Source organism: Ranitomeya imitator, chromosome 10, assembly GCF_032444005.1.
Source record: "Ranitomeya imitator isolate aRanImi1 chromosome 10, aRanImi1.pri, whole genome shotgun sequence".
Lineage (NCBI taxonomy): Eukaryota > Metazoa > Chordata > Amphibia > Anura > Dendrobatidae > Ranitomeya > Ranitomeya imitator.
This window is the reverse complement of record NC_091291.1, coordinates 137,018,267-137,085,862: the sequence shown is the minus strand read 5'-3', so window position 1 is coordinate 137,085,862 and position 67,596 is coordinate 137,018,267. Positions and strand designations below refer to the sequence as shown.

The window sequence follows — 67,596 nt, the reverse complement described above, 5'->3', positions numbered from 1 at the left end:
GCTACTTGCACAGTGAACAAGTCTGTATGATCATGTTCACACACCACCAAGAAACCTGAAGACACAAAAGAGAATAGTAAAACCAAAAACACTCAGTTTGAAAAAATGTTGCAGTAATCCGCAAGTGCTAGTAAAAGATGTAAAATACAGGGTATTTGGTTGATACGTTTTTTGCAAAAAATGTATACTAAGCTGCTCTACCAATCTTCACGGTATACCCTTATCAGAGCAGTCCTAACTAATGTATGCAATCCCTATCTGATGTATTTAAAAACCTGATAATCTGTATATAACCTGTGTGAACAGGGTTCAGAGAGGATCTTTCCTCTCTGAACCCTGTTCACACAGGTTATATACAGATGATCAGGTTTTTAAATACATCAGATAGGGATTGCATACATTAGTTAGGACTGCTCTGATAAGGGTATACCGTGAAGATTGGTAGAGCAGCTTAGTATACATTTTTTGCAAAAAACGTATCAACCAAATACCCTGTATTTTACATCTTTTACTAGCACTTGCGGATTACTGCAACATTTTTTCAAACTGAGTGTTTTTGGTTTTACTATTCTCTTTTGTGTCTTAACATAGTAACATAGTAACATAGTAACATAGTTAGTAAGGCCGAAAAAAGACATTTGTCCATCCAGTTCAGCCTATATTCCATCATAATAAATCCCCAGATCTACGTCCTTCTACAGAACCTAATAATTGTATGATACAATATTGTTCTGCTCCAGGAAGACATCCAGGCCTCTCTTGAACCCCTCGACTGAGTTCGCCATCACCACCTCCTCAGGCAAGCAATTCCAGATTCTCACTGCCCTAACAGTAAAGAATCCTCTTCTATGTTGGTGGAAAAACCTTCTCTCCTCCAGACGCAAAGAATGCCCCCTTGTGCCCGTCACCTTCCTTGGTATAAACAGATCCTCAGCGAGATATTTGTATTGTCCCCTTATATACTTATACATGGTTATTAGATCGCCCCTCAGTCGTCTTTTTTCTAGACTAAATAATCCTAATTTCGCTAATCTATCTGGGTATTGTAGTTCTCCCATCCCCTTTATTAATTTTGTTGCCCTCCTTTGTACTCTCTCTAGTTCCATTATATCCTTCCTGAGCACCGGTGCCCAAAACTGGACACAGTACTCCATGTGCGGTCTAACTAGGGATTTGTACAGAGGCAGTATAATGCTCTCATCATGTGTATCCAGACCTCTTTTAATGCACCCCATGATCCTGTTTGCCTTGGCAGCTGCTGCCTGGCACTGGCTGCTCCAGGTAAGTTTATCATTAACTAGGATCCCCAAGTCCTTCTCCCTGTCAGATTTACCCAGTGGTTTCCCGTTCAGTGTGTAATGGTGATATTGATTCCCTCTTCCCATGTGTATAACCTTACATTTATCATTGTTAAACCTCATCTGCCACCTTTCAGCCCAAGTTTCCAACTTATCCAGATCCATCTGTAGCAGAATACGATCTTCTCTTGTATTAACTGCTTTACATAGTTTTGTATCATCTGCAAATATCGATATTTTACTGTGTAAACCTTCTACCAGATCATTAATGAATATGTTGAAGAGAACAGGTCCCAATACTGACCCCTGCGGTACCCCACTGGTCACAGCGACCCAGTTAGAGACTATACCATTTATAACCACCCTCTGCTTTCTATCACTAAGCCAGTTACTAACCCATTTACACACATTTTCGCCCCAGACCAAGCATTCTCATTTTGTGTACCAACCTCTTGTGCGGCACGGTATCAAACGCTTTGGAAAAATCGAGATATACCACGTCCAATGACTCACCGTGGTCCAGTCTATAGCTTACCTCTTCATAAAAACTGATTAGATTGGTTTGACAGGAGCGATTTCTCATAAACCCATGCTGATATGGAGTTAAACAGTTATTCTCATTGAGATAATCCAGAATAACATCCCTCAGAAACCCTTCAAATATTTTACCAACAATAGAGGTTAGACTTACTGGCCTATAATTTCCAGGTTCACTTTTAGAGCCCTTTTTGAATATTGGCACCACATTTGCTATGCGCCAGTCCTGCGGAACAGACCCTGTCGCTATAGAGTCCCTAAAAATAAGAAATAATGGTTTATCTATTACATTACTTAGTTCTCTTAGTACTCGTGGGTGTATGCCATCCGGACCCGGAGATTTATCTATTTTAATCTTATTTAGCCGGTTTCGCACCTCTTCTTGACAATAATACTAATAAAAATATGTCTATCACTCATAAGCTCACACATCTTTAGGCTATGGATTCTTTTAGAACATTCAAGGTTCAACTTGTTAGTTTTATACTTTTAATAGCAAAAAGTTCAATGCTTACAATAAGAAAAAGGTATAAAAATATGATAATAAAAAGACATACAACTTATGCAAAACAGTCAAAATAAACAGGAGAAAACTTACAGAAATCATCAAACTGGTAGTCTGCTTTCTGCTCCCTGAGGGGGGGTGAATGGAGTTAGTGGAACACATCAGCGTCTCAGGCCGCCCTCACATGTGAACACAATTCTGTCTGCAGCCTAAATTTATAACTTTGGTCTGAGGTCAGGTTTCTAGACCGGCCTCCCAGGTTAATATAATTGCAGTCTGTGTGATTGGGCACGGTCACTCTACTAATGAATATATTATTTTCCTCTGGGGACACTTGTGAGGTGGTTCACAGGGATAGCTAACCCTCAGGTCGCAATTAGTGTCTCCCCTCCAAGACCTGGAAGGTGCCAAATGTTGCTTTTCTTCTCGGCCCTAGCTAGACCTCCTGGTTAGATATGGAGACAGAATTTCTACTATTCCCAAGGAAGTACCTATTAACACCTAGGTGCAACTTGCCTTCAGGACAGATGTTACATTATCACTAGTCACACCCTAGACATATGTCCCTACACACATATATATATATACACACATATTTCACCACAGGGGGGAATAAAGGGGAGGTCTGCTCTGTATAGGAGGGGGCAGGGATAAAGGGGAGGTCTGCTCTGTATAGGTGGGGGGGGGTATAAAGGGGAGGTCTGCTCTGTATAGGAGGGAGGGATAAAGGGGAGGTCTGCTCTGTATAGGAGGGAGGGATAAAGGGGAGGTCTGCTCTGTATAGGAGGGGGGGATAAAGGGGAGGTCTGCTCTGTATAGGAGGGGGGGAATAAAGGGGAGGTCTGCTCTGTATAGGGGGGGTAAAAAGGGGGGTCTGCTCTGTATAGGTGGGGGGTATAAAGGGGAGGTCTGCTCTATAGGTGGGGGGGATAAAGGGAAGGTCTGCTCTGTATAGGAGGGGGGAATAAAGGAGGTCTGCTCTGTATAGGAGGGGGGAATAAAGGGGAGGTCTGCTCTGTATAGGAGGGGGGAATAAAGGGGGGAGGTCTGCTCTGTATAGGTGGGGGTATAAAGGGAAGGTCTGATCTATAAGTGGGGGAAAAAGGGGAGATCTGCCCTGTATAGGTGGGGGTATAAAGGGAAGGTCTCTATAGGAGGGGGGAATAAAGGGGGGTCTGCTCTGTATAGGTGGGGGGAATAAAGGGGAGATCTGATCTATAAGTGGGGGAAAAAGGGGAGATCTGCCCTGTATAGGTGGGGGTATAAAGGGAAGGTCTCTAGGAGGGGGGAATAAAGGGGGGTCTGCTCTGTATAGGTGGGGGGAATAAAGGGGAGATCTGATCTATAAGTGGGGGAAAAAGGGGAGATCTGCTCTGTATAGGTGGGGGTATAAAGGGAAGGTCTCTAGGAGGGGGGAATAAAGGGGGGTCTGCTCTGTATAGGTGGGGGGAATAAAGGGGAGATCTGATCTATAAGTGGGGGAAAAAGGGGAGATCTGCCCTGTATAGGTGGGGGTATAAAGGGAAGGTCTCTAGGAGGGGGGAATAAAGGGGGGTCTGCTCTGTATAGGTGGGGGGAATAAAGGGGAGATCTGATCTATAAGTGGGGGAAAAAGGGAAGATCTGCTCTGTATAGGTGGGGGTATAAAGGGGAGGTCTGCTCTGTATAGGTGAGGGGAATAAAGGGGAGGTCTGCTCTGTATATGTGGGGGTATAAAGGGGAGGTCTGCTCTGTATAGGTGGGGGTATAAAGGGGAGGTCTGCTCTGTATAGGAGGGAGGGATAAAGGGGAGGTCTGCTCTGTATAGGTGGGGGTTTAAAGGGAAGATCTCTATAGGTGGGGGGTATAAAGGGGAGGTCTGCTCTGTATAGGTGGGGGGTATAAAGGGGAGGTCTGCTCTGTATAGGTGGGTATAAAGGGGAGGTCTGCTCTATAGGTGGGGGGGATAAAGGGAAGGTCTGCTCTGTATAGGAGGGGGGTATAAAGGGGAGGTCTGCTCTGTATAGGTGGGCGGAATAAAGGGGAGGTCTGCTCTGTATAGGTGGGGGTATAAAGGGGAGATCTGCTCTGTATAGGAGGGAGGGATAAAGGGGAGGTCTGCCCTGTATAGGTGGGGGTATAAAGGGAAGGTCTCTATAGGAGGGGGGAATAAAGGGGGGTCTGCTCTGTATAGGTGGGGGGAATAAAGGGGAGATCTGATCTATAAGTGGGGGAAAAAGGGGAGATCTGCTCTGTATAGGTGGGGGTATAAAGGGGAGGTCTGCTCTGTATAGGTGGGGGGAATAAAGGGGAGGTCTGCTCTGTATAGGTGGGGGTATAAAGGGGAGGTCTGCTCTGTATAGGAGGGAGGGATAAAGGGGAGGTCTGCTCTGTATAGGTGGGGGTTTAAAGGGGAGATCTCTATAGGTGGGGGGTATAAAGGGGAGGTCTGCTCTGTATAGGTGGGGGGCATAAAGGGGAGGTCTGCTCTATAGGTGGGGGGATAAAGGGAAGGTCTGCTCTGTATAGGAGGGCGGTATAAAGGGGAGGTCTGCTCTGTATAGGTGGGGGGAATAAAGGGGAGGTCTGCTCTGTATAGGAGGGAGGGATAAAGGGGAGGTCTGCTCTGTATAGGTGGGGGTTTAAAGGGGAGATCTCTATAGGTGGGGGGTATAAAGGGGAGGTCTGCTCTGTATAGAAGGGGGAATAAAGGGGAGGTCTGCTCTGTATAGGAGGGGGGGAATAAAGGGGAGGTCTGCTCTGTATAGGAGGGGGGAATAAAGGGGAGGTCTGCTCTGTATAGGTGGGGGGAATAAAGGGGAGGTCTGATCTATAAGTGGGGGAAAAAGGGGAGATCTGCTCTGTATAGGTGGGGGTATAAAGGGGAGATCTGCTCTGTATAGGTGGGGGTATAAAGGGGAGGTCTGATCTGTATAGGTGGAGGGAATAAAGGGGAGGTCTGCTCTGTATAGGTGGGGGGTAAATGGGAGGTTTAAAGGGGACATCTGGTCTATAGGTGGGAGGTAAATGGGATGTCTGGCTTGTATAGGTGGAGGGCTATATAGGGGAGGTCTGGACTGTAAAAGGGGGGACGGGGGGTATAAAGGGGAGGTCTGGTCTGTATAGGTGGGGGCAGGGGTATAAAGGGGAGGTCTGGTCTGTATAAAGTGTACATCTCATCTGTATAGGTGGGGGTGAGGGTATAAAGGGGATGTCTGGTCTGTATAGGTGGGGCGGGGGTATAAAGGGGAGGTCTGGTCTGTATAGGTGGGGGTATAAAGGGGAGGTCTGGTCTGAGCTCTGTAGATGGGAGGGCTTGCTCTGCTGTTTAGTTGGTGGGGAGCCTGGTCTGGGGTCTTTATTGATGTGAATCAAGTCTGTATAGATTAGGGGGGTCCTCTGAGGTTATAGATATGGGGTGATACACGGGGAGCAGTATAGAGGGGGCTTTCTGTGCTAAGGTTTGTATGCACATTGGAAAGGTGCATGTATTGATGGTAGGGAATGCTCAGGGGTCCGTATACACATGGGGGATCTCTACAGACATGGAGGGATGTGGTCTGGGATCTGTATAGCCAAGAGGGGGCTGGTTTGTATTGATCGTGAGTGATGTCCAGTCTGGGGTCTTTGTTAATTACAGATGAGGGGTAGTGGTTTGGGGTCTTGTTAAGAATGTATGTAAGGGTGTCTGATTAGTAATCCGCATCTTTAGGGAGTCTGGCCAGGGTTCTGTTTTGATGCGTAGTCTGGACCGTACAGATGAGGGGGTGGGGGAGTCTGGTCATTGACCTCATATTGATGGGATCTGATCCCTAGTGAGAGGGGTCCTAGTCTGGGGTCTGGATACACATTGAGGGGGAGTGGGTACTGGCCCGGGGGTCTGTATATCTATGAAGGGGCTGATCTGGAGTCTATACACATGGGGGGCGGGGGAAGTCTGTATACACATGGTAAGATGGCTGGCCTTGGGTCTGTATACACAGGAAGGGGGCGGCTGGCTGGGCGTCTATATACATGAGGGGAGAGGGGTTGTCCTTGGGTCTGAATAAATATAAGGGACTTGTATACACATGAGTAGGGGGGCTGGCCTTGGGTTTGTATACACATGGAGTAAGAGTTGGCTGGGGGTCTGTGTATACAGGAGGGGGCTGGCCTTGGGTCTGTATACATATGAAGGGAGGGTGTCTGTATACAGGAGTGGGGGATGGCCGGGGGTCTGTATACAGGGGGGGGGGGGGTCTATCCTTGGGTCTCTATACATATGAGGGTGGGCCTTAGGTCTGTATACACAGTGGTGGGGGCTGGCCAGGGGTTTGTATATACGTGTGTGTGTGGGGGGTGGTGTCTGTATAACCATGAAGGGGGCTGTATACAGGAGGGAGGCAATATACATATGGGGAGTCTGTATACAGGAGTGAGGGCTGGCCTTGGGTCTGTATAAATATGAGAGGTGTATACAGGAAAGCGGGCCTGCCTTGGGTCTGTATACATATGGGGGGTTCTGTATACAGGAGAGGGGATGGCTTCAGTCTGTATACCTACGGGGGGGCGCTGTATACAGGAGAGGGGTCTGTATACATATGGGGGGTTCTGTATACAGGAGAGGGGCTGGCTTGGGTCTGTATACCTATGGGGGGGGGCTGGCCTGGGGTCATGCTGCTCATGTCGGATTTATGTAATATTTGGGGGTCACGTTGCAGCCCCGGACACGTGTCCTATACGGAGACCGCTCCATGATCCCGATTCCCGGCCGTGACTCTCGCTACAGTTCACATGCACCCACAGATACAAGCGTCCAGTCCCGCGCCACCACAAACATGGCCGCCTCACGCACGACGTCATATCCCAGAGTTCCGTCGTGTCTCACCTGTGACGTCACCGCAGCTCGGCTTCAAGATGTCTGCGCCCGCTGCAGGCGTGCCGAGCGCGATGGCGACTCCCGGGGGCAGCGGAGGAGGCGCAGAGCGGCCGCCAGAGCCCATCCCCGGCTTCCCGGACACCGATGCGTTTGTGAAGGTCTGTGAGTAGCACGGGTCCGTGCGGTAACACCGCTGTGCATCATGGGATAATTGGGGCAGCATTAACGGCTGCAGAGCACAACTCCCGGTCAGTCAGTGGCAGAAATCCCTCAGCTGTGGTTCCCATGGTGCAGCCAGCTGCTATCGGGGCATGCTGGGAGTTGTAGGTTGGCATCATGGTGCGTTGCCATGGGTTACGGCTCTGTGTTACCCCAGATTTCTGAGCGGTTCCCGTGCCTCCGGGGTCTTGGATCCTCACATGATATATAATGTACAGAGGGGCGGAGCACAGGATCAGGTGATCTGTCCCAGACTCCTCCCCTGAGGAATAGCGCCAGGTATCGGCTGTGTGCGCAGCGCCCCTGTAGGTGGAGGACCCCACTGTCTGACCTCTCTCTTTTCTGCTTGTTTCCAGCATGCCCTGGGGACGGTCGTCCGAGCCACCAAAGCTTCCACGGGCCTCCCGCAGTGCGGGGATGAGTACGACTTCTACCGCAGCTTCCCCGGATTCCGGGCCTTCTGTGAGGAGCAGGGTGACCACCTGCTGCACTGGTAAGACCCACGGGGCAGTGATCGGGGGCCCAGCCCGTCCACAGTGGGGAGATGGAGCATGCGCACCCCCATCTCCTGTATACAGACCCCCCCATACCAAGAAATGGGGAGATGGGGCATGCGCGGCCACACTCTGCTGTATACAGACCCCCCCATACCAATAAGTGGGGAGATCGAGCATGCGCGGCCCCTCTGCTGTGTACAGACCTACAGCACCAGGATGTGGGGAGATGGAGCATGCGCGGCCCCTGTCCTCCACTGGGTTCAGACCTCCCATACTAATATAATCGGCAGGTGGAGCATGCGCAGCCCCTGTCCTCCACTGGGTTCAGACCTCCCATACTAATATAATCGGCAGATGGAGCATGCGCGGCCCCTGTCCTCCACTGTATTCAGACCTCCCATGCTAATATCGGCAGATGGAGCATGCGCGGCCCCTGTCCTCCACTGTATTCAGACCTCCCATGCTAATATCGGCAGATGGAGCATGCGCGGCCCCTGTCCTCCACTGTATTCAGACCTCCTATAGTAATATAATCGGTAGATGCAGCATGCGCGGCCCCTGTCCTCCACTGTATTCAGACCTCCCATACTAATATAATTGGCAGATGGAGCATGCGTGGCCCCCTGTTCTCCACTGTATTCAGACCTCCCATACTAATATAATCGGCAGATGGAGCATGCGCAGCCCCTGTCCTCCACTGGGTTCAGACCTCCCATACTAATATAATTGGCAGATGGAGCATGCGCGGCCCCTGTCCTCCACTGTATTCAGACCTCCCATGCTAATATCGGCAGATGGAGCATGCGCGGCCCCTGTCCTCCACTGTATTCAGACCTCCCATGCTAATATCGGCAGATGGAGCATGCGCGGCCCCTGTCCTCCACTGTATTCAGACCTCCTACAGTAATATAATCGGTAGATGCAGCATGCGCGGCCCCTGTCCTCCACTGTATTCAGACCTCCCATACTAATATAATTGGCAGATGGAGCATGCGTGGCCCCCTGTTCTCCACTGTATTCAGACCTCCCATACTAATATAATCGGCAGATGGAGCATGCGCGGCCCCTGTCCTCCACTGTACCACTGTATTCAGACCTCCCATGCTAATATAATCAGCAGATGGAGCATGCGCGGCCCCTGTCCTCCACTGTATTCAGACCTCCCATACCAATATAATCGGCAGATGGAGCATGCGCGGCCCCTGTCCTCCACTGTGTTCAGACCTCCTATAGTAATATAATCGGTAGATGGAGCATCCGCGGCCCCCTGTCCTCCACTGTGTTCAGACCTCCTATAGTAATATACGGTAATCGGTAGATGGAGCATGCGTGGCCCCTGTCCTCTGTATTCAGACCTCCCATACTAATATAATCAGCAGATGGAGCATGCGCGGCCCCCTGTCCTCTACTGTATTCAGACCACCCATACTAATATAATTGGCACATGGAGCATGTGCGGCCACCTGTCCTCTACTGTATTCAGACCTCCTATAGTAATATAATCGGCAGATGGAACATGCGCGGCCCCTGTCTTCCACTGTGTTCAGACCCCCCATACCAATAAGTGGGGAGATGGAGCATGCACGGCCCCTCTGCTGTATACAGACTTACAGCACCTGGATGTGGGGAGATGGAGCATGCGCGGCCCCTGTCCTCCACTGTATTCAGACCTCCCATACTAATATAATCGGCAGATGGAGCATGCGCGGCCCCTGTCCTCACTCCTTTCGTGTCTCTCCCGATAGTATGAGCCAGATCATGCAGTATCATGGCTGCCGCAGTCATATCAAGGACCGCAGCCAGGTCTCCGCGCTGGAGGATAAATTTGATTTGCTAGTGGACGCCAACGATGCCGTGCTGGAGAGAGTGGTGAGTTCTGCCGTCCGCAGACCCCCCGCTGCTGCTGCTGAGGGGATGGGGAATTAAAGAGATTTTTAATTTCAGGGAATTTTACTTGATGAAGCTGCTGGTGTGAACCGGAGTCAACAGCCGATCCTCCCTGCTGGCCTGCAGGCCCCGAAGACCATCGTCTCCAGCTGGAATCGGAAGGTGAGGAATTATAGAGGCAAGAAAAGCTGCAGTGTAAAGCATGGAGGCAGGACAGAGTAGGTGAGCTGGAGTGTCCACAGTAGCTGATTTTTCCACTTCTTCGTCTATAGGGCAGCGACTCCAGCAAGAAAGGCAAAGCGGAGACTTTCCGACTGCTGCACGCCAAGAACATCCCCCGACCGCAGCTCAGATTCAAGGAGAAGATCGATAATTCCAACACCCCGTTCGTCCCCAAAATCTTCGTGAAACCCAACGCTCAGAAGCCGCTGCCAGAAGGTGAGAATAGAGGGCGCTGCCTTAACCCCTTCACGCCGCAGCCTTTTTTTGTTTTCGTTTTTCGCTTCCCAGAACCATAACTTTTTTATTTTTTCCATCAATTTGGCCATGTGAGGGCTTATTTTTTTGCGGGACGAGTTGTACTTTTGAATGACATCATTGGTTTTAGCATGTCATGTACTAGAAAACGGGAAAAAAAATTCCAAGTGCGGTGAAATTGCAAAAAAAAAAAGTGCAATCCCACACTTGTTTTTTGTTTGGCTTTTTTGCTAGATTCACTAAATGCTAAAACTGACCTGACATTATGATTCTCCAGGTCAGTACGAGTTCATAGACACCAAACATGTCTAGGTTATTTTTTATCTAAGTGGTGAAAAAAAAAAATTGCGCCATTTTCCGATACCCGTTGCGTCTCCATTTTTCAGGATCTGGGGTCAGGTGAGGGCTTATTTTTTTTGCATGCCGAGCTGGAGTTTTTTGATACCACTTTTGTGCAGATACATTCTTTTGATCGCCCGTTATTACATTTTAATGCACTGTTGCGGCGACCAAAAAAAACGTAATTCTGGTGTTTCGAATTTTTTTTTCTCACTACGCTGTTTAGCTATCAGGTTAATCCTTTTTTTTTTTTTTTTTATTGATCGGGCGATTCTGAACGCGGCGATACCAGATATGTGTAGGTTTTGATTTTTTTTTTTTTTTTTTCAATTTTGTTTTATTTGGATGGGGCGATAGGGGGGTGATTTAAACTTTTTTTTTTTTTTCCCATATTTTTTTAAAACATTTTTTTTTTTTTTCTTCACTTTTGCCATGCTTCAATAGCCTCCATGGTACTCTAGAAGCAGGCACAACTCGACCTTCTCAGCTACATGGGAGCGATCACTAGATCGCTCCTATGTAGCTGAATTACAGGGTTGCTATGAGCGCCGACCACAGGGTGGCGCTCACAGCAGGCCGGCATCAGTAACCATAGAGGTCTCAAGGAGACCTCTGGTTACTATGCCGACGCATCGCTGACCCCCGATCATGTGACAGGGGTCGGCGATGCGCTCATTTCCGGCTGCGCGGCCGGAAGCAACAGTTAAATGCCGCTGTCAGCGTTTGAGTGGCATTTAACTAGTTAATAGCAGCGGGTGAATCGCGATTTCACCCGCTGCTATTGCACGCACATGTCAGCTGTATGAAACAGTTGACATGTCGCGACTTTGATGTGGGCTTACCGGCGGAGCCCGCATCAAAGGGGGAGACACGACATGCGCCGTACTAGTACGGAGCGTGTCGTGAAGGGGTTAAAGGACGGGGAGTAAAGTGGTGCTGTTGGAAGGGTGTCATTCCAGACTACACAGGGCTTGTCTGTAGTCTGTTGCCATGGAGACACATATGTCCGCTCAGGACTGCAGACTTTTAATCTCACTGTTTTTAGTTCTCAGGACCAGGAGGGACAGACAGCAGCGTCCTGAAGACCGGAACGTCCCCGCGGCTCTCGCCGACTTCATCCATCAGCAGAGGATGGAGCAGCCCGAGGAAGACGTGTAAGCAGCAGGCCGGGGTCCCCGCTATTGTCTCCTTTATCAGCTGGCTGCTGTCAGTTGCTGCATTGTGCTCACTTCCGGTTGTTGCATTTTATAGGTTCTCGCACCCCTATCAGTATGAACTGGATCACTTTGTCCCCGTGGAGTCGTCCCTAAAAGTGCCGGAGATCCAGGTGGGTGTGGGGAGACCTGGGGGCTTCATGCACCATATATCGCCTAATGGGGCAATAAGACAGAATAAAACTTCTGCTATGCAATGACATTTAGAGAAAAAAGTTAGTTCTAAGTTCAGCCTGCAGTGTAAAGTATGGAGGACGGATTTCCCAGGGGCCTGTGTTCTCTTCAGTATGAGCCTCGGTTTAGGTGTAGGGTAGAGGCGCGTATGTACGTAGACGGGCGACTGGGTATATGAGTAATGATACAAGCCGCCATGCTTTACACTGCGGGCTCTTGTCTCCAGCCCTCCTGCCCCCTGAGCGAGTCGTCCTGTCAGTTGATCACCACGCTGGACGATCTGGTGCAGCTGAATGAGAAGTTGCTGCGGTGCTCGGAGTTTGCCATAGATCTGGAGGTGAGAAGACCCCGGGGGGATTGTCAGGAGGCGACGCTGGGGAGTCGGGGGCAGAGAGTATTACTAATGACTTCATCCCACAGCATCATTCGTACAGAAGTTTCCTGGGTCTCACCTGCCTCATGCAGATCTCCACCCGCACAGACGACTACATCATCGACGTCCTGGAGCTGCGCAGCGACCTGTACATCCTGAACGAGAGCTTCACCGACCCCGCCATCGTCAAGGTCAGACCCCGAGGGAGAGGCTTATAGGGGGCTGACATCTGTCACCAGCTGTTTCAGTAGCAGTGAACTGATAAACGGGGTGATATATAGAGGAGAATAGTGAGTGCAGCTCTGGAGTATAATACAGGATGTAACTCAGGATCAGTAATGTATGTACACAGTGACTGCACCAGCAGAATAGTGAGTGCAGCTCTGGGGTATAATACAGGATGTAACTCGGGATCAGTAATGTAATGTATGTACACAGTGACTGCACCAGCAGAATAGTGAGTGCAGCTCTGGAGTATAATACAGGATGTAACTCAGGATCAGTAATGTAATGTATGTACACAGTGACTGCACCAGCAGAATAGTGAGTGCAGCTCTGGAGTATAATACAGGATGTAACTCGGGATCAGTAATGTAATGTATGTACAGAGTGACTGCACCAGCAGAATAGTGAGTGCAGCTCTGGAGTATAATACAGGATGTAACTCGGGATCAGTAATGTAATGTATGTACACAGTGACTGCACCAGCAGAATAGTGAGTGCAGCTCTGGAGTATAATACAGGATGTAACTCAGGATCAGTAATGTAATGTATGTACACAGTGACTGCACCAGCAGAATAGTGAGTGCAGCTCTGGAGTATAATACAGGATGTAACTCAGGATCAGTAATGTAATGTATGTACACAGTGACTGCACCAGCAGAATAGTGAGTGCAGCTCTGGAGTATAATACAGGATGTAACTCGGGATCAGTAATGTAATGTATGTACACAGTGACTGCACCAGCAGAATAGTGAGTGCAGCTCTGGAGTATAATACAGGATAAGTAACATAACTTGATCTCTTGATCCTGTAGGTTTTGCATGGTGCAGATTCGGACATTGAGTGGCTCCAGAAGGATTTTGGTTTGTACATTGTGAACATGTTTGATACCCATCAAGCATCTCGTCTGCTCAACCTGGGGAGGAACTCTCTGGACCATCTGCTCCGACACTACTGTAATGTGGAGTCTGATAAGAAATACCAGCTCGCTGACTGGAGAATTCGGTAAGGAGCTCCACTGCCTTCCCTCACTTCATTGGTTAGGACACCCATGATCCTAATGAGATGCATCTAATTTACAGACCACTGCCAGAAGAAATGCTTCAGTATGCCAGAGCCGATACCCACTACCTGCTGCACATCTACGACAGGATGAGGACGGAGCTGCTGAATGTAGACAATGGTCAGCGCAACGTCCTCCTCCTCGTCTGGCAGAAGAGCAAAGACATCTGTCTGAAGGTGAAGAGTAATGTGATCACATAGGGGCAGTATTATAGTAGTTATATTCCTGTACATAGGAGCAGTATTATAGTAGTAGTTATATTCTTGTATATAGGAGCAGTATTATAGTAGTTATATTCTTGTACATAGGGGGCAGTATTATAGTAGTTATATTCTTGTACATAGGAGCAGTATTATAGTAGTTATATTCTTGTACATAGGGGGCAGTATTATAGTAGTTATATTCTTGTACATAGGAGCAGTATTATAGTAGTTATATTCTTGTACATAGGGGCAGTATTATAGTAGTTATATTCTTGTACATAGGAGCAGTATTATAGTAGTTATATTCTTGTACATAGGAGCAGTATTATAGTAGTTATATTCTTGTACATAGGGGCAGTATTATAGTAGTTATATTCTTGTAGATAGGAGCAGTATTATAGTAGTTATATTCTTGTACATAGGAGCAGTATTATAGTAGTTATATTCCGGTACATAGGGGCAGTATTATAGTAGTTGTATTCTTGTACATAGGAGCAGTATTATAGTAGTTGTATTCTTGTACATAGGGGTAGTATTATAGTAGTTATATTCTTGTACATGGGGGCAGTATTATAGTAGTTATATTGTTGTACATGGGGGCAGTATTATAGTAGTTATATTCTTGTACATAGGGGTAGTATTATAGTAGTTATATTCTTGTACATAGGAGCAGTATTATAGTAGTTATATTCTTGTACATGGGGGCAGTATTATAGTAGTTATATTGTTGTACATGGGGGCAGTATTATAGTAGTTATATTCTTGTACATAGGGGCAGTATTATAATAGTTATATTCTTGTACATAGGGGCAGTATTATAGTAGTTATATTCTTGTACATGGGGGCAGTATTATAGTAGTTATATTCTTGTACATAAGGGCAGTATTATTGTAATTATGACCCTCTATGACGTTGTTTTCTGTGCTCGTTATAGAGGTTTATGAAGCCCATCTTTACGGAGGATTCCTACCTTGAGCTTTACCAAAAGTTAAAGAGACATCTGAACACTCAGCAGTTGGCTGCCTTCCGCCTTCTCTTTGCCTGGAGAGACAAGATGGCGCGACAGGAAGACGAAAGCACGGGGTGAGGATGTCCGTATGCTTGTAGTGGCTGGGAGCTTATTTCTGGACGCCCTCTGCTTTATTTCTGCCATTTTCTTTTATCTTTCAGTTATGTCCTTCCCAACCACATGTTGATGAAAATCTCAGAGGAAATTCCCAAGTAAGTGAAAGCTTAGATTTAAAAATGTCCGATTTCTGTTAAGAAACCGCAAGCAGAGCTATTAACGTGCCCCCGACAGCAGGATTGTGCTCAGTCACTACAGACAGTGTCAGGTCTGCGCCGTTATACTGATTAGTGATACCTGTGGGCAGGGCTCGCACAGAGGAAGAGAATTGCTTTGCTTGATGCTACTGCGCATGCACCGACGCCATCATGATGGAGTCAATTTTTTTCTGTTCAACACCACAATATTAACTGTGCAAGTGCAGGATTTAGACTAGGACGCCAGTCACTAAAGGATCAGCGAGTTGTCATTTAAGCCAGAATGAAGACGATGAGGCCAAAGCGCCACATGAAGGACCCCCCCCCCCTTCCCACACGGAGCACGGGCATATCATTAACTGAAAATTTGAAATAGAGATGAAACCACAACCACAAGGCGGATTTTGTCACCAGGTGTCATTGTGATCAGTATAACTGCACCGACCTGACACTGTCTGTAGTTAATGAGCACAATCCTATTTGCGTGTGGTGACTGTATGGCCTCGCCTCGTGTGGGGCCGCTCCTGCACTCTCCACCTCTGCTTGCTTTCTACATGTTTTTTTTTTTTTGCAATATCTTGGTTCCTGATGTCTAGAATTGTGATGTTTTTTATTTTTCTAGGGAACCCCAGGGGATAATCGCTTGTTGTAATCCAGTTCCTCCCCTTGTGAGACAACAGATTAATGAATTGATTATTCTCATCCAGCAAGCTCGGGAGAAGCCATTAATGAAGGTATAAGGAATAATGTTTTTTTTTTTTTCTAATGATTTAGATAACTTCTCTTTGGCTACTAGAATTGTCAATTTGGCTACTAAGGTCTTCTTTGCATTGTGAATTTCTACATGAATTACATTGAGGTCAATCAGATCCTGAGGCTAAAATCTCCAGCAAAGGCTACTTTCACACTAGCGTTAACTGCAATCCGTCACAATGTGTCGTTTTGCAGAAAAAACGCATCTTGCAAAAGTGCTTGCAGGATGCGTTTTTTTCCCCATAGACTTGTATTGACGACGGATTGCCACACGTCGCATCCGTCGTGCGACGGATGCGTCATGCTTTGGCGGACCGTCGGGAGCAAAAAATGCTACATGTAACGTTTTTTGCTCCTGACGGACCGCTTTTTCCGACCGCGCATGCGCGGCCGGAACTCCGCCCCCACCTCCCCGCACTTCACAATGGGGCAGCGGATGCGCCGGAGAAATGCATCCGCTGCCTCCGTTGTGCAGTGCGTTAAACGCTAGCGTCGGAATCTCTGCCCGACTCATTGCGACGGGGAGATTCCGACGCTAGTGTGAAAGTAGCCTAACACTAGAGAGCGCTATAGGGTATACAGTCCACTGAGCTCCCCTAGTGGGGGACGTGGAGAAAAGCATGGACTTGCTGCCCTCATCCCTTAAAGTATCCTGTTGGGGGATACCTTCCAAACATAGAAATACCCCAATCTCCCAGTGGGGGTTCAACCGCTGGTTCCCCCACTGATCCTAAGAACCTGGGCTATTAAGACCTCCATATGAATAAAGTGGAGGTTGATCATGTGCGCTTTCATTCCATTCATTATGAGAGGGCCAAAGTTATCCGTTAGACAATGATTGGAGCAGCGGTGCATGTGACTGACCTTCGCTATATCACGTAGGGGTCTCCAGAGCCCAGGTTCTTGGCATTGGAAGAAGTTCTAGGCTTGGACCCTTAATTCGAGAGAGGGGATAAGTAGCTAATCTTCCTTTTAAGAGAGGTGACATAATCTACACTGGACATTCACTTTAATGTTTGCTTGGTTTTTGGATTGGACCATTTTCATTCTCTTGCCTTTTTTTTCACATAGTCTGAAACAAGTTCTGCAAAAAAGAAGGGCCCAATGCCGAACATTGAGGTAGGACGATTCCTCTATGTGGTAACTACTGCCTCCTAGTGACCGATGAGCAGTAACTACAGTCCTTCTCTCCCGCAGAGAATGGAGAGTCTCCTGTTTGGTCCTCACGATTTGTCCAAATCTCCGATGGGGCAGCTGGTCCTGCCTGGGGCAGGTAAGGGACTTGTGTTTCGGGGTTGTGCTGCACTCGCTGTAGACTTGGTGCTCACCGCCTTTGTCCAAGGACATGCGCCGTCACTCCACCACTGCCGGGGGAAGCCCACCATGAGCTCTGTATGGGCACACGTGATACTGGAAAATAAGTGAATCCTGTAACAGCCTCTACTTTTCTTCAGTTGTAGAAGTCTCCGCCGGCAGCCTGTTCAGTGACGAGGATCCTGACCCTCCGGCAACACATAGTCCGGTCTCCGTGCGCCCCGAGGCCGCCATCACCATCTTCAGTGTAAGTGGAGCACGGCAAAGAGTCCCACAGGAGCCTACTGAGCGTCTGCTTAAAGGGGGTGTCTTCTTTCAGAAAACTTGTCCCTATATGTACAGTTCATTGGCTGAATTATGTTTTTTTTTTACAATCGGCTCGTGCCGTGAATACAAGGAACAGTTTTCTGAATGGAGACAACCCCTCTGAGACCACCAATCTGGAATACGGAGACTTATAGGCCATGCACTGCTCCCTGTGATAAAAAAAAATATGCAAATACCCTACTGAGAGGAAGAAAACTGGGTCTGTAATGCCACCTATTGGAAGATGGAGCGTCATTGAGGGGTTACGTCCTACGTCATGTGACCCGGACCTTGAAGGTCCTTACCGAATGTCAGGATTCCTACATCCAATAGGTGGCAGCAGAGTCTCGCGCTGAGTTTGTCCTGCTCCGCACCCCGTAGTCCTGCACCTCCTGTATGGGGTGCCTTTGAAATGTGCCTTTGAGAGACCTAAACTGCTCCTGGAGTCTTCCAATGGCCTGAGAATGTCCGTGATGTTTTTTTCTAGGACCCTGAAGATGGTGGTGATAAGATTGATGGACTCTCCCCGCCCCAGCTGAAGGCCAGGAGTATACTGGAGTCGTTTGACAACCCTTTCCGCATGGTGAGACGTCTCGGCCCTTCAAGGGCTGCACATTCTGCAATTTTCTGCATTTCTTGTCTTTCTTCGGATCTTTGCTGTCAGTGAATGGTAATATTCACATCTAGATCCTGAGCCTGCACTAATCAAGCCCCATGATACAGGCCGGTCGCTCCGTGCACAGTGCCAGATGTCGGGTCATGAGCGCTGCTCTTGTGTCAGATCCACATATGTCAGCAAATATAGATTTTAAAAATGGCCGTTTCCATAACTGGGAGTTAGGGATTCCTGGAATGGGGGGGACACATAGGGTCCACCACCTATGACTGCCATAAATGGCAAATAACAAGGAGGCTTACAAAATTAGATTTTCCTTGTCAAGATCTCTGCTTGCTGACAGTGAATCCATATTTGTGTGAGCAGAGATCGATCTGTCCGGCCTTAATCCCTGTGGTCTCCATTCACTGACGGCAAACATCCTGAGCATGGAAAAGAATAAGAGGTCTATTAAGGGTTAACCCGTCCCTCTCCTTCAGTTCCTTCCATCTGATATCCGGGGGGCTCACGCCTCGCAAGCTGCAAAGTTGGACCCCAACACGAAGATGTTTGAGGTGAGTAGTGCAAGGTGTTGTGTGCGGCGCCCCCATCGGTCAGGACTGAGTCGCGTCGTCTCCTCCCTCGTAGATCAGTAACCGCTGGAAACTGGTGAGCATCGCGCAGCAGGAGCGGGAGGCCCGGGCCAAGGAGGAGGCCAGACAGAAGAGGCAGGCGGACAAAGGTGCTCACTGTCCGTGACCCCTGTGATCAGCGACCCGACCCGCGCTGCCTGCAGTGTCTTATTGTGATTTTATCCTTAACAGATGCTCGAGAAAAAGCCAAATTGGAGTTTAAGAATAACGCTGCAAATGTGAAATCTGTGCGCGAACAAGTCATGGTGAGTTACATCCTGTATTATACCCCAGAGCTGCACTCACTATTCTGCTGGTGCAGTCACTGTGTACATACATTACATTACTGATCCTGAGTTACATCCTGTATTATACCCCAGAGCTGCACTCACTATTCTGCTGGTGCAATCACTGTGTACATACATTACATTACTGATCCTGAGTTACATCCTGTATTATACTCCAGAGCTGCACTCACTATTCTGCTGGTGCAGTCACTGTGTACATACATTACATTACTGATCCTGAGTTACATCCTGTATTATACTCCAGAGCTGCACTCACTATTCTGCTGGTGCAGTCACTGTGTACATACATTACTGATCCTGAGTTACATCCTGTATTATACTCCAGAGCTGCACTCCCTATTCTGCTGGTGCAGTCACTGTGTACATACATTACTACATTATACTCCAGAGCTGTACTTTAAGATTCTTAACTTTCTTGTGACTTCTCCTTCAGCAGGAAGATGTCAGCATGAAGCGTGAACGTGTGATTAGTGACCCGGGCACAGAGACGCCCAGAGCAGACAAGAAGCGCTCCAAACACTCAGAAGAGGCAGTGGAGTCGGTGGTTCAGACCCAGTTTACACCATTTGACTACAGCAAATCAAACTTCAAAGTATTTGCAGGTTGGTGCTGAAGTACAGGATACGGTGGGAAGCAGCTGAGGAGGGGGCATCACATGTTCTACAGGGGGACGGGGTGGGGTCCGGCGCTGCCCTGACTTGTGGCGCTGCCCTTCGACCTTTACATCTCAGCCGCACGTCTTCTTGTCCCCACAGGCAGCAGCAATGTGAAGGCTCAGACTGACTTTGACCCCAACCAGCAGAATCCCCCACAAGGGAAGGTGAGATCTGCTCTACTCCAACCATAATCGCTGCCCCTCAGTTGTGACTTTTGACAGCAAAACTTCTTTTTTTTTTTCATGCAGAAAAATCCCTCTTCAAAGAAAGCGAAGCAGCCGATTGGAAACAAGAGCATGTCCTTCATCGGGGGGAAGTCAAACAGGTCTGTACCATAAGACTGGGGGGAATAAAGCAGCCGGGTGTGGAGCTGTCTGGCATCCAGCTGGAAAGGATGTGTGGGAGGAGCCATAAAGGGCGTGTCGGGAGCGGTCAGCCAATGTTTCTGGTCACTGACCTCCTCTGCCAGTTTTCCTCTGGGTGTCCTTTCCAGTTGGATGCTAGCTGGAAATGTTCAGCTTCCTCTGTGCTCTGCCACGGCTGGCCATTGCTTGGGATTTTTTATAATATATAGTTAACCCTATAATACCCTCTGCTGATATAGTCTTTTACGTTGTTCGGTCAGGGGCTTCAGACACAGTTGGCCGAAGAGATAACCTGATCCAGGACGTCGCCGTGATATCGCCCAGCGCGACTTGTCTGTTGTCTTTTATTATTAAAGTTTTTATATACTGAAGGCGTCTGTGGCGTCGTTGGTTTTAGTCCTGTGTCTATAATCAGTGACTTCGGAGGATCTCGAGGCGACTGCAGGAAAATAAGGCAATCGCCCATCACACACTTTATATATTGAGATTTTCCTCCCTGCTTTACACTGCAGCTCTGCTTCCCTTCCGATACTGGGTTTTTCCCAGGTTATGTGGCGTCTGATCTCACATGGCGGCGCGGTGCTGGGGCGTCCCTCCTGCTGGGCGATGCTGCCCCGCTATATTGTGCTCCTCGCTGGCTCCAACGTACTCTGAAATCCAGCTCCTGCCTCGGCCCGGTTGCTCTTTCGCCTCCATACTTTACACTGCAGCTTTTAGTGTTTACAAAGCGATTTGAGAAAGCAAATCAACCACCGAGGAGTAAAAGGCTCATCTGGCACTTAGAGACTGCTGGAAAGGAAGGAGGAGCAGCACATTCTGCTTTAATGATGAGGCGGAGCAATAAAGTTCAGTTCATCTGCAGCCAAATAAACAGCAGCGGCTCCGGGACTGAAGTGAGAGCATGAAACCCGAGGAACGAGGGCTGGCGGGAACCTCTGCAGGTCGGTGGGGCAGGCAGCAACTACATCAGATCATGTTTTCATTCACTGTCAGCCGGAAGAAAAGTTAAAAGTGAATTTGCGGGTTTTTGCTGTGCACTCTCAGGACAGCGTGAGATAGGAGCCGAGATGGATTCCAGCATGAGCTAGGGGCTGAGACCCCGATTCCATCGCTGTGTTACTTATTAGGCTGCTTGCTGTAGTTTTAATGCAATCAGTGTTTTATCAGCAGACTATTACAGGACTAGGTGTCACATGCTGCCCAGTCCAGCTAATCTGTAACCACACCCACCAGCACTGATTGGCAGCTTTTGGCTGGGGTAGGCGGGGTTATACAGAGCTCAACCATCTGCATTGCTAGCTCAGAGAAGGGGGCGTGGTCCTATTTAAGGGTGGGATGTAGTCTGTTAGGGGGATAACTCACAAACCTGACACTATCCCAGTCTCCTCCATTCCTTGCGCCACTGGCGCCTCTTCTCCGGGCGCACAGCGGCCGCCACTCACCGATTCTTCTAAGTAACTTCCTTTTGCCAGTTGCAAAGATGGCGACAGCGATGTGTGAGTCTACGTCTCACTAGCACCACGTGGCGAGTCACTCTAACGTAATAGTCGTGTGGCCCCGCCCTAGTGCGTCTTGATTGGTCACCGTCATGCACGCTGCGCACAACAGGTTAGTGTGCGCCGTGCACCGCTCAGGGAGCCGCTATGGAGCTGCAGGTCCGGGATGGCTGGTTCCGGGAGACGTGCAGCCTGTGGCCGGGGCAGGCGATGTCGCTGCAGGTGGAGGAGGTGCTGCATCACCACAAGTCCGCCTTCCAGGAGATCCTAGTGTTCAGGAGGTGAGGAGCTGCACCTGCCCCCGGGTCACGTGTCCTCTGGACAATGTGCCACTGAGGGGCCCACAGCTGTTGCAGGACTACAACTCCCAGCATGCATCTGCGCGCGGACACGTTGGGATCTGTAGTCCTGAAACGGCCAGAGCGCCGTAGTCTGCGCAGCGCTGATCTGTAGCTGTCAGCTGATGTTGGGGGTTGTAGTTCTGCTGCACGTGTTCAGGCAGGACATCACATAGAGTGAGGGACAACTCACCCATCAGGGTGGGAGCAGGTATGCTGGGAGTTGTAGTGTGCTGTTCTCAGCGGTTTGGTATTCTGTGCAGTTCCAGCAGGTTCTGTAGTCTGTCCCCAGTGCAGCAAGTCCGGACTGCCGGTCAGTCTGTGATATCTGCAGAACCGCACAGATTCACCACAGAACCGCAGCTTCTACTGCTCCTGTCATCAGCGGCGCCCCCTCTTCCTCCTCCACTCTATTATTGCCCCCCTTATTCCTCCTCTTTATCTTCGGTGCCCCCTCTTCCTCCTCTGTCAGCAGTGACCCCTCTTCTTCCTTTTCTTTCCCCCCTTTTGTTAGTGGCGCCTACTCTTCCAACTTTTTCTTTCTTTGCATCAGCGGCGCCCCCTCTTCTTTCCCCTCCTTCTTTCTCTTCTTTCTCTGCATCATCGGCGCCCCCTCTTCTTTCCCCTCCTTCTTTCTCTTCTTTCTTTGCATCAGCGGCGCCCCCTCTTCTTTCCCCTCCTTCTTTCTCTTCTTTCTCTGCATCATCGGCGCCCCCTCTTCTTTCCCCTCTTTCCTCTCTGCATCATCGGCGCCCCCTCTTCTTTCCCCTCTTTCCTCTCTGCATCAGTGGCGCCCCCTCTTTCGCCTCCTTCTTTCCCCTCTTCTTCTTTCTCTTTGCGCACGGTGACTCAGTGGTTAGCACAGCAGCCTTGCAGCGCTGGAGTCCTGGGTTCAAATCCCACCCAGGACAACATCTGCAAAGAGTTTGTATGTTTTCTCCGTGTTTGCGTGGGTTCTCTCCAGGTTCTCCGGTTTCCTCCCACATTCCAAAGACATACTGACAGGGAATTTAGATTGTGAGCCCCATCGGGGACAGCGATGATATTGTGCAAAAAACTGTAAAGCGCTGCGGAATATGTTAGCGCTATGTAAAAATAAAGATTTATTTATTCCTCTCTGCATCCGCGACGCCTCCTCTTCTTCCTCTTTCTTTGTATCAGCGGCGCCCCCTCATCCACCTCCTTTCCCCTCTTCTTCCTTTCTGCAATAGCAGTGCCCCCTCATCTTCTTCCTCCTTTCCCCTCTGTCAGCGGCGCCTCCTCCTCATTTCATCTCTGCATCAGTGGCCCCCTCTTCCAGCTCCTTCTTTCCCCTCTTCTTCCTTTTTCCTCTCTGCATCAGCAGCGCCCCTCATCTTCCTCCTCCTTTCCCCTCTGTCAGCGGCACCTCCTTTTCTTCTCTTCTTCCTCTTTCTTTCCTCTCTGCATCAACGGCGCCCCCTCTTCCACCTCTTCAGAAGACAGGATGCCGCTGACGTTTAAAGGATAGAGGAAGAAGAGGGAAAAGAAGGATCTTTCCTCTCTTCTTCCTAGCAACCAGGCAACCCCCACATGTACTTATGCTGGCTAACAGATGTAAATCATTCAGCTGCAGCGATGAAAACTAAATCTCCGAGCACTAAAACACTCGGAGGACCCCCGAGCATGCTCGAGAAATCTCGAGTAACAAGTATATCCGCTCATCACTACACCAATAATATATTAATGGGAACCTGTCACCCCCCCAGGCGTTTGTAACTAAAAGAGCCACCTTGTGCAGCACTAATGCTGCATTCTGACAAGGTGGCTCTTTTAGTTATGCTCCTTGTACGCGCTGAAATAAACACTTATAAAATGTGCCCCTCATACCATGAAATCGCCAGGGAGGCGGGACTTTCCTTCCTAATCAGATTCAGCACAGCCGTCATTCATACCCCCTTGGCGCCGCCTCCTCAGCATTGTTTGAATCTGTCCCGGAGCCTGCGTTATCTCTTGGGCATGCGCAGTTAGCGCTGCCCGTCTTCTGACATCATTTGATGTCAGGCTGACTGCGCCTGTGCGGCCGTGCTGCCCGAGATCCCGCCCCGCAGTGTCTTCTGATTTATTCTCACTGCGGGGCTGGGATTCATGGGCATGCGCAGTGCATATCTTCGCCTCTCACTCCTCTCCATCCGCCTTCTTCAGACTGTGCGGCGTCAGCTGATCCCTAATCGCCGTGGCATGTGACATGACACAACCACATCCTTATGCTGCATCCTTTTCCAGCCTCTTGACTCAGGTAACCTTTGATCATGTTTTATCAGCTCCATTACATCACATTTGTCTCCAAATCCTATATTCCCTATGCATTGCATATTATCCTTTACATGCCTGCCATCTGGTGATTGTTCATGTAATTACAGTCCACATGATATTTCTATGCTCTAATATAGATTGCGATTTGTTCCAGTTCTTTCATTTGTCAGCTGTTTTTAGCAATTTTAAATTGCTTATCTGCTATGTTAGATTAATACCTGTGGTGTTTAGGCCTTTCCTGCTTTCTATTCTCTGTGAGATAGAGGACTATGAGGTGAAACTCTTGAGACGCTTTTGCGCCCATCACCTTTCTGAGATATACCCTTTCAATCTCTTTAGGGGAACACTTTCCGGGAGCACACATATTATCAAAAAATCACCATCTTCTTGTGTCACATCCTGATTAGTTCTTTAGAGGTCCTACAATTCCCTTTCCATCTCCCTGTCTTTTTATACTAAATTAGTTGTTTTAAACATTTTTGTTAATAAAAAATTGTTTTATTCTATTACCTTTTTGCGTCACTTCCTAGATCATTAGGTAAACTTTGGTAATTATGTATACCTGAAGTGCTACCGCCATTTATATGTCGGATCATGGGATTAATGACATCAAATGATGTCAGAAGACTGGCAGCGCTAACTGCGCATGCCCAAGGGATAACATAACAGCGCAGGATCCAGGACAGATTCAAACAATGCTGAGGAGGCGGCGCTCCGCGCTAAGGGGGTATGAATGACGGCTGTGCTGAATCTGATTAGGAAGGAATGTCCCGCCTCCCTGGCGATTTCATGGTATGAGGGGTCACATTTTATAAGTGTTTATTTCAGTGTGTGCAAGGAGCATAACTAAAAGAGCCACCTTGTCCAAATGCAGCATTAGTGCTGCACAAGGTGGCTCTTTGAGTTACAAACACCTGGGGGGGGGGGGGGGGTGACAGGTTCCATTTAAAAGGGAAAAAAAAACTTTATTAACACCTCAGCGTTCAAGCATAACTGAAACCATGTACGTCCCCCCCCCCCCCGTGTGATATATAAACCACAAGGTGACCGTTAAGAAAAAGCCTGCCCCTAATACATACAACATGAGAAACAATTGTGCAGCGTGATACGCTGGCTGAAATAGAGTCCTAATCTGTGGTACACAGGATGCTTATCCCTTTAAATGTATATAGAGCCGTATCATATAATACAATGAACCAGGCAGCACACTAAATAACTACAGGCAACAAACCTCACTAATATAGGTAGTGCATGCCCTGCAGGTTACAAGACAGGCTCAAAGTACAGATAGAAATCAAGACACAGGTGCTGCAGTACCACCTAGCCAGACTGAATATGAGCCCTGCAGAAGCAGAAGGCCACCTGGAACCCATCCGTGACGGAAGGAAAGGAGCAAGGGGAGAGAGAAAAGAAAAGTAGCCCACATGTATCGCCGTTACCTGAACGGCTTCGTCAGGGGAAGTGAAACTGGTAGTGAAAAACAGTATTAAATACCTTCATCATTAGTGATCACTGTGTGCATCAGCAGCCAGGGATGGGAACTGGAAGTCACATGAGGGAAGTGTGAATGCAGAATGGGCAGACCTCTCTGCCCCAGTGTGTCGTTTGCCAGAATCGACGCATAAGGGACCGAAGGTGGAAAAGGCGCATGCACAGCTCCTGGGAGACCAAGGAGAGACTGAAGAAATCAAAGTGTACAGGGGTCATAATACTGATGCAATCTAACAGATAGTGGAAAAGAGTGAGGAAAGAAAGAATCCTGCAGGCGGTTCCTAAATGTAGACTGAGAACAAGAGTGCATGTTATTAAAAAGGTTGAGCCATAAGATGAACAAAAAAGGTGAAATTAAAATAATTAGAAATATGTACAATATACATGTGTCTGTGGGGCAAGTTAAATAGCTGCAAAAAAGTTATAAAAAAAAAACCAATAACACACAAATGTACAAATTGAAAAACATGGAATCAAAATTATACAAAAATGTGAAAAAAAAGGAAAAGCAAACTATTAATAAAAATAAATGTTCCTTTGCATCTGCATAGTCCCCTCTTCTGCCTCCTTTCCCCTCTTCCTACTTTCTTTCCTTGCTGCATCAGCGGCGCCCCCTTTTCTTCCTTCTTTCCCCTTTTTGTCAGCGGCGCCTGTAATTCTTCCTTTCTTTCCTCTCTGCATCAGCGGCGCCCCCTCTTCCGCCTCCTTCGGATTTATTTCCTCTCTGCATCTGAGTAGTCCCCTCTTCTTCCTTTCATTCCTCTCTGCATCAGCTGCTCCCCCCTCTTCCGCCTCCTTCTTTCCTTTCTTCCTACTTTCATTCCTTGCTGCATCACCCCTCTTCTTCTCCCTCTTTGTCAGCGGCACCTGCTATTCTAACTTTCTTTCCTCTCTGCATCAGCGGCGGCCCCATTTCCGCCTTCTTCTTTCCCCTCTTCTTCCTCTTTCTGCTCTCCATTAGCAGCACCCCCTCTTCTTCCTCTTTCATTCCTCTCTGCATCAGCCGCTCCCCCTTTTCCACCTCCTTCTCCTTTGTCAGCTGCTCCCCCTCTTCTTCCAATTTCTTACCTCTCTGCATCAGCGGCGTCCCCTCTTCTTCCTCTTTTTTCTTGTCTGCATCAGCAGCACCCTCTCTTCCACCTCCTTCTCCCCCCCGCCCTTATCAGTGACGTCCACTCTTCCTCTCCGCATCAGCGGCATCCCCTTTTCTTCCTCTTTCGTCTCTGCATCAGCTGCGCCCCCTCTTCCTTCTTTCCCCTCTTCTTCCTCTCTTACCTCTCTGCATCAGCGGCGCCCCCTCTTTCACCTCCTTTTACTCCCCCTTTGTCATCGGCGTCCCCTTTTTTTCCTTTCTGCATTAGCGACGCCTCCTCTTCCACCTCCTTTCCCCTTTGTCAGCGATGCCTCATCTTCCTCTTTCCTTCTTCTCTGCATCAGCAGCACCCCCTCTTCCATCTTTTTTTTTCCCCCCTTTGTCAACCGCTCCCCCTCTTCCAGTTTCTTACTCCTCTGCATCAGCGGCGTCCCCTCTTCCACCTACTCCTTTCCCCTTTGAAAGCCCTTTCCCCTTTTCCCCCCTTGTTAGCGGCGTCCCCTCTTCTTCCTTTCTTTCCTCTCTGCATCAGCGGCATCCACTATTCTTCCTCTTTCTTTCCTCACTGCATCACCCGCGTCCCATCTTCCTCTTTCTTTTGTCTCTGCATCAGATGTGCCCCCTCTTCCCTTCTTCCTCTTTCTTACCTCTCTGCATAAGCGGCATCCCCTTTCACCTCCTTCTTTCCCCTCCTTTGTCGGTGGCGTCCTCTTCCTTTCCTCTGCGTCAGCTGCGCCCCCTCTTCCTTCTTTCCCCTCTTCTTTCTTAGGCTACTTTCACACTTGCGTCGGTACGGGGCCGTCGCTATGCGTCGGGCCGTCGTACCGACGCACGTTGTGAAAAAAATGCACAACGGGGGCAGCGGATGCAGTTTTTCAACGCATCCGCTGCCCCATTGTAATGTCTGGGGAGGAGGGGGCGGAGTTTCGGCCGCACATGCACAGTCAAAAATGGCGGACGCGACCCACAAAAAAAATTACATGTAACTTTTTTTGTGCCGACTGTCCGCCAAAACACGACGGATTCAACATGTGGCCATGCGTCGCTAATGCAAGTCTATGGAGAAAAAACGCATCTTGCGGGCAACTTCGCAGGACACGTTTTTTTCCCCAAAATGACGCATTGTGACGTACGTCACACAATGCAAGTGTGAAAGTAGCCTTACTTCTCTGCATCATTGACACCCCCTTTTTCACCTTCTTTGTTGGCGGCGTCCCCTCTTCTTCCTTTCTTTCCTCTCTGAATCAGCGGCATCCCCTCTTCCATCTTTTTCTCCCCCCTTTGTCAGCCGCTCCTCCTCTTCTTCCAATTGACACCTCTGCATCAGCGGTGTCCCCTCTTCTTCTTTTTTCTTGTCTGCATCAGCAGCACCCCCTCTTCCAACTCCTCCACCCCCCCCTTTGTCAGCGGTGTCCCCTCTTCTTCATTCTTTCGTCTCTGTATCAGCTGCGCCCCCTCTTCCTTCTTTCCCCTCTCTTACCTCTCTGCATCAGCGGTGCCCCCTCTTTCACCTCCTTCTCCTCCCCCCCCCTTTGCCACCTCCTCCTTTCCCCTCTTTGTCAGCAATGCCTCATCTTCTTCCTCTTTCCTTCTCCTCTGCATCAGCAGCACCCCCTCTTCCATCTTTTCTCCCCACCTTTGTCAGCTGCTCCCCCTCTTGCAATTTCTTACCTCTGCATCAGCGGCGTCCCCTCTTCTTTCTTTTCTGCATCAGCAGCACCCCCTCTTCCACCTCCTTTTCCCCCCCCCTTTGTCAGCGGCATCCCATATTCTTCCTCTTTCCTCACTGCGGCATCACCTCTTCTTCCTCTTTCTTTCGTCTCTGCATCAGCTACGCCCCCTCTTCCTTCTTTCCCCTCTTCTTCCTCTTACCTCTCTGCATCAGCGGCGCCCTCTTTCACCTCCTTCTTTCCCCCCTTTGTCGGCGGTGTCCCCTCTTCTTTCTTCCTTTCCTCTCTGCATCAGCTGCGCTCCCTCTTCGGCTTCCTTCCCCTCTTCCTCTTTCTTACCTATGCATCAGCGGCGCCCCCTCTTCACCTCCTTCTTTCCCCCCATTGTTAGCGGCGTCCCCTCTTCTTCCTTCCTTTCCTCTCTGCATCAGCCACGTCCCCGTTTCTCTTTCTTTCGTCTCTGCATCAGATGCGCCCCCTCTTCCTTCTTTCCCCTCTTCTTCCTTTTTCTTACCTCTCTGCATCCGCGGCGCCCCCTTTCACCTCCTTCTTTCCCCTCCTTTGTCGGTGTCGTCCTCTTCCTTTCCTCTCTGCGTCAGCTGCGCCCCCTCTTCCGCTTCCTTCTTTCTTACCTCTTTGCATCAGCGGCGCTCTTTCACCTTTTTTCCCCTCCTTTGTTGGCGGCGTCCCCTCTTCTTCTTTTCTTTACTCTCTGCATCAGCGGCATCCCCTCTTCCATCTGTTCCCCCCCCCCCCCCGCTTTGTCAGCCGCTCCCCCCCTTCTTCCAATTTACCTCTGCATCAGCGGCATCCCCTCTTCTTCCTTTTTTTGTCTTCATCAGCAGCACCCCCTCTTCCACCTCTTCTCCCTCCCCCTTTGTCAGCGGCGTCCCCTCTTGTTCCTTTCTTTCCTCTGCATTAGCGTCATTCCCTCTTCTTCGTTTCTTACCTCTCTGCATCAGCCGCGTCCCCTCTTCTTCCTCTTTCTTCCGTCTCTACATCAGCTGCGCCCCCTCTTCCTTCCCCTCTTCTTCCTTTCTTTTCTCTGCATCAGCAGCACCCTCTCTTCCATCTTTCCCCCCCCCTTAGTCAGCTGCTCCCCCTGTTCCAATTTCTTATTTCTGCATCAGCGGCGCCCCCTCTATCACCTCCTTCTTTCCCCTCCTTTGTCGGCGGCGTCCCCTCTTCTTCTTTTCTTTCCTCTCTGCATAAGCTGCGCCCCGTCTTACGCTTCCTTATTTCCCCTTTTTTTACCTCTCTGCATCAGCGGCGCCCCCTCTTCCATCTTTTTCTCCCCTCCTTTGTCAGCCGCTCCCCCTCTTCTTCCAATTTCTTACCTCTCTGCAACAGCGACGTCCCCTCTTCTTCCTTTTTTTCTTGTCTGCATCAGCAGCACCCCCTCTTACTCCTCCTCCCCCCCCCTTTTTGTAAACGGCGTGCCCTCTTCCTCTCCGCATCAGCGGCATCTTCTATTCTTCCTCTTTCCTCACTGCATCAGTGGCATCCCCTCTTCTTCCTATTTCTTTTGTCTCTGCATCAGCTGCGCCCCCTCTTCCTTCTTTCCCCTCTTCTTCCTCTCTTACCTGTCTGCATTAGCGGCGCCTCCTCTTCCACCTCCTCCTTTCCCCTCTTTGTCATCGACGCCTCATCTTCTTCCTCTTTCCTTCTCCTCTACATCAGCAGCACCCCCTCTTCCATCTTTTTCTCCCTCCCCCCTTTGTCAGCTGCTCCCCCCCCCCTCTTCCAATTCCTTACCTCTGCATCAGCGGCGTCCCCTCTTCTTTTCCCCTTTTTCAGCGATGCCTCATCTTCTTCCTCTTTCTTTCGTCTTTGCATCAGCTGCGGCCCCTCTTCCTTTTTTCTCCTCTTTCTCACCTCTCTGCATTAGCGGCGTCTCCTCTTCCACCTCCTCCTTTCCCCTCTCTGTAATGCCTCATCTTCTTCCTCTTTCCTTCTCCTCTGCATCAGCAGCACCCCCTCTTCCATCTTTTTCTCCCCCCCCCCTTTGTCAGCTGCTCTTTCAATTTCTTACCTCTGCATCAGCGGCGTCCTTTTCTTTCTTGTCTGCATTAGCAGCACCCCCTCTTCCACCCTTTGTCAGCGGCGTCCCCTCTTCTTCCTCTTTCTTTCCTCTCTGCATCAGCGGCATCCCCTATTCTTCCTCTTTCTTTCGTCTCTGCATCAGCTGCGCCCCCTCTTCCTTCTTTCCCCTCTTCTTCCTTTTTATTACCTCTCTGCATCAACGCCGCCCTCTTTAACCTTCTCTCCCCCCTTTTGTCGGCGGCTTCCCCTCTTCCTTTCCTCTCTGCATCAGCTGCGCCCAATATTCTTCCTCTTTCTTTCTTCACTGCATCAGCGGCATCATCTCTTCCTCTTTCATTCCTTTCTGCATCAGCCGCGTCTCTCTTCTTCCTCTTTCTTCCATCTCTGCATCAGCGGCGCCCCCTCTATCACCTCCTTCTTTCCCCTCCTTTGACGGCAGCGTCCCATCTTCTTCCTCCTTTCTTTCCCCTCTGCAGCAGCTGCACCCCGTCTTACGCTTCCTTCTTTCCCCTCTTCCTCTTTCTTACCTCTGCATCAGCGGCGCCCCCTCTTCCATCTTTTTCTCCCCCCCCCTTTGTCAGCCGCTCCCCCTCTTTTTCCAATTTCTTACCTCTCTGCAACAGCGGCGTCCCCTCTTCCTTTTTTTTTGTCTGCATCAGCAGCACCCCCTGTTCCACCTCCTCCCCCCCCCACCTTTGTACGCGGCGTCCCCTCTTCCTCTCCGCATCAGCGGCATCTTCTATTCTTCCTCTTTCCTCACTGCATCAGAGGCATCCCCTCTTCTTCCTCTTTCTTTTGTCTCTGCATCAGCTGCGCCCCCTCTTCCTTCTTTCCCCTCTTCTTCCTCTCTTCCCTCTCTGCATTAGCGGCGCCTCCTCTTCCACATCCTCCTTTCCCCTTTGTCATCGATGCCTCATCTTCTTCCTCTTTCCTTCTCTGCATCAGCAGTACCCCCTCTTCCATGCTTTTCTCCCCCCTTTGTCATCCGCTCCCTCTCTCCTTCCAATTTCTTTCCTCTCTGCATCAGCGGCGTCCCCTCTTCTTTTCCCCTTTTTCAGCGATGCCTCATCTTCTTCCTCTTTCTTTAGTCTCTGCATCAGCTGCGGCCCCTCTTTAACCTTCTCTCCCCCCCTTTGTCGGCGGCGTCCCCTCTTCCTTTCCTCTCTGCATCAGCTGCGCCCACTATTCTTCCTCTTTCTTTCCTCACTGCATCAGCCATTTCTCTTCTTCCTCTTTCTTCCATCTCTGCATCAGCGGCGCCCCCTCTATCACCTCCTTCTTTCCCCTCCTTTGTCGGCGGCATCCATCTTCTTCCTTTCTTTTGTCTCTGCATCAGCTGCGCCCCCTCTTCCTTCTTTCCCCTCTTCTTCCTCTCTTACCTCTCTGCATTAGCGGCGCCTCCTCTTCCACCTCCTCCTTTCCCTTCTTTGTCATCGATGCCTCATCTTCTTCCTCTCTCCTTCTCCTCTGCATCAGCAGCACCCCCCTTCCATCTTTTTCTCCCCCTTCCCCTTGTCAGCTGCTCCCCCCTCTTCCAATTCCTTACCTCTACATCAACGGCGTCCCCTCTTCCACCTCCTCCTTTCCCTTCTTTGTCATCGATGCCTCATCTTCTTCCTCTTTCCTTCTCCTCTGCATCAGCTGCGCCCCCTCTTCCTTCTTTCCCCTCTTCTTCCTTTTTTCTTACCTCTCTGCATCAGCGGCGCCCTCTTTCACCTTCTCTCCCCCCCCTTTGTCGGCGGCGTCCCCCCTTTCTTTCCTCTCTGCATCAGCGGCGTCCCCTCTTCTTCCTTTCTTTCCTCTCTGCATCAGCGGCGCCTCCTCTTCCACCTTTTTCTCCCTCCCTTTGTCAGCCGTTCTTCTTCCAATTTCTTAGCTCTCTGCATCAGCGGCATCCCTTCTTTTTTTCTTGTCTGCATCAGCAGCACCCCTTCTTCCACCTACTCCCCCCCCCCCCCCCCTTTGTAAGCGGTGTCCCCTCTTCCTCTCCGCATCAGCGGCATCTTCTATTCTTCTTCTTTCCTCACTGCATCAGCGGCATCCCCTCTTCTTCCTCTTTCTTTTGTCTCTGCATCAGCTGCGCCCCCTCTTCCTTCTTTCCCCTCTTCTTCCTCTTACCTCTCTGCATTAGCGGCGCCTCCTCTTCCACCTCCTCCTTTCCCCTCTTTGTCAGCGATGCCTCATCTTCTTCCTCTTTCCTTCTCCTCTGCATCAGCATCACCCCCTCTTCCATCTTTTTCTCCCCCCCCTTTGTCAGCTGCTCCCCCCTCTTCCAATTCCTTACCTCTGCATCAGCGGCGTCCCCTCTTCTTTCTTGTCTGCATCAGCGGCATCCCCTCTTCCACCTCCTCTTTTCCCCTTTTAAAGCGATGCCTCATCTTCTTCCTCTTTCCTTCTCCTCTGCATCAGCAGCACCCCCTCTTCCACCCTTTGTAAGCGGAGTCCCCTCTTCCTCTCCGCATCAGCTGCATCTTCTATTCTTCTTCTTTCCTCTCTGCATAAGCGGCGTCCCCTCTTCTTCCTTTCTTTCCTCTCTGCATCAGCGGCGCCTCCTCTTCCATCTTTTTCTCCCCCCCCCTTTGTCATCCGCTCCCTCTCTTCTTCCAATTTTTTTCCTGTCTGCATCAACGGCGTCCCCTCTTTTCCCCTTTTAAAGCGATGCCTCATCTTCTTTTTCCTCTTTCTCTGCATCAGCTGTACCCCCTCTTCCATCTTTTTCTCCCCCCTTTGTCATCCGCTCCCTCTCTTCTTCCAATTTCTTTCCTCTCTGCATCAGCGACGTCCCCTTTTCCCCTTTTTCAGCGATGCCTCATCTTCTTCCTCTTTCTTTTGTCTCTGCATCAGCTGCGCCCCCTCTTCCTTCTTTCCCCTCTTCCCTCTCTGCATTAGCGGCGCCTCCTCTTCCACCTCCTCCTTTCCCCTCTTTGTCAGCGATGCCTCATCTTCTTCCTCTTTCCTTCTCTGCATCTGCAGCACCCTCTCTTCCATCTTTTTCCCCCGCTTTGTCAGCTGCTCCCCCCTCTTCCAATTTCTTACCTCTGCATCAGCGGCATACCCTCTTCCACCTCCTCTTTTCCCCTTTTAAAGCGATGCCTCATCTTCTTCCTCTTTCCTTCTCCTCTGCATCAGCATCACCCCCTCTTCCATCTTTTTCTCCCCCCCCTTTGTCAGCTGCTCCCCCCTCTTCCAATTCCTTACCTCTGCATCAGCGGCGTCCCCTCTTCTTTCTTGTCTGCATCAGCAGCAACCCTCTCTTCCATCTTTTTCTCCCCCCTTTGTCATCCGCTCCCTCTCTTCCAATTTCTTACCTCTCTGCAACAGCGGCGTCCCCTCTAACTTCTTTCCCCTCTTCCCTCTCTGCATTAGCAGCGCCTCCTTTTCCACCTACTCCTTTCCCCTCTTTGTCATCGATGCCTCATCTTCTTCCTCTTTCCTTCTCTGCATCAGCAGTACCCCCTTTTCCATCTTTTCCTCCCCCCTTTGTCATCCGCTCCCTCTCTTCTTCCAATTTCTTTCCTATCTGCATCAGCGGTGTCCCCTCTTCTTTTCCCCTTTTTCAGCGATGCCTCATCTTCTTCCTCTTTCTTTCGTTTCTGCATCAGCTGCGGCCCCTCTTCCTTTTTTCTCTTCTTTCTTACCTCTCTGCATTAGCGGCGTCTCCTCTTCCACCTCCTCCTTTCCCCTCTTTGTAATGCCTCATCTTCTTCCTCTTTCCTTCTCCTCTGCATCAGCAGCACCCCCTCTTCCATCTTTTTCTCCCCCCCCCCCCCCTTTGTCAGCTGCTCTTTCAATTTCTTACCTCTGCATCAGCGGCGTCCCCTTCTTTCTTGTCTGCATCAGCAGCACCCCCTCTTCCACCCTTTGTCAGCGGCGTCCCCTCTTCTTCCTTTCTGCATCAGCTGCGCCCCTCTTCCTTCTTTCCCCTCTTCCTTTTTATTACCTCTCTGCATCAGCGGCACCCTCTTTTACCTTCTCTCCCCCCCCCCCTTTGTCGGCGGCGTCCCCTCTTCTTCCTTTCTTTCCTCTCTGCATCAGCAGCGCCTCCTCTTCCACTTTTTCTCCCCCTCTTTTGTCAGCCGCTCTTCTTCCAATTTCTTACCTCTCTGCATCAGCAGCACCCCTTCTTCCACCTCCTCCCCCCCTTTGTAAGCAGCGTCCCTTCTTCCTCTCCGCATCAGCGGCATCCCCTCTTCTTCCTTTCTTTTGTCTCTGCATCAGCTGCGCCCCCTCTTCCTTCTTTCCCCTCTTCCTCTCTGCATTAGCGGCGCCTCCTCTTCCACCTCCTCCTTTCCCCTCTTTGTCATCGATGCCTCATCTTCTTCCTCTTTCCTTCTCCTCTGCATCAGCAGCAGCCCCTCTTCCATCTTTTTCTTCCCCTCCCCCTTCCTTGTCAGCTGCTCCCCCCTCTTCCAATTCCTTACCTCTGCATCAGCGGCGTCCCCTCGTCTGTCTTGTCTGCATCAGCAGCATCCCCTCTTCCACCTCCTCTTTTCCCCTTTTAAAGCGATGCCTCATCTTCTTCCTCTTTCCTTCTCTGCATCAGCAGCTCCCCCTCTTCCATCTTTTTCTCCCCCCCCCCCTTTGTCAGCTGCTCTTTCAATTTCTTACCTCTGCATCAGCGGCGTCCCCTTCTTTCTTGTCTGCATCAGCAGCACCCCCTCTTCCACCCTTTGTAAGCGGCGTCCCCTCTTCCTCTCCGCATCAGCGGCATCTTCTATTCTTCTTCTTTCCTCACTGCATCAGCGGCATCCCCTCTTCCTCTTTATTTTGTGTCTGCATCAGCTGCGCCCCCTCTAACTTCTTTCCCCTCTTCTTCCTCTCTGCATTAGCGGCGCCTCCTCTTCCACCTCCTCCTTTCCCCTCTTTGTCAGCGATGCCTCATCTTCTTCCTCTTCCCTGCATCAGCTGCACCCCCTCTTCCATCTTTTTCTCCCCCCTCCTTTGTCAGCTGCTTTTTCAATTTCTTACCTCTGCATCAGCGGTGTCCCCTTCTTTCTTGTCTGCATCAGCAGCACCCCCTCTTCCACCCTTTGTCATCTGTGTCCCCTCTTCCTCTCCGCATCAGCGGCATCTTCTATTCTTCTTCTTTCCTCACTGCATCAGCGGCATCCCCTCTTCCTTTTGTCTCTGCATCAGCTGCGCCCCCTCTTCCTTCTTCCCCTCTTCTTCCTTTCTGCATTAGCGGCGCCTCCTCTTCCACCTCCTCCTTTCCCCTCTTTGTCAGCGATGCCTCATCTTCCTCTTTCCTTCTCCTCTGCATCAGCAGCGCCCCTCTTCCATCTTTTTCTCCCCCCCCCCTTTTTCAGCTGCTCCCCCCTCTTCCACTTCCTTACCTCTGCATCAGCGGCGTCCCCTCTTCTTTCTTGTCTGCATCAGCGGCATCCCCTCTTCCACCTTTTCCCCTTTTAAAGCGATGCCTCATCTTCCTCTTTCCTTCTCTGCATCAGCAGCACCCCCTCTTCCATCTTTTTCTCCCCCCCCCCCTTTGTCAGCTGCTCTTTCAATTTCTTACCTCTGCATCAGCGGCGTCCCCTTCTTTCTTGTCTGCATCAGCAGCACCCCCTCTTCCACCCTTTGTCAGCGGCGTCCCCTCTTCCTCTCCGCATCATTGGCATCTTCTATTCTTCTTTCCTCACTGCATCAGCGGCATCCCCTTTTCTTCCTCTTTCTTTTGTCTCTTTATCAGCTGCGCCCCCTCTTCCTTCTTTCCCCTCTTCCTCTCTGCATTAGCGGCGCCTCCTCTTCCACCTCCTCCTTTCCCCTCTTTGTCAGCGATGCCTCATCTTCTTCCTCTTTCCTTCTCCTCTGCATCAGCAGCGCCCCTCTTCCATCTTTTTCTCCCCCCCCCCTTTTTCAGCTGCTCCCCCCTCTTCCACTTCCTTACCTCTGCATCAGCGGCGTCCCCTCTTCTTTCTTGTCTGCATCAGCGGCATCCCCTCTTCCACCTCTTTTCCCCTTTTAAAGCGATGCCTCATCTTCCTCTTTCCTTCTCTGCATCAGCAGCACCCCCTCTTCCATCTCTCCCCCCCCCCCCCTTTGTCAGCTGCTTTCAATTTCTTACCTCTGCATCAGCGGCGTCCCCTTCTTTCTTGTCTGCATCAGCAGCACTCCCTTTTCCATCTTTTTCTCCCCCCTTTGTCATCCGCTCCCTCTTCTTCCAATTTCTTTCCTCTCTGCATCAGCGGCGTCCCCTCTTCTTTTCCCCTTTTTCAGCGATGCCTCATCTTCTTCCTCTTTCTTTCGTTTCTACATCAGCAGCGCCCCCTCTTCCATCTTTTTCTCCCCCCTTTGTCAGCCGCTCTTCCAATTTCTTACCTCTCTGCATCAGCAGCACCCCTTCTTCCACCTTCCCCCCCCCTTTTGTAAGCGGCGTCCCCTCTTCCTCTCCGCATCAGCGGCATCTTCTATTCTTCTTCTTTCCTCACTGCATCAGCGGCATCCCCTCTTCTTCCTCTTTCTTTCGTCTCTGCATCTTCAGCACCCCCTCTTCCATCTTTTTCTCCGCCCCCCCTTTTTCAGCTATTCCCCCCTCTTCCAATTCCTTACCTCTGCATCAGCGGCATCCCCTATTCTTCCTCATTTCTTCTCTGCATCAGCAGCGCCCCCTCTTCCATCTTTTTCTCCGCCCCCCCCTTTTTCAGCTGCTCCCCCCTCTTCCAATTCCTTACCTCTGCATCAGCGGCGTCCCCTCTTCTTTCTTGTCTGCATCAGCGGCATCCCCTCTTCCACCTCTTTTAAAGCGATGCCTCATCTTCTTCCTCTTTCCTTCTCTGCATCAGCAGCACCCCCTCTTCCATCTTTTTCTCCCCCCCTTTGTCAGCTGCTCTTTCAATTTCTTACCTCTGCATCAGCGGCGTCCCCTTCTTTCTTGTCTGCATCAGCAGCACCCTCTCTTCCACCCTTTGTCAGCGGCGTCCCCTCTTCTTCCTCTTTCTTTCCTCTCTGCATCAGCGGCATCCCCTATTCTTCCTCTTTCCTTCTCTGCATCAGCAGCGCCCCCTCTTCCATCTTTTTCTCCGCCCCCCCTTTTTCAGCTGCTCCCCCCTCTTCCACTTCCTTACCTCTGCATCAGCGACGTCCCCTCTTCTTTCTTGTCTGCATCAGCAGCACCCCCCTCTTCCATCTTTTTCTCCCCCCTTTGTCATCCGCTCCCTCTCTTCTTCCAATTTTCTTCCTGTCTGCATCAGCGGCGTCCCCTCTTCTTTTCCCCTTTTAAAGCGATGCCTCATCTTCTTCTTCCTCTCTTTCTCTGCATCATTACCCCCTCTTCCATCTTTTTCTCCCCCTTTGTCATCCGCTCCCTCTCTTCTTCCAATTTCTTTCCTCTCTACATCAGCGACGCCCCCTCTTTTCCAACGATGCCTCCTCTTCTTCCTCTTTTTTTCGTCTCTGCATGTGCAGCACCCTCTCTTCCATCTTCCTCCTCTTCCACTTTCTTACCTCTGCATCAGCGGCATCCCTCTCTTCCACCTCTTTTCGCCTTTTAAAGCGATGCCTCATCTTCTTCCTCTTTCCTTCTCCTCTGCATCAGCAGCACCCCCTCTTCCATCTCCCCCCCCCCCTTTGTCAGCTGCTCTTTCAATTTCTTACCTCTGCATCAGCGGCGTCCCCTTCTTTCTTGTCTGCATCAGCAGCACCCCCTCTTCCACCCTTTGTCAGCGGCGTCCCCTCTTCTAACTCTTTCCTTCTCTGCATCAGCAGCACCCCCCTCTTCCATCTTTTTCTCCCCCCTTTGTCATCCGCTCCCTCTTCTTCCAATTTCTTTCCTCTCTGCATCAGCGGCGTCCCCTCTTCCATCTTTTTCTCCCCCCTTTGTCAGCCGCTCTTCCAATTTCTTACCTCTCTGCATCAGCAGCACCCCTTCTTCCACCTCCCCCCCCCTTTGTAAGCGGCGTCCCCTCTTCCTCTCCGCATCAGCGGCATCTTCTATTCTTCTTCTTTCCTCACTGCATCAGCGGCATCCCCTCTTCTTCCTCTTTCTTTCGTCTCTGCATCTTCAGCACCCCCTCTTCCATCTTTTTCTCCGCCCCCCCTTTTTCAGCTATTCCCCCCTCTTCCAATTCCTTACCTCTGCATCAGCGGCATCCCCTCTTCCACCTCCTCTTTTCCCCTTTTAAAGCGATGCCTCATCTTCTTCCTCTTTCCTTCTCCTCTGCATCAGCAGCACCCCCTCTTCCACCTTTTTCTCCGCCCCCCCCTTTTTCAGCTGCTCCCCCTCTTCCAATTCCTTACCTCTGCATCAGCGGCATCCCCTATTCTTCCTCTTTCCTTCTCTGCATCAGCAGCGCCCCCTCTTCCATCTTTTTCTCCGCCCCCCTTTTTCAGCTGCTCCCCCTCTTCCAATTCCTTACCTCTGCATCAGCGGCGTCCCCTCTTCTTTCTTGTCTGCATCAGCAGCACCCCCCTCTTCCATCTTTTTCTCCCCCCTTTGTCATCCGCTCCCTCTCTTCTTCCAATTTTCTTCCTGTTTGCATCAGCGGCGTCCCCTCTTCTTTTCCCCTTTTAAAGCGATGCCTCATCTTCTTCCTCTCTTTCTCTGCATCATCATTACCCCCTCTTCCATCTTTTTCTCCCCCTTTGTCATCCGCTCCCTCTGTTCTTCCAATTTCTTTCCTCTCTACATCAGCGACGCCCCCTCTTTTCCAACGATGCCTCATCTTCTTCCTCTTTTTTTCGTCTCTGCATCTGCAGCACCCTCTCTTCCATCTTCCTCCTCTTCCAATTTCTTACCTCTGCATCAGCGGCATCCCCTCTTCCACCTCCTCTTTTCCCCTTTTAAAGCGATGCCTCATCTTCTTCCTCTTTCCTTCTCCTCTGCATCAGCAGCACCCCCTCTTCCATCTCCCCCCCCCCCCCTTTGTCAGCTGCTCTTTCAATTTCTTACCTCTGCATCAGCGGCGTCCCCTTCTTTCTTGTCTGCATCAGCAGCACCCCCTCTTCCACCCTTTGTCAGCGGCGTCCCCTCTTCTAACTCTTTCCTTCTCTGCATCAGCAGCACCCCCCTCTTCCATCTTTTTCTCCCCCCTTTGTCATCCGCTCCCTTTTCTTCCAATTTCTTTCCTCTCTGCATCAGCGGCATCCCCTCTTCTTTTCCCCTTTTTCAGCGATGCCTCATCTTCTTCCTCTTTCTTTCGTTTCTACATCAGCAGCGCCCCCTCTTCCATCTTTTTCTCCCCCCTTTGTCAGCCGCTCTTCCAATTTCTTACCTCTCTGCATCAGCAGCACCCCTTCTTCCACCTTCCCCCCCCCCCCCCTTTTGTAAGCGGCGTCCCCTCTTCCTCTCCGCATCAGCGGCATCTTCTATTCTTCTTCTTTCCTCACTGCATCAGCGGCATCCCCTCTTCTTCCTCTTTCTTTCGTCTCTGCATCTTCAGCACCCCCTCTTCCATCTTTTTCTCCGCCCCCCCTTTTTCAGCTATTCCCCCCTCTTCCAATTCCTTACCTCTGCATCAGCGGCATCCCCTATTCTTCCTCATTTCTTCTCTGCATCAGCAGCGCCCCCTCTTCCATCTTTTTCTCCGCCCCCCCTTTTTCAGCTGCTCCCCCCTCTTCCAACTCCTTACCTCTGCATCAGCGGCGTCCCCTCTTCTTTCTTGTCTGCATCAGCGGCATCCCCTCTTCCACCTCTTTTAAAGCGATGCCTCATCTTCTTCCTCTTTCCTTCTCTGCATCAGCAGCACCCCCTCTTCCATCTTTTTCTCCCCCCCTTTGTCAGCTGCTCTTTCAATTTCTTACCTCTGCATCAGCGGCGTCCCCTTCTTTCTTGTCTGCATCAGCAGCACCCTCTCTTCCACCCTTTGTCAGCGGCGTCCCCTCTTCTTCCTCTTTCTTTCCTCTCTGCATCAGCGGCATCCCCTATTCTTCCTCTTTCCTTCTCTGCATCAGCAGCGCCCCCTCTTCCATCTTTTTCTCCGCCCCCCCTTTTTCAGCTGCTCCCCCCTCTTCCAATTCCTTACCTCTGCATCAGCGACGTCCCCTCTTCTTTCTTGTCTGCATCAGCAGCACCCCCCTCTTCCATCTTTTTCTCCCCCCTTTGTCATCCGCTCCCTCTCTTCTTCCAATTTTCTTCCTGTCTGCATCAGCGGCGTCCCCTCTTCTTTTCCCCTTTTAAAGCGATGCCTCATCTTCTTCTTCCTCTCTTTCTCTGCATCATTACCCCCTCTTCCATCTTTTTCTCCCCCTTTGTCATCCGCTCCCTCTCTTCTTCCAATTTCTTTCCTCTCTACATCAGCGACGCCCCCTCTTTTCCAACGATGCCTCCTCTTCTTCCTCTTTTTTTCGTCTCTGCATGTGCAGCACCCTCTCTTCCATCTTCCTCCTCTTCCACTTTCTTACCTCTGCATCAGCGGCATCCCTCTCTTCCACCTCTTTTCGCCTTTTAAAGCGATGCCTCATCTTCTTCCTCTTTCCTTCTCCTCTGCATCAGCAGCACCCCCTCTTCCATCTCCCCCCCCCTTTGTCAGCTGCTCTTTCAATTTCTTACCTCTGCATCAGCGGCGTCCCCTTCTTTCTTGTCTGCATCAGCAGCACCCCCCTCTTCCATCTTTTTCTCCCCCCTTTGTCATCCGCTCCCTCTTCTTCCAATTTCTTTCCTCTCTGCATCAGCGGCATCCCCTCTTCCATCTCTCCCTCCCCCCTTGTCAGCCGCTCCCCCTCTTCCAATTTCTTACCTCTGCATCAGCGGCATCCCCTCTTCCACCTCCTCTTTTCCCCTCCGTCATCGATGCCTCATCTTCTTCCTCTTTCCTTCTCTGCATCAGCAGCTCCCCCTCTTCCATCTTTTTCTCCCCCCCCCCCCCCCCCTTTGTCAGCTGCTCTTCCAATTCCTTACCTCTGCATCAGCGGCGTCCCCTCTTTTTTCTTGTCTGCATCAGCAGCACCCCCTCTTCCACCCTTTGTCAGCGGCGTCCCCTTTTCCTCTCCGCATCAGCGGCATCGTCTATTCTTTTCTCACTGCATCAGCGGCATCCCCTCTTCCTCTTTTGTCTCTGCATCAGCTGCGCCCACTCTTCCTTCTTTTTCTCCCCCCCCTTTGTCAGCTGCCCTTCCAATTCCTTACCTCTGCATCAGCAGCACCCCCCTCTTCCACCCTTTGTAAGCTGCCTCCCCTCTTCCTCTCCGCATCAGCGGCATCTTCTATTCTTCCTTTCTTTTGTCTCTGCATTAGCGGCGCCTCCTCTTCCACCTCCTTCTTTCCCCTCTTTGTCAGCGATGCCTCATCTTCTTTTTCTTTCCTTCTCTGCATCTGCAGCACCCCCTCTTCCATCTATTTCTTCCTCCCCCCCCCCCCCCCCTTTGTCAGCTGCTCTTTCAATTTCTTACCTTTGCATCAGCGGCGTCCCCTTCTTTCTTGTCTGCATCAGCAGCACCCCCTCTTCTTCCTCTTTCTTTTGTCTCTGCATCAGCTGCGCCCCCTCTTCTTTCTCTCCTACCTCTCTGCATTAGCGGCGCCCCCTCTTTCACCTCCTCCCCCCCCCCTTTGTCTGCGGCGTCCCATCTTTTTCCTTTCCTTTCTGTATTAGCACCACCCCCTCTTCCACCTCACCTCCCCCTTTGTCAGCCGCTCCCCCTCTTCTTCCAATTTCTTACCTCTGCATCAGCGGCGCCCCCCTCTTTCCCCTCTTCTTCCTCTTTCATTGCATCAGCAGCGCCCTCTTCCACCACCTCCTTTTCTTTTGTCAGTGGTGCCTTATCTTCCTTTCTTCTCTGCATCAGCGGATCCCCTTTTTCCACCTCCTCCCCCGTCAACCATGCCACCACTTGTTCCTTGCCCCCCTTCCGCCTCCTTCTTTCTCCTTTTTTCTCTTTTATTCTTCTCTGCATCAACGGTGCCCCCTCTTTCTTCTCTGATGTACCTATTCTGCAGCTGAGGTTGCTGGGTAATCTGTACCATGTGACTGTCTTGCAGCAAGACGTACGGAAACGTGCTGGTGTTGGATGGGTTAATCCAGTGCACGGAGAGAGACGAGTTTTCCTACCAGGAGATGATTGCAAACCTCCCACTGTGCAGTCACCCTAACCCCAAGAAGGTAAGTGCGTCCCCGAGGAGTAGGAACACCCTCCCCCCCCCCCTTAAATCTACTCCTCTCGTTTGTGCTCATGCTGTAATACTATAAGGTGTCGGCTGCAGCAGACCCCTCTCCCCTCCAATCTGTTCTGTCTGTAGTGGATACCAAGTGCCAACTCAATCCTAATAGGGAGGAGGTGGGCAGTGGAAGGACCTCAACCCCCGGGCAGATGTCTGCCGACTGACAAGCCCTCTCTTCCTCCCCTTCTCAGGTGCTCATAATCGGAGGCGGTGATGGGGGGGTGCTGCGGGAGGTGGTGAAGCACCCGTCTGTGGAGTCTGTGGTGCAGTGTGAGATTGATGAGGTAATTGTCGGGGGTTCAGAACCTGCGTCTGGACCCTCCTCGGATTACAACACCCCCTCCCCCAATATGGCTGTTGTGACCCAACCAGTTGGGACATTTCTTTTCCAGGAGGTCATCAATGTCTCCAAGCAGTTTCTGCCAGGCATGGCCACAGGCTACTCTAGCCCTAAACTCACTCTACACGTGGGCGACGGTTTCCAGTTCATGAAACAGAACCAAGATGCGTTCGACGTCATCATCACGGACTCCTCCGACCCTGTTGGTGAGATCTGGCTTTAAACTTTTCTGGTTCCCTTCGGGTAGTTTTAACCTCTCTCCTCTGTTCCTCATTGTGGTTTTCCGCCCCAGGTCCTGCAGAGTCTCTCTTTAAAGAGTCTTACTATCAGCTGATGAAGACAGCACTCAGGGAGGGCGGGATCCTCTGCTGTCAGGGTGAGGGTCTGCCATGTGTGATCCCTTTGGTGATCGGATGATTCCTCCATTAACCATCTGCTGTCTGCTACTCAGGGGAGTGTCAGTGGCTGCACCTGGACCTCATTAAGGAGATGCACCAGTTCTGTAAGACTCTGTTCCCCGTGGTGGAGTACGCCTACTGCACCATCCCTACCTACCCCAGCGGCCAGATCGGCTTCATGCTCTGCAGCAAAAACCCAGTGAGTCGCTCCACCTGTTCGGTTCTTTACAGAGATATTCACATCTCCCCCCTGAGTATTGGGAGGCATTCACACATCCCCAGCGTCCGCAGCAGCTGTGATTCTTCCAACACCAAATGCACCATATTACTGTATAAGGCAGTGACGTTGGGGCCAGGAGAATCCTGGTCCGGACATCACAGCACACAGATGTGTGTAATTAGGACTAACCCCCTTAAGTGTAGCCCATTTGGGGTCATCACCTCCACATGGAGCGGAGAGCAAGTGTTACTATTCTTTCCCATTTTGCAGAACACCAGTTTCCGGGAGCCGGTGCGGGCGCTGACTCAGGAGCAGGTGGACGAGATGAACCTCAGATACTACAACGCCAATATTCATCGGGCGTCGTTCGTTCTCCCAGAGTTTACACGAAAGGTGGGCGGTAGAGTTCAGCAGGAGATTTGCAGGATCCAGGTTTATGGCTGCCGCACCAGAGTCCTGCGAGCCACCCCCATCTGCCGGCACCAGTGCAGGTCCTGGGAATGTCGTCCAGTCGGAGGCGTCTGGCAGCTCTGGCCTGGCAGCATAAACTATCAACGTGGCCGCAGGATCGTCCTGTGAATTTTTGTGCTCCACTCCAGCAGGATGGTTTATTCTGTGCTATATGGGGGCTTTGACCTGTGCAGCACCACATCTCTTAGCATGTCCGGCTGCTGACGGAGTTGTATATGTGCTACGGGTTGGAGTCTACCGCTAGCATCTGCTGTTTGTGTATGTTTTACCCCCAGTGTCCACCCCCGGAGGGTGCTCCGCCCAGGCGTGTTCTTGATGTCTGCTTTCATGGCTGTGATTGTCTTTGGATCGTCCGTCTCTTTCCTAACACGTTCTCGTCCTCCTTCCTCCGTCAGGCTCTCAGCGATGTGTGACCAGTCGGCAGATGTGACGTGTGACTCTTCAGAAGAGGCCAGGAGCTGCCGTCCCGTGTGAGTGGGTGCAGGACCCCGGCCGCTCTTCCTGGCTCTACTCCAGTTCTGGCAACTGTGATCTGTCCGCTTGTCTCTGCCCCTTTAAGGCCTGGACGTCATGGGTACAAGGGGTTACTCTCCGCATGCATCTTCCTCCTCTTGTCTTATGGCTTCCTTCCTGATGCAAGACGCTGCGGTCCCTTTCACTTTATCATAAAATATCTGCTGCTGCTGCAAGGGTTAATGAAAGTGTCCATGTTTTGTTAACCCTTTCATTGCCAATGTCATCATTACCCCCTAAGTTACAGATATCTATTCCATGCTGAGGCTCGTCTGCGCTATGTCTGACATTTTAGGACTGAACGGTGGGTCACATCTTCACCCGCGAGCATAAGTATTTCATACCTGTCTGCATGGCCACAGGAGGGTCAGATAATGGACGTGCAGGAATATGGGGGTGGAGGTGGCGCAGTCACAGATCCCGACAGCCGCCTCTGGTCGTTACTGCATCTGGGTGACGGTAGCTCCTTATACCGGGGAAGTATTTATAATAAATCTTGGCTGCATCTATGAAATCTCCTGCGTCTCGTCTAAACTCTGCATTGTTTGCCAAGGTAGAGAAATACGTTACTGTGCTTTATTATGGTGTGTAGTGATTTTATGTGTGACTGTATGTATAGTGGTGTGCTGGGTACGATGCATTGTGGGTAGTGTGTATATTGTACATTATATAGTACTATGCAAAAGTTTTAGGCAGGTATAGAATAAAATGCTGCGCAGTCAGAATGGTTTAAAACAAAGGGTTAATAGTTTTAGAATGAATGAACAAAAAGAGAAATGTAAATCCTATCAGTATCTGGTGATTGCCCATCGCCTCCGTCATCAGTATCTGGTGACCACCCATTACCTCCATCACTTCTCGCTCCTTGTACACAGGTTATGAAGGATGTCTGCAGGAGGTTGTGCCAAACATTTTGCAGAACCGCCCCCAGATCTCCTGTGTATGAGGTTTGTGCGGATCCTTCTGTCTTCATGTGACCCTAGACAGACAGGATGTGAGATCAGGGCTCTGTAGGGCCGGATCATCACTCCCAGGATTCATTGTTCTTCATGATAGTGGCTGGATGTTGGGGGTCGTTGCGCTGCTGCAGAATAAATTTGGAGCTGATCAGACTCCTCTTATTGGCATTACATGATGAAAAATTGTCTGCTGGGATTTCTCAGCATTGAGGGCACCATTAATCATGACTAAATCCTCAACTCCATTAGCTGAAATGTTGCCTACAACTTGCAGGACCCCCACACCCCCCAACTGCTCCACTGTTCCTGCAGACAGGATCTCATCATGTATCTCTGTATACAGGGAGCTCCCTCTAGTGGTAGCTGCAGACAGAAACTATCAGGTATCTCTGAATACAGGGAGCCTCCCCCTAGTGGTGGCTACAGGTAGCGCCAATGAATACCTGCTACTTATTCCGCTTGTGTATGACCAACATCTTTAATATGTGACGCCGTGGATTAATGGTAACCACTGCTCCTTTCTGAAGTTTACTTTTTTCATTTGAGACTTTCACAAGAAACTGCTGAAATATTTAACAGTCAATTATGGGGCAGTAAGACGCTGATTATTCCTCTAGGGGATTATGAACCTTCAGTCCGATAGGCAAAAAAAAATACTAAATTCAATTTTAATCTCATATTCTAAAACCCCTATGAAAATGAACCTAATAAATGACAGCTCTGGAGCAGCGGGCGCTGAACGGGTCTGTCCTCACGATGCACCGCCACGCTGTGCAATGCAAATCTGTTCTGCTGTAATTAGCCCAGTACACAGGGATTTACATGCTAAACATCTTCCTTTTCTTCCCAGTTCCTCTAAAAGTTTCTACAGGAAGGAAGAAAAAATATCTGGATCATAACAGGAGTCTGTATCTCATATCTATTGCCGATGTACTGCATCTATGGAAACCTGTAAACGTATGCAGCTGCGCTCTGAATTACTGAATGCATTAATTTCACTATTCTGAAATACGTAATAAACCATCAGGTGCTTACCAGTGAGGAATCACTTTTGATCAAAACTTCAAACTAAGTGGCTATTCAGACTTTACTCAAAACCAATGAACATAACTGTCCCAAAAAGGGTCCTGGCACCTGGGAGGGCAACACTTCCCAAAATAACGACCCCAGTCCCTGCACATTGAATCAATACTATAAGGCGGCAGAAATAGGAAAAACCCAATGTGGCTAAACAAAGAAGTAAGACAGGCAATTAACAGTAAAAAGAAAGCATTTGCACTACTAAAGCAGGATGGCACCATTGAAGCTCTAAAAAACTATAGGGAGAAAAATACTTTATCTAAAAAACTAATTAAAGCTGCCAAAAAGGAAACAGAGAAGCACATTGCTAAGGAGAGTAAAACTAATCCCAAACTGTTCTTCAACTATATCAATAGTAAAAGAATAAAAACTGAAAATGTAGGCCCCTTAAAAAATAGTGAGGAAAGAATGGTTGTAGATGACGAGGAAAAATCTAACATATTAAACACCTTCACGGTGGAAAATGAAATGCTAGGTGAAATCCCAAGAAACAATGAAAACCCTATATTAAGGGTCACCAATCTAACCCAAGAAGAGGTGCGAAACCGGCTAAATAAGATTAAAATAGATAAATCTCCGGGTCCGGATGACATACACCCACGAGTACTAAGAGAACTATGTAATGTAATAGATAAACCATTATTTCTTATTTTTAGGGACTCTATAGCGACGGGGTCTGTTCCGCAGGACTGGCGCATAGCAAATGTGGTGCCAATATTCAAAAAGGGCTCTAAAATTGATCCTGGAAATTATAGGCCAGTAAGTCTAACCTCTATTGTTGGTAAAATATTTGAAGGGTTTCTGAAGGATGTTATTCTGGATTATCTCAATGAGAATAACTGTTTAACTCCATATCAGCATGGGTTTATGAGAAATCGCTCCTGTCAAACCAATCTAATCAGTTTTTATGAAGAGGTAAGCTATAGGCTGGACCACGGTGAGTCATTGGACGTGGTATATCTTGATTTTTCCAAAGCGTTTGATACAGTGCCGCACAAGAGGTTGGTACACAAAATGAGAATGCTTGGTCTGGGGGAAAATGTGTGTAAATGGGTTAGTAACTGGCTTAGTGATAGAAAGCAGAGGGTGGTTATAAATGGTATAGTCTCTAACTGGGTCGCTGTGACCAGTGGGGTACCGCAGGGGTCAGTATTGGGACCTGTTCTCTTCAACATATTCATTAATGATCTGGTAGAAGGTTTACACAGTAAAATATCGATATTTGCAGATGATACAAAACTATGTAAAGCAGTTAATACAAGAGAAGATAGTATTCTGCTACAGATGGATCTGGATAAGTTGGAAACTTGGGCTGAAAGGTGGCAGATGAGGTTTAACAATGATAAATGTAAGGTTATACACATGGGAAGAAGGAATCAATGTCACCATTACACACTGAACGGGAAACCACTGGGTAAATCTGACAGGGAGAAGGACTTGGGGATCCTAGTTAATGATAAACTTACCTGGAGCAGCCAGTGCCAGGCAGCAGCTGCCAAGGCAAACAGGATCATGGGGTGCATTAAAAGAGGTCTGGATACACATGATGAGAGCATTATACTGCCTCTGTACAAATCCCTAGTTAGACCGCACATGGAGTACTGTGTCCAGTTTTGGGCACCGGTGCTCAGGAAGGATATAATGGAACTAGAGAGAGTACAAAGGAGGGCAACAGAATTAATAGAGGGGATGGGAGAACTACAATACCCAGATAGATTAGCGAAATTAGGATTATTTAGTCTAGAAAAAAGACGACTGAGGGGCGATCTAATAACCATGTATAAGTATATAAGGGGACAATACAAATATCTCGCTGAGGATCTGTTTATACCAAGGAAGGTGACGGGCACAAGGGGGCATTCTTTGCGTCTGGAGGAGAGAAGGTTTTTCCACCAACATAGAAGAGGATTCTTTACTGTTAGGGCAGTGAGAATCTGGAATTGCTTGCTTGAGGAGGTGGTGATGGCGAACTCAGTCGAGGGGTTCAAGAGAGGCCTGGATGTCTTCCTGGAGCAGAACAATATTGTATCATACAATTATTAGGTTCTGTAGAAGGACGTAGATCTGGGGATTTATTATGATGGAATATAGGCTGAACTGGATGGACAAATGTCTTTTTTCGGCCTTACTAACTATGTTACTATGTCTTGTCCTGTGTTCTTCTGCACTGGGGATATTGCTGCTCACGGGCAGTGGAGCCACATCCACCCCTCTTTCCCAAACTGGTTTTGAGTTAATTTTAAATGTGTTTCACCTTGCTTCTTCCGGTATTGTGTCAGGGTGTGGGAGTATCTTTGATTTTTAACCCCTTAATGACAGCCAATACATCTTTTAACTGACCTGAGATATAAGAGAATAGCCTCCCCATACAGGTGACAATCCAGCAGCTGTCGGTTGTGCACTATATCTGACAACTTGCTGTATCAGCGACGATCAGTGTTTGCACCGTCCATATCTGTTTAACCCCTTAGATGCTGCTGTCAATAGTTTCTACATCAATATAAATGGTTAACAGAGTGTGGGGGCTCCCTCTTTATCCCAATTGGTGCCCTCAGACCATGATTTTGTGGTCCAGTTATTTACCATGGCAATTCACGACCAAATAGCGGTTTTAGAGTCTGACAGCTGTAGTAATCTGTTCAGAAGTTAGAGACATTTAGGTGGTAAAAATGCACATTTTCATTTCTGTCATACCACTTTGCATTAATTCCTGTAAAGCACCTGAAGGGTTAATAAACTACCTGATAGCAGTTTTCAGTATGTCAGGGGGTGCAGTTTTTAAAATGGTATAACTTTTGGGGGTTTCCCAATACATGAGACCCCTAAAGTCACTTCAAACATGGATAGGTCCCTAAAAAATAAATTTTGTAAATTTCCTTGCAAAAATGAAAAATTACAGCTACATTTTTAAACCTCCTAAAATGCTAAAAAAAAATAAAATAACGTTTTACAAATGGTGCTGATATAGAGCCGACATGTGGGAAATGTTGTTTATTAATGGTTTGCTGTGGTATGACCATCTGGATTAAAGGGATAATCATTCAAATTTTGAAAATTGCTAATTTTTTTTACATTTTTCACAAATTTTTGATATTTTCTATAAATAAGCACAAAACATATTAACCTAAATTTACCATTATCATAAAGTATAATGTGTCATGTAAAAAAAATCTCAAAATCACTGGGATATGTTGAAGCGTTGCAGAGTTATTACCACATAAAATGACACTGGTCAGATTTTAAAAATTTGGCTCCGTCACTAAGGGGTTAAAGCCAAGTTTATCAATTAGAAAGTCAGAAGTTTTAACATCTGTCCTCATTAATGTCTATGTACCAATCCAAGGATGCCATGTCATACAGATGAGTACACAGTAGTATACTTGAGGAAACCTACTGTCCTATATTCAGTTGTCGCCTAAATATGGCGAAGTCATGAACAGTAAAATTTGTGACAGAAGGTGACTTCGGCTCTATATGCAAAGCCTCAACTATAAGAATGGTGTAGATAATTGCCTACGTAATATGGAAAAAAAATCCAATCTGCTACAACTGGGGATAGATTATCTTATAAGAACTCATGTCAATCCTCTTAGTTATGAGATAGGGTTATTGGATGATACAGGGGGTACACACTCTACTAAACCAGGAGAGGATTAGGGGTATATGTATAAGTGATAGATTCATAGAGCAGGCCTATGTCTGCTTTTATCATCTATCCATATCTCATAGGAAATATCTATCTGATATTTATTTATTAATCTTAAAAATATAATGGAGATAAAAGAAACTGAATTTATCCAAATCTTTACGTCACTTTGTGTGTAATGCCTATTTGTCAGTCTCATGTCTGTCTGTATATCCGTCCATCTTGTATCAGTCAATATAATATCTATCTATAGATCTGTTTAAAAAAGGAAATAATTTAATGTGTATAATGGGAACGATTAGAGATACTGGATTCACCCAAATGTGGAAGCTTTCCATGTCTTCTGCTTTTTCTATCCATAACATTGGGGTGATGTTGAGCTTCCCTGTATCCCTGCTCCGTCCTCACCTGCAGAGCTGCCCTGTGCCCAGGTGTGAGTACATGAATGGCTGTGGCTGCCGGACTGTCCATTGTTCCTGGACATCTCCTTTCCCTACACTTGCAGCTGCTGCTAGTAATCCTCGAGATGATGATGCTCCTTGCCCCCCATCCCTGGCTGCCCAAATTTAATTATCTGCGATGACATCACATTTGGGTTTGAGGAAGATATAAGCTGCGGATCCTCAGCTCATTCCTGCATCTTCCTTGCTATCCTGTGCATCGTGTCCAGATCTAAAGATGCTGCTCTTGGGCTCTGCTGGGACCATGCTCATGCTGCTCGTGTGGGGGGCCTGGGGGCTCTCTCAACCATTTGACAACAGAATGAGACTAGGTCACAATCAGGTGAGTGATGGAACAAAGACACATCTATAGTCACCTTTCATTCTACATACCCATCCAGGAAAGGGTTAATCTATATTCCCATAACTCCATAAACCCTATAATTTCAAGATTATTTAACAGCTCAAGTGAGTTTGTGAAGACTAACAATTGTTTGTAGTCCCACAATGATCAGGTATAAAACGTCGCTTCTTAATGAACATTTCTCTCATCCGACAAATGCACAAAAATGTCTCGAAAGGAGCAGGTTGTCCATGAGATCATCTACCTACTAGCAAACTTACATTTTTCTGTATTTCAGGGCGTACGTAGTACATTTGTCATCACATAATCACCAAAATGCCTCTAAATATCCAGAACTGGGAAGAAGTCTCAGGTCAAGTCTATGCCCCATTGTATGGAGTGAATTAGGTCTTTTCCCACCCCCACATCTTCTATTATTATTATTATTTATTATTATAGCGCCATTTATTCCATGGCGCTTTACATGTGAGGAGGGGTATACATAATAAAACAAGTACAATAATCTTGAAAAATACAAGTCACAACTGGTACAGGAGGAGAGAGGACCCTGCCCGCGAGGGCTCACAATCTACAAGGGATGGGTGAGGATACAGTAGGTGAGGGTAGAGCTGGCCGTGCAGCGGTTTGGTCAATCGGTGGTTACTGCAGGTTGTAGGCTTGTCGGAAGAGGTGGGTCTTCAGGTTCTTTTTGAAGGTTTCGATGGTAGGCGAGAGTCTGATATGTTGTGGTAGAGCATTCCAGAATAGGGGGGATGCACGAGAGAAATCTTGTATGCGATTGTGGGAAGAGGAGATAATAGGGGAGTAGAGAAGGAGATCTTGTGAGGATCGGAGGTTGCGTGCAGGAAAGTACCGGGAGACGAGGTCACAGATGTATGGAGGAGACAGGTTGTGGATGGCTTTATATGTCATGGTTAGGCTTTTGTACTGGAGTCTCTGGGTGATGGGGAGCCAGTGCAGGGATTGACAGAGGGGAGAGGCCGGGGAATAGCGGGGGGACAGGTGGATTAGTCGGGCAGCAGAGTTTAGAATAGATTGGAGGGGTGCAAGAGTGTTAGAGGGGAGGCCACAGAGCAGGAGGTTACAGTAGTCAAGGCGGGAGGTGATGAGGGCATGGACTAGGGTTTTTGCAGATTCTTGGTTTAGGAATGTGCGGATCCGTGAAATATTTTTGAGTTGGAGGCGGCAGGAAGTGGAAAGGGTTTGGATATGTGGTTTAAAGGAGAGATCAGTGTCAAGGATTACCCCAAGACAGCGGGCTTGTGGGACTGGGGAGAGTGGGCAGCCGTTTACTGTAATGGATAGGTTCGTTGGGGAGATTGCGTGAGATGGGGGAAAGATGATGAATTCTGTTTTGTCCATGTTAAGTTTTAGAAATCTAGTGGAGAAGAAGGATGAAATAGCAGACAGACATTGAGGGATTCTGGTTAGTAGGGAGGTGATATCTGGTCCAGAGATGTAGATCTGTGTGTCGTCAGCATAGAGATGATACTGAAAGCCGTGAGATTCTATGAGCTGTCCCAGGCCAAAGGTGTAGATGGAGAAGAGCAGGGGTCCTAGAACTGAACCTTGCGGGACTCCGACAGATAGGGGGCGAGGTGAGGAGGTGGTGTGTGAGTGGGAGACGCTGAATGTACGGTCAGTTAGGTATGATGAGATCCAGGATAGGGCCAATTCTGTGATGCCAAGGGATGAGAGGGTCTGCAGCAGCAGGGAATGGTCCACTGTGTCAAAGGCAGAGGACAGGTCCAGGAGGAGGAGGACAGAGTAGTGTCGCTTGCTCTTGGCGGTTAATAGGTCATTGGTGACCTTAGTTAGGGCAGTTTCAGTGGAGTGGTGTGACCGGAAGCCTGATTGAAAGCGGTCGAAGAAGGAGCAGGAAGATAGATGGGAGGACAGTTCAATATGGACATGTTGTTCCAGTAGTTTTGAGGCAAAGGGGAGAAATGATATAGGGCGATAGCTAGATACAGAGGATGGGTCAAGAGAGGGCTTTTTGAGGATAGGTGTGATTGTGGCATGTTTAAAGCTTGAGGGGAAAATGCCAGTTGTTAGTGATAGGTTAAATAGATGGGTTAGGGTTGGGATGAAGACTGTGGTGAGGTTTGGGATGAAGTGGGATGGGAGTGGGTCAAGTGCACAGGTGGTGAGATGCGATCTTGAGAGTAGAGTGGAGAGTCCGTCTTATGTAATGGTGGAGAAGTTGGTTTTGGAGGTGGAGGGCTGGGTAGTTGGGAGGAAGGGTTCTGGGGGTTGTTTACTAAAATTGTCTCGGATGTTCTCAATTTTCTGCTTGAAAAATGAGGCGAAGTCTTCAGCTGAGATGAGTGGGGAGGGAGGAGGTGCTGGGGGACGGAGGAGAGAGTTGAAGGTGTTGAATAACTGTTTGGGGTTGTGAGACAGGGAGGATATGAGAGATGAGAAGTAGGTTTGTTTTGCTGTGGTGAATGTGGTCTTGAAAGTAGTGAGGGACTGTTTGAATGCGATGAAGTGCTCGATGGAGTGGGATCTTTTCCATCTGCGCTCAGCAGCTCTGGAAGCTCGCCTCAGTTCTTTTGTCATGCTGGTGTGCCAGGGTTGTCTGTTGATTTTGCGAGCTTTGGTATGTGTGAGAGGGGCAAGAGATTCCAAAGCTGCAGCTATTGTGGTGTTATATAGAGCGGCAGCATCATCCGCATTGTGTAGGGAGCTTATGTCTGTGAGAGGGAGGAGGGATTCAGAGAGTGAGTGAAGATCAAGGTGTTTAAGATTTCTGCGAGGGTGTGAGAGTTTGTGGGGTGGGGGTTGTAGACAAGGAGTGGAAAGGGAAGAGAATGTAAGTAGGTTGTGGTCAGAAAGAGGAAGAGGTGAGTTTGAGAGGTTAGATAGGGAGCAGAGGCGGGTGAGAATGAGGTCCAGTGTGTGACCATCTTTGTGGGTGGCTGTAGAAGACCATTGAGTGAGGCCAAAGGAGGAAGTGAGAGATAGAAGTTTAGTGGCAGCTGAGAGGGAAGTGTCAATGGGGATGTTGAAGTCGCCCATGATGATAGTGGGGATGTCAGCGGCGAGGAAGTGGAGTAGCCAGGTGGTGAAGTGGTCGAAGAAGGTGGTGGCTGGCCCTGGGGGACGGTAGATGACAGCCAGTTGGAGGTTGGAGGGGGAGTAGATGCGCACAGAGTGCACCTCAAAGGAAGGGAGGATAACAGAGGGTGGCAGTGGGATTGGGGTGAAGGAGCAGTTATCTGACAGGAGAAAACCAACTCCTCCGCCATGCTTGCTGCTGGGGCGGGGTGTGTGAGAAAGGTGGAAGCCACCGTAAGAGAGTGCCGCAGGGGAGGCTGTGTCAGAAGGGGTGAGCCAGGTTTCAGTGATGCCGAGGAAGGAGAGTTTGTTATTGATAAAGAGGTCATGGATAAATGGAAGTTTATTGCAGACAGAGCGTGCGTTCCATAGTGCTCCAGATAGGGAAATTGGGGGAGTGGGGGCAGGATGAATGGGTATGAGGTTACTGTGGTTGCGAGGACGTGTAGAGGATCGTGGCAGGGGATTAGAAATGAATGTGGGGATGTGATGAGGAGGGCCAGGATTTGGGGATATGTCGCCAGCAATGAGGAGCAGCAGACAGAGCGTTAGAAGGTGTGAGCTGGATAGGTCATGATGTGGCCGTGTGTGCCTGGCGAGAAAGGATTGTATGTGGAGGAATAGTTCTGTGGAGGAGGTGAGATGACTGGGGAGGATGGAGGGAGAAATGACTAGTTCTTTACTGGGTGGAGGGACTACAGGAGATAGGAAGAAATAGAGTAGTATGGGGGTGAATGTGAAAAGAAACCGAAACATTATAGTGGTTTTCTATTCCTTTACCTTCCAGTCCAATTCTAGTCTAATTCATAGCAATTTAAAAATGCAATTTCTAAGATGGTCAGACACGTCTGGTCAGACTCATGGCTATGAATTTATGGGCACCTAAGGGCTCACAGCTGAGAGGGAGGATGTGGGCGTGTGTGTCTAGAGCACATGTTCACAGTTAAGCCAGGTCATAAAGAGGGGGTGGGGTAGATGGCCACTCAGGTATGCAAGCAAGAAGCAAGGGAAGTGAAATACGAATGGATAGAAAACAATGGGTAAGCAAAGCATACCAGGTGGGAATTATATGCAGTTCACATAAACACACATTGCAGGAAAGGCAGAGTAGATGGACAGCAGCATACCTGTGGGTAGACAAAACAGCTTGATTAGAGGATACAGGTGGTGATGAGGATGATGAAAGTACAGCAGTGATGAATGCTCAAATGCCCCATGGAATTCTAGTCTAATTCATAGCAATTAAAAAACTGCAATTTAAAAATGCAATTTCTAAGATGGTCAGACACGTCTGGTCAGACTCATGGCTATGAATTCTATATCCCCTTATCTACTGCCATCATCCTGGACGTTCTGGGTCTAGAACTAAACCCCCTTTAGGGCTCATTGGAGATTTCAATCATTGGGACTTTTCGACAAAGGAGCGTGAAACTAATAATGGGGAACTGATTACTTCTGAACAGGTAGGGCTGCAGAGCCGTAGCTATAGGGGGTACAGAGGTAGCCATCACAACTGGTGCCTGGAAGGAGGGGCATAGGTCATTTGTCCACAGAAGGGCCACCAGAATCAAACGGCACATGGTAAGTGGGGGTACAGATTGTCCATTTGAGTCCAGGAAGCCCAAGTTATCTGACAGAATGGATAACCTGTAGGACTAGGTTGGGCTCCATCATTTTACAGAGAAATCGCCCTTTAGGCTATGTGCACACGTCAGGATTTCTGGCAGAAATTTTGCTGACAAAAAAACTGACATTTCTGCCAGAAATCCGCATGCGTTTTTACGCGTTTTTGATGCGTTTTTTTGCGCGTTTTTGATGCATTTTTTTCCAAATGCATAGAATAGTGGGAAAACACGAAAAAAACCCACAAAATTAATGAACATGCTGCTTTTTTTACCGCGATGCGTTTTTTTCGCGGAAAAAAACACATCATGTGCACAAAAATTGCAGAATGCATTCTAAATGATAGGATGCATACTGTATGCGTTTTTAATGAGTTTGAAAAACCTGAACGTGTGCACATACCCTTAAGCCCTTCTTTACAAGATCTAGCAAGGGTAATTATGCCCCCAGTCTTGCACATCGCTAATCATCCTCAGTCCATACACAATAACAGAGCTAATCGATAAGATCATTTGCAGATAAGATTTTCCCAGTGACATTAGGGACAACGGTGTGATAAGAAATTGATGAATGAATTGGTTATGATAGAAATCGATTGAAATCTCCTACCTGAAAAAGTGAAATAGATGCTGTACTGTTCAGGAGGTCAGAGTAGAGTCATACTTCCTGGGAAGGCTGGATGATGGGATGTTATATGCCCTGCTCCTATATGGCTGCCTAATGAGTCCAAGCAGTCCCTCACAACCCTGGAAAAAGTGAAGAAACATCTTCCATTAAACCCAGAGGTTTTGAAAATTGCCAAGCAAGCACTTTTATTCATTCCAAATGAATAGGAAAAGTCACATGTGGGAGGACACTTATCTAGGGATAGTACCACGGGACAGAACCCCCCCTCTTAAAACAGAGACCCTTATCTATCAGATATTTATGGCATATCCTGTGGGCAAAGGTTTAAGATGAGAGCACCCTTTAATATGATAGTGATCTGCACCCAGCTTTTCTACAAACGGACTTTAGAGGGTTGTGCCCTGTGGAATTTGTATTTAATCTGATTGATACATATCTGGAAACTACTTTGCAAATTGCACCAGCATCCATAAAATTATGACGGTTCCCTTATATATCTATTATTGCTGTGCATTGGAAATGGGAAAGGGAATGTTCGGTCTCAGTGGCCCCATTTTTCTTCCAGGATAACCTATGCAGGGTCCTACTTCCTACAGCCATGAAAAACATTGGAATAAAAGGGATACTGAAATAGTTCAAGACTGAGGTGTACAAGTGCCAAGTAATGAAGTTTGGCTTGTGGCAGCAAAGTTGATTCTCTTTGGATCCAGAGTCATACATTTCAGTAAATATTTCAAGTTTTAGGTTACTTGTCTCATATTCCTGGGTAGGGGTTAAGTATGACCCCATTGCAGTACCATATGTATTGTGCTGTACATTAATGGAAACCAATACTGAAAAGGTGAAGATAAGCTAGGAGCAGAGTGTTCAATGTGGTACTGTGTATGTTTTTCATCATCATTGGATGATTGCATGGTTATATTTCGGTAATTTAATTTTACAGACCTTTTTTTTCTGGAGGGACCTATTTTATGTGTAAGAATTGCTTTATGTATTTTTTCTTATTAAAGATAAAGATAACTCAAAAGTATTATAGGTATGTGGATATCTACAACTGAAGAAGCTTGATGCAATGGAGCTGAATACATTTAAATCAGATTGGTACAATGGGATGAATGTCCAAATTATCTATAATATTAATTTCCAATGGTCATAGTGGGCATTGATCATGTCTGTTACAAACATACATGCCTCTAATTTGCCAGTTATTCACTATGTGATGTGGGATCAGTATTGCTTCACAAAATATACCACTGCAGTGCCACCTAGTGGCCAACAAGTGTAGGACACATTATACCACCAAAAATGCATCTTACATTGCCACCTAGTGGAGAAAAGTGTAATACCACCAAATATGCCACGGCGTTTCAACCTATTTGCCATAGATGGTATGGAACCTATAATTACTCCCTAATTCTTCTAAAAGTAATTTGTTCCCTAAGGCTCTGTGCTGTGTGGGTCTATAATCTGATCACAGGCCATGCTACACGCACTCTACCTATTCTCCCCGCTTTTGCTGATACTACATTAGCCATCATATTCCATTCCCATTATAAAGTGCTTAGTAATTGCAATGAGCCCCCTGGTAATCGAATAATGAACGCACGATAACGCAGTGACTCATTTTGCACTTTGCTATCACACATCTCCATCTCTGGGGTGATGCAGATAATTTGAGGTGTGGAGCATTAACAGCTGGTAGTCGATTAGCGCATCTGTCGGAGGCAAGCCCGACATGCGGTTAATTGACTCCCGTTAATGTAAACCACAATGTCGGGTTTATATTGTGAAATTGAGACCATTATACAGAAACAGGGACATCTGCAACTAATTGCTGCATAAAGCATCCAGATAAAGAGATCTCGAGACGTCTCACACCCTCCAAAACAGCAAGAAACTGGTTCTTCAAATGTCGGACAGGGGTTTCTGGAGTTTAGATAATTAAAGTTTTCATCGCCATCATATAAAATTCAAAAACTTTTTTCTAGACTTTGTGTTAAAGAAATTTAAAATTATGTTTTTGAAGTCAGTGAATGAAAAAACCCTTGTATCCATTCAAAGGCAGCAAACCTATGTATAGCTATAGCTAGAGTCCTGCTCTCAGCTGAGTAGTGGTTATAATAGTATCAGTCTAGACAACCATCAGCAGAAACTGCAGGAATCCCTCTGCTAGTTTGTTACAATGTATCAATCTGGATTCCAGGATGTTTCCCTCACAGAGCATGGTCTATAGTGGATACAATTGAGCAGTGCTAGATATGTAGAGGGTTACTACTACTAAACGGAAAAAAGTGTTAACATTCACCGACAACAAGCAGAGGGCTAACAAATTGTATTGGAATTGAAAGGAATGGAAATCCAAAGTAGATTTGAAAATGACAGAAGATCCAGAGCTGAAAGGAGATGTCCACTACTCCGCAATCCCTTCTCAATCCCTTGTTTGCCCCCAGTAATATAGTAACACCTATACTCACCTCCAGTACGGACACCATTATGTCAGGTGAGCCCTGGGGAAAGCCAGTACCAACACTGCTGTAACGGCACCGGTGGGGAGTATAAGTGTTATTATTTTACTGGGGGAAATCATAGGATTCAGAAGGGGTTGTCCGAGTAGTGGAAAACCCCTTTGACTCCCTTTAAACTTTAATCACATCCAAAAGTCTAAAACCAGTTAAACAGGTATGTAGGTGACTCAGTCCCTGTAAATATCATACATGTAGAATAAATTTTAGTTGCTAGAAGAAATAAATATTTTGCATGCATTGGAGGCTTTGGTGCACCCTTGCCACGGGCATGCTGACATACAGTGATTGAATGCAGGCAACACTGTCAATCAGTGGCTCTGCACTTCCACAGTAGAGCTCAATGCCAGTGTGTGCGCTCATCAAAAGGAGCCAGAGAGGCAGCTGCAGACAGGAGCCAGAGAGGCAGCTGCAGACAGGAGCCAGCGATGAGAGTACACAATGACACTGCAGGGGCCTTCATCCTACCCTCACATTTTTTTTTTTTTAAATAACGAATGCCATGATCCATGCTTCCTTGAGATATTGTTACAACATTTAGAAGCTTGACCCTGAACACACTATGGTTGAGCACTTTGTTTTTCTCTACCTCAGTGTGTAGACTCCTTATCCATCTCTGTGTCTGGTATTGCAGCCTGAGTGGGACTGAACTACAATCCCAGACGCCCTATGGACAGAAGCCCTTTTAAATTTACATTTCACCTGGTAATAACCTTTCTCCTGTCCTAGGACCTGGGTAAAATCCAGGAAGATCTCCTGCTGAAGTTGCTCTCTGGATGGACGGACAGCACAGAGAATAATTCCCTAGAGGTGGAAAGAGGGGCCCCCGACAACCTCGACACCAAGCTGATCCCCTCCTTGAAGTTTCCTCGTGAGCGGAAAGCTCCCTGCAAAAACTTCTACTGGAAGACGTTCACCCTCTGCTAGTTACCAGCTGCAGAGAGCGACCAGGTGTTTTATAATTTATAGATTGTGTGTGAGCGAAACAGGACTGTATATAACTGTACATTGTCTCTCTGCGGTCTCTGATCGTAGACTTCATATTAAACCAAAAGCGTCGATCAGCAATAAGGGTTTGTGTTGTCATCTTTCTGAATGAAAAAAAGGTATTAAAGGGATATCCAACTTTAAAAAGAAAAGTGTATACAAACTTTCTACAGACCTTAGAAACTCTGCTCACTGATTCTATCCCCTGTCAATCCAGCACTGACTCAGTGGTCAGTAAGTGACCGCTGCAGACAATCAGTGACAGCAATGAATACCACTACTGGCATCGCCACTAGTGATGAGCGAATATACTCGCTATTCGAGATTTCTCGAGCATGCTCGGGGGTCCTCCGAGTATTTTTTAGTGCTCGGAGATTTAGTTTTTCTTGCCGCAGCTGAATGATTTACATCTGTTAGCCAGCATAAGTATATGTGGGATTCCCTAGCAACCAGGCAACCCCCACATGTACTTATGCTGGCTAACAGATGTAAATCATTCAGCTGCAGCAACAAAAACTAAATCTCCGAGCACTAAAAAATACTCGGAGGTCACCCGAGCGTGCTCGAGAAATCTTGAGTAACGAGTATATTCGCTCATCACTAATCACCACCAATGTACAAAATGGGATCTCTGAAGCCACTGATTGGCTGCAGCAGTCTTGTTCCAGCTGGATGTAGTCAAGTACTGGGAGTACCACAGGTGCACCTGTGCTTGATCAGTGGTAAAAAGAAGAGATGATTAGTGCTTTTTTTTTTTTTTTTTTTTTTAGTATTTTAATATATTGGTTGCTCATTTTATAAAAGTTGGATGACTCTTTAAAGTTACAAGGGGTGGTACAGTGATAGAAAAACATTGCAACTTTTTTCAGAAAATGTTTATGGGTTGTTACTGGTAGCTCAGCTGTAATAAAAGAGTATAGGGCTGAGGTGCAATACCAAATATGACCTATAGACAGTGGTGCTGTTTTTCTTGAAAAAAAAAAGCAGCCATGTCTTTCTTATCATGGACAACCCCTTTAATAACACAGAGTTGTCTCCATAAATGAGATAAAACTCAGTTTAGCAGTGAATAGAAAGCACATAGAGATCTAACACAGGGCAACACATAGCAGTTAAGCCAGCCATACATATTAGATGGTGGTCGGCCGAGTGCTCCAATGTTCCCTATGAGAAAGTCACCCACTTATTAGCGACTTATCTTTGGGAGAACAATGTGATCAACAGTCCCAAAATCGGACGTGTGATCATCTCCCCCGATCATCAGTCGGCCGGTGCTCCATAAACATTAGACAGTCAGCTGCACCAGTCGATATTGGCAAGTTTATCAGACTCAAGTGTAATGTGTATGGGGGCCTTAACAAGCAGTAATACTTCACATATAATGTGGGCCCCCACATTCTGGAGATGTCCCCTGTTCTTATTAAACTGAATCTCCCCAAATTATATCAGGAAGTTGCTTAAAATCCAATTTTAACTTAGAAACGACGAGGCACCGAAAGCAGCAAGACCATCACACGTTACTGGAGAATGTACATGAATCTATAGGATCAGAGACTGTTACCAGTAGCCGGACGGGACGCTGAGCGGAGATAATGTTGAGGCTACATGTGGAAAGAGCAAATGTACACTGATTGATTTAAAGGAATATTCCAAACCAAAATAAAAAGCTTATACCCTCAACCTACTGAACCCCTCGACTAGTAATAGTGGCCATTTATATGCAGCCTGATGGTGCCTGTTACAGAACCTGCAGGTCCAGTATTCCGCTCTCCCGTGATTTAGCTTAATTTACCTATTAAGTAATGTATTTCCTATTCAAATCAAAAAGTTCAGAGGCTTTGTACCAAGTCAGAAAGTCATCTTTTTACCTTTCCATAGAACAGGTGATAACTTGCTCATTCCAGGAACGGATTGTACAAAGCCTGCCTGAATAGAGTGGCCATCAAGCACGCGCACCTCTGCTCCATTTATTGCTAATTGGACTGTTTAATGTAGCTGAACACCACAGACCCAAGTGGCCTCGGTGCAGGAGAAACATAGGGGCCCATTGCAGTCCCATAACTCATCACAATACACAATTCCACCTGCTTTGGAGAGGTTACTGACCACTGTTCCTCTTGGGACCAGGTTGCACAAATAGTATGTCCACCCCTACCGAGCACTGTACTTGGGCTATCTCCTGTAGTTAGTGTGTATTCCTGACTATGACTCCATTGAGACATGGCTTTGCAGGGTTAGTAATAAGGCACCACCTATTCCATGGATGGTTAATAACTAAGTAACTTGATACAACCAGTCCATGGATGAAAAAAATCCAGTTCATGTCACATCTTATACAAGGTAAGAAATAAGCCGCCAATCTGACCTTCCTACAGGCTGAAAACGGCAGCTGCAGCTTCCTGCAGGTACACAACTCTATAAAGCCTGACAAAGTGCAGAGAGTAGGGAAAAAAGTGCAGTGACTTTGGCGTTTCCACCAGGAGAAATATTACTCCTTTAGAGTGACATGCCAGTGTAAAGAGACTTATAGGCCGTGCAATGCTCCTTCGCACTGTAGAGGTGCAACACCCTGAAACACGCGACTACAAAGCTCGTCAGTGTGTCAATATTGATTTTTAGGATTGCTATATTGAACAGGCGGCACTAGAGTTCAAGTCCTCTTCCTTTCTGAAGGAGTTAGAGGACCGAGCAGCTAAGGCTACCATTCCCAGAATTCTCCAGATTTATGGGAGATCGCACACATGAATGGGGGGTACAAATCTTCACCACACAATCCAATATAAGGCAATTATACAACTTACGTAAAGGATAGCTTACTGTAAAATTAAAGCTGGACTAGAGGGGTGCTGACCAGGAACACCCAATTATTTTGCATTTTGTGACCATTTTTGTGCCAATCCAATAACAGGCAAAGCTACGATGGTATCGCTCCCACCAGCTACTTCGTCTTTCTAGTGTCACTTGCTTTAAGGAAGATTTGAAGCTGAATCAACAAGCTGTGACTCTGTCGCTCATCACAAGGTTCAATATCTAATGAGTCTTGATGGCCCTCGGGAAAAGTTGATGAGTTCCCCCCGCCTTCTCTAGTCATAGCTATTAATTACCTTTCACAGTCGAGAGATGAAATGTCACGAAAGACCAACAACTAATAATAATAATCTTTATTTTTATATAGCGCTAACATATTCCGCAGCGCTTTACAGGTTGCACATATTATCATTGCTGTCCCGTTGAGGCTCACAATCTAAATTCCCTATCAGTATGTCTTTGGAATGTGGGAGGAAACCGGAGAACCCGGAGGAAACCCACGCAAACACGGAGAGAACATACAAACTCTTTGCAGATGTTGTCCTTGGTGGGGTTTGAACCCAGGACTCCAGCGCTGCAGTGCTGCTGTGCTAACCACTGAGCCAGCGTGCTGCAACTGAGCAAGAACGTGCACCTGTCGATCTGCTACATGGAGGTCAACGAGATATAATACTTATATTACCTTCACTACAAAAACAGAAAAAGCAACGGAGCTGCCAAGGCCAGAAAAGGATCGAGTGCCCCCCCAGCCCCAAGTCCGGCCATAGATATTGGGTACCTGCTGACGTTTAGGGGATATATCAACCATCTATGGGAAAAGTCCCTCAATACTGGCCACCAAATGAAGTGGAATTCAATAGGATAAATATTTACCTATCAGATCCCATTGTTTTCTGTAGAGATAACCAATGTCAGAAGGTCCAGCCCCCACTGATCCACCCCCAAAGAAAAGGCTTATGGATTCAACGCCAATGTGTTTGAGTATAAATTCAACTCACTATTACCAAAGGATGTGTCTCCACTGGAGTAATTATAAGACCTATAAACATAATACACAACCAAAATAATAAAATATATATTTTTATTAATTGAAAAAAAGGGGTAGGGGCAGGTGCGGGGCTCCTAGCGTTGGTCAGTATACTGCTGTGTTTTTTCCTTTGCATATGCAATTTATACAGGTCCTTCTCAAAAAATTAGCATATAGTGTTAAATTTCATTATTTACCATAATGTAATGATTACAATTAAACTTTCATATATTATAGATTCATTATCCACCAACTGAAATTTGTCAGGTCTTTTATTGTTTTAATACTGATGATTTTGGCATACAACTCCTGATAACCCAAAAAACCTGTCTCAATAAATTAGCATATTTCACCCATCCAATCAAATAAAAGTGTTTTTTAATAACAAACAAAAAAAAACATCAAATAATAATGTTCAGTTATGCACTCAATACTTGGTCGGGAATCCTTTAGCAGAAATGACTGCTTCAATGCGGCGTGGCATGGAGGCAATCAGCCTGTGACACTGCTGAGATGTTATGGAGGCCCAGGATGCTTCAATAGCGGCCTTAAGCTCATCCAGAGTGTTGGGTCTTGCATCTCTCAACTTTCTCTTCACAATATCCCACAGATTCTCTATGGGGTTCAGGTCAGGAGAGTTGGCAGGCCAATTGAGCACAGTAATACCATGGTCAGTAAACCATTTACCAGTGGTTTTGGCACTGTGAGCAGTTGCCAGGTCGTGCTGAAAAATGAAATCTTCATCTCCATAAAGCATTTCAGCCGATGGAAGCATGAAGTGCTCCAAAATCTCCTGATAGCTAGCTGCATTGACCCTGCCCTTGATGAAACACAGTGGACCAACACCAGCAGCTGACATGGCACCCCACACCATCACTGACTGTGGGTACTTGACACTGGACTTCAGGCATTTTGGCATTTCCTTCTCCCCAGTCTTCCTCCAGACTCTGGCACCTTGATTTCCGAATGACATGCAAAATTTGCTACAGATGGATCTGGATAAGTTGGAAACTTGGGCTGAAAGGTGGCAGATGAGGTTTAACAATGATAAATGTAAGGTTATACACATGGGAAGAGGGAATCAATATCACCATTACACACTGAACGGGAAACCACTGGGTAAATCTGACAGGGAGAAGGACTTGGGGATCCTAGTTAATGATAAACTTACCTGGAGCAGCCAGTGCCAGGCAGCAGCTGCCAAGGCAAACAGGATCATGGGGTGCATTAAAAGAGGTCTGGATACACATGATGAGAGCATTATACTGCCTCTGTACAAATCCCTAGTTAGACCGCACATGGAGTACTGTGTCCAGTTTTGGGCACCGGTGTTCAGGAAGGATATAATGGAACTAGAGAGAGTACAAAGGAGGGCAACAAAATTAATAAGAGGGATGGGAGAACTACAATACCCAGATAGATTAGCGAAATTAGGATTATTTAGTCTAGAAAAAAGACGACTGAGGGGCGATCTAATAACCATGTATAAGTATATAAGGGGACAATACAAATATCTCGCTGGGGATCTGTTTATACCAAGGAAGGTGACGGGCACAAGGGGGCATTCTTTGCGTCTGGAGGAGAGAAGGTTTTTCCACCAACATAGAAGAGGATTCTTTACTGTTAGGGCAGTGAGAATCTGGAATTGCTTGCCTGAGGAGGTGGTGATGGCGAACTCAGTCGAGGGGTTCAAGAGAGGCCTGGATGTCTTCCTGGAGCAGAACAATATTGTATCATACAATTATTAGGTTCTGTAGAAGGACGTAGATCTGGGGATTTATTATGATGGAATATAGGCTGAACTGGATGGACAAATGTCTTTTTTCGGCCTTACTAACTATGTTACTATGTTACTAATTTGCTTTCATCAGAAAAAAGTACTTGGGACCACTTAGCAACAGTCCAGTGCTGCTTCTCTGTAGCCCAGGTCAGGCGCCTCTGCCGCGGTTTATGGTTCAAAAGTGGCTTTACCTGGGGAATGCGGCACCTGTAGCCCATTTCCTGCACACGCCTGTGCACGGTGGCTCTGGATGTTTCCACACCAGACTCAGTCCACTGCTTCCTCAGGTTCCCCAAGGTCTGGAATCGGTCCTTCTCCACAATCTTCCTCAGGGTCCGGTCTCCTCTTCTCGTTGTACAGCGTTTTCTGCCACATTGTTTCCTTCCAACAGACTTACCATTGAGGTGCCTTGATACAGCACTCTGGGAACAGCCTATTTGTTGAGAAATTTCTTTCTGGGTCTTACCCTCTTGCTTGAGGGTGTCAATGATGGCCTTCTTGACATCTGTCAGGTCGCTAGTCTTACCCATGATGGGGGTTTTGAGTAATGAACCAGGCAGGGAGTTTATAAAAGCCTCAGGTATCTTTTGCATGTGTTTAGGGTTAATTAGTTGATTCAGAAGATTAGGGTAATAGGTCGTTTAGAGAACCTTTTCTTGATATGCTAATTTATTGAGACAGGTTTTTTGGGTTATCAGGAGTTGTATGCCAAAATCATCAGTATTAAAACAATAAAAGACCTGACAAATTTCAGTTGGTCGATAATGAATCTATAATATATGAAAGTTTAATTGTAATCATTACATTATGGTAAATAATGAAATTTAACACTATATGCTAATTTTTTGAGAAGGACCTGTATACTGGTACTTTATTGACTGCATATGGTCCTTACTTGGCTGATGATTCCAGGCATTTTTTCCTATTTGGATTTATTTTTATATGGAATCACACCTTAGTTAACCCCTTCCCGACCCATGACGCCACGTAGGCGTCATGAAAGTCGGTGCCAATCCGACCCATGACGCCTATGTGGCGTCATGGAAAGATCGCGTCCCTGCAGATCGGGTGAAAGGGTTAACTCCCATTTCACCCAATCTGCAGGGACAGGGGGAGTGGTAGTTTAGCCCGGGGGGGGGGGGGGGGGTGGTGGCTTCACCCCCCCGTGGCTACGATCGCTCTGATTGGCTGTTGAAAGTGAAACTGCCAATCAGAGCGATTTGTAATATTTCACCTATTATAACTGGTGAAATATTACAATCCAGCCATGGCCGATGCTGCAATATCATCGGCCATGGCTGGAAACACTAATGTGCCCCCACTCCACCCCACCGATCGCCCCCCCAGCCCTCCGATCTGTCCGGTACACTGCTCCGGCTCCCCTCCGTCCTGTGCTCCGCTCCCCCCGTGCTCCAATCACCCTCCCCGTGCTCCAATCACCCCCCTGTGCTCCGTTCCACCCCCCGTGCTCCGTTCCACCCCCCGTGCTCCGTTCCACCCCCCCGTGCTCCGTTCCACCCCCGTGCTCCGTTCCACCCCCCGTGCTCCGTTCCACCCCCCCGCTCCGTTCCACCCCCCGTGCTCCGTTCCACCCCCGTGCTCCGTTCCACCCCCCCGTGCTCCGTTCCACCCCCCGTGCTCCGTTCCACCCCCCCCCACCTGTGCTCCGTTCCACCCCCCCCCCGTGCTCCGTTCCACCCCCCGTGCTCCGTTCCACCCCCCCCCCACCCGTGCTCCGTTCCACCCCCCCCCCCGTTCCACCCCTCCCGCGCTCCCCCCCACCCCATCATACTCACCGATCCTGCCGGGGTCCGTCCGTCTTCTCCCTGGGCGCCGCCATCTTCCAAAATGGCGGGCGCATGCGCAGTGTGCCCGCCGAATCTGCCGGCCGGCAGATTCGTTCCAAAGTGCATTTTGATCACTGAGATATAATCTCAGTGATCAAAATAAAAAAAAATAATAAATGACCCCCCCCCCCCCCTTTGTCACCCCCATAGGTAGGGACAATAAAAAAATAAAGAATTTTTTTTTTTCCACTAATGTTAGAGTGGGGTTAGGGTTAGGGCTAGGGTTAGGGTTTCGGTATGTGCACACGTATTCTGGTCCTCTGCGGATTTTTCCGCTGCAGATTTGATAAATCTGCAGTGCTAAACCGCTCAGAAGTTGTAAAACCGCTGCGGAATCCGCACAAAGAAGTGACA

General features: G+C 48.3%; 3 protein-coding genes across 5 annotated transcripts; all 3 read left to right on the top strand.

Moving 5' to 3' along the window:
• The first annotated feature begins 7,197 nt into the window (after positions 1 to 7,197).
• On the top strand, positions 7,198 to 20,408 carry EXOSC10 (exosome component 10). Of its 2 annotated transcripts, none has more exons than XM_069741788.1 (25): positions 7,198 to 7,335; positions 7,753 to 7,889; positions 9,639 to 9,762; positions 9,838 to 9,942; positions 10,053 to 10,218; positions 11,642 to 11,750; positions 11,848 to 11,923; positions 12,211 to 12,321; positions 12,405 to 12,548; positions 13,394 to 13,584; positions 13,662 to 13,818; positions 14,780 to 14,928; positions 15,016 to 15,066; positions 15,731 to 15,842; positions 16,933 to 16,980; positions 17,059 to 17,134; positions 17,316 to 17,422; positions 17,969 to 18,064; positions 18,577 to 18,651; positions 18,725 to 18,818; positions 18,901 to 18,974; positions 19,453 to 19,618; positions 19,772 to 19,836; positions 19,921 to 19,997; positions 20,298 to 20,408. In XM_069741788.1, exons 1-25 carry the CDS (start codon positions 7,216 to 7,218, stop codon positions 20,326 to 20,328), a joined length of 2,661 nt encoding a protein of 886 aa, XP_069597889.1. In that variant the 5' UTR covers positions 7,198 to 7,215; the 3' UTR covers positions 20,329 to 20,408. The 2 variants fall into 2 exon arrangements, with proteins under 2 accessions (XP_069597889.1, XP_069597888.1); XM_069741787.1 differs by having other exon boundaries at positions 19,450 to 19,618.
• Positions 20,409 to 21,624: 1,216 nt separating this feature from the next.
• Positions 21,625 to 44,986, top strand: SRM (spermidine synthase). Its single transcript, XM_069741789.1, has 8 exons — positions 21,625 to 21,814; positions 42,351 to 42,471; positions 42,722 to 42,814; positions 42,923 to 43,076; positions 43,163 to 43,246; positions 43,322 to 43,467; positions 43,759 to 43,881; positions 44,355 to 44,986. Exons 1-8 carry the CDS (start codon positions 21,681 to 21,683, stop codon positions 44,370 to 44,372), a joined length of 873 nt encoding a protein of 290 aa, XP_069597890.1. The 5' UTR covers positions 21,625 to 21,680; the 3' UTR covers positions 44,373 to 44,986.
• Positions 44,987 to 50,087: 5,101 nt separating this feature from the next.
• CORT (cortistatin) lies at positions 50,088 to 59,858 on the top strand. 2 transcript variants are annotated; one of them, XR_011315592.1, is made up of 3 exons: positions 50,088 to 50,940; positions 56,837 to 56,995; positions 59,523 to 59,659. XR_011315592.1 is itself a non-coding variant. In XM_069743104.1 (2 exons), exons 1-2 carry the CDS (start codon positions 50,836 to 50,838, stop codon positions 59,718 to 59,720), a joined length of 303 nt encoding a protein of 100 aa, XP_069599205.1. In that variant the 5' UTR covers positions 50,088 to 50,835; the 3' UTR covers positions 59,721 to 59,858. The 2 variants fall into 2 exon arrangements, 1 of the variants encoding a protein (XP_069599205.1); XM_069743104.1 differs by lacking the exon at positions 56,837 to 56,995 and having other exon boundaries at positions 59,523 to 59,858.
• Positions 59,859 to 67,596: the final 7,738 nt, after the last annotated feature.

Excerpts from the sequence above, each read along its gene's own strand:
- EXOSC10 (XM_069741787.1), top strand. The coding sequence starts at position 7,216 with ATGTCTGCGCCCGCTGCAGGCGTGCCGAGCGCGATGGCGACTCCCGGG. Across the intron at positions 10,219-11,641 it reads TCAGAAGCCGCTGCCAGAAG|TTCTCAGGACCAGGAGGGAC; the intron begins GTGAGAATAGAG and ends CACTGTTTTTAG. Across the intron at positions 14,929-15,015 it reads CAGGAAGACGAAAGCACGGG|TTATGTCCTTCCCAACCACA; the intron begins GTGAGGATGTCC and ends TTTATCTTTCAG.
- SRM (XM_069741789.1), top strand. The coding sequence starts at position 21,681 with ATGGAGCTGCAGGTCCGGGATGGCTGGTTCCGGGAGACGTGCAGCCTG. Across the intron at positions 42,815-42,922 it reads TGCAGTGTGAGATTGATGAG|GAGGTCATCAATGTCTCCAA; the intron begins GTAATTGTCGGG and ends TTTCTTTTCCAG. Across the intron at positions 43,468-43,758 it reads TGCTCTGCAGCAAAAACCCA|AACACCAGTTTCCGGGAGCC; the intron begins GTGAGTCGCTCC and ends CCCATTTTGCAG.
- CORT (XM_069743104.1), top strand. The coding sequence starts at position 50,836 with ATGCTGCTCTTGGGCTCTGCTGGGACCATGCTCATGCTGCTCGTGTGG. Across the intron at positions 50,941-59,522 it reads TGAGACTAGGTCACAATCAG|GACCTGGGTAAAATCCAGGA; the intron begins GTGAGTGATGGA and ends CTCCTGTCCTAG.